The 72,089-nt window shown below is 39.8% G+C and overlaps 6 protein-coding genes across 6 annotated transcripts; 1 reads left to right on the forward strand and 5 right to left on the reverse strand.

The window, feature by feature from the left end:
* Window positions 1–861: 861 nt before the first annotated feature.
* On the forward strand, window positions 862–1,818 carry LOC114690733 (olfactory receptor 6K6). The gene has a single exon (XM_028865618.1). It carries the CDS (start codon window positions 862–864, stop codon window positions 1,816–1,818), a length of 957 nt encoding a protein of 318 aa, XP_028721451.1.
* A 9,217-nt stretch (window positions 1,819–11,035) lies between these two features.
* LOC114690734 (olfactory receptor 6K3-like) lies at window positions 11,036–11,984 on the reverse strand. The gene has a single exon (XM_028865619.1). The coding sequence runs from the start codon at window positions 11,982–11,984 to the stop codon at window positions 11,037–11,039; it is 948 nt and encodes a 315-aa protein (XP_028721452.1). The 3' UTR covers window position 11,036.
* Window positions 11,985–29,923: 17,939 nt separating this feature from the next.
* Window positions 29,924–30,866, reverse strand: LOC114690735 (olfactory receptor 6N1). Its single transcript, XM_028865620.1, has one exon. The coding sequence runs from the start codon at window positions 30,860–30,862 to the stop codon at window positions 29,924–29,926; it is 939 nt and encodes a 312-aa protein (XP_028721453.1). The 5' UTR covers window positions 30,863–30,866.
* A 9,818-nt stretch (window positions 30,867–40,684) lies between these two features.
* Window positions 40,685–41,638, reverse strand: LOC114690736 (olfactory receptor 6N2). The gene has a single exon (XM_028865621.1). The coding sequence runs from the start codon at window positions 41,636–41,638 to the stop codon at window positions 40,685–40,687; it is 954 nt and encodes a 317-aa protein (XP_028721454.1).
* A 7,825-nt stretch (window positions 41,639–49,463) lies between these two features.
* On the reverse strand, window positions 49,464–50,402 carry LOC114690737 (olfactory receptor 6N1-like). Its single transcript, XM_028865622.1, has one exon. It carries the CDS (start codon window positions 50,400–50,402, stop codon window positions 49,464–49,466), a length of 939 nt encoding a protein of 312 aa, XP_028721455.1.
* An 11,276-nt stretch (window positions 50,403–61,678) lies between these two features.
* LOC114690739 (olfactory receptor 6N2-like) lies at window positions 61,679–62,778 on the reverse strand. The gene has a single exon (XM_028865623.2). The coding sequence runs from the start codon at window positions 62,712–62,714 to the stop codon at window positions 61,770–61,772; it is 945 nt and encodes a 314-aa protein (XP_028721456.1). The 5' UTR covers window positions 62,715–62,778; the 3' UTR covers window positions 61,679–61,769.
* Window positions 62,779–72,089: the final 9,311 nt, after the last annotated feature.

Genomic DNA, 72,089 nt, shown 5'->3' on the forward strand with positions numbered 1-72,089 from the left:
CCAACAAGTAGATGCTAGTGTAGTTTTGTTGCGGCTAACTTTTAGGAGCCTCCCTCAAGACAACCATTGCTATGATATAATTGTTAAAATTGAGAATGATTTATATCCTATGTCTCTTACACATAGTCTCTGTAGGGGAGGGATGAGGGAGAATAGGTATTGGGAGTTAGCTGTAAGTTTGTCCAGAACTGGCTGCTAATTAGGTACAAGGTAATTCTAGAGAGCCTCTTAATTTGAGCAATTGTCATATTAACCATGGAGAGGGGAGAAAGGAAAGCTACAGAGAAAGTGGTGACTATTTGGACAAGTCTGCAAAATTACCACCTGATGGACAACAGAAGCTCCAGTCTAAAGCAAAGAAATCAGAAACCCAGAAACTGATACTCCTGCCAGGCTCAGATACAGTATTAGTGGAGGAAAAAGTAAAAATGTAATAAATAATTATTGTCAGATGTTTTCCTGATACTTTCTTTGTGTTTTACTTAATTTTCCCCCTAAAGAATAGGAAAACAGAATATTTGAAAACCAAAGGGCAGGTTTTGAGGCTAGTCACATAGGGGTTGAGGATAAGGGTAGGGGGAAGCTGAAAATGGATGAATCCCCAGAAAATATTTTCTGAGACTAAACTTCTGGGTCATTTAATTTTCTTCACATTAATCTATGACAGTGAGAGAAAAGTCACTTAGAGATTAGATTGTCTTATAAATGTTTCTACTGCTTCTGTGTGGAATTATATAGTTTAGAAATTGTTCTGACTTTTTTAGGGTCTCATTTTCAACATAACTGAATACAGAAAGAAGTCTATATGTAAGCAACATTGCAGTTCCAAGAAGTTTCTTATGTTTTTTCTTACCTTCACAGATGACCCAGTTGGTGGCCAACCAGAATCAAACTATGGTGATTGAGTTCCTCTTTTCCATATTCCCACCTCTGTATGAAGGTGGCCTACTATTTTTCATTCTCTTGCTTCTTGTATATACATTCATTATATCAGGGAACCTAGTTATCTTTGTTGCTGTCCAGCTGGACATGGCCCTGCACACACCCATGTATTTCTTCATCAGTGTGCTGTCCTTCCTGGAGATCTGGTATACCACAACTACCATTCCCAAGATGCTCTCCAGCCTAGTCAGTGAGAAGAAGACCATCTCTCTAGCTGGCTGCCTCATGCAGATGTACTTTTTTCACTCATTGGGTATCACAGAAGGCTGTGTCCTGACAGCAATGTCTATTGATAGGTACATAGCTATCTGTTATCCTCTCCGTTACCCAACCATCATGACTCCCAGACTTTGTATTCAACTAACAGCCGGATCCTGCTTCTGTGGCTTCCTTCTGGTACTTCCTGAGATTGCGTGGATTGCCACTCTGCCTTTCTGTGGCTCCAACAAGATCCATCAGATCTTCTGTGATTTCACCCCTGTGCTCAGTTTGGCCTGTACAGATACATCTCTGGTGGTCATTGTGGATGCCATCCATGCAGTAGAGATCCTGGCCTCCTTCCTTGTAATTGCCCTATCCTACATCCGGATTATTGTGGTGATTTTGGGGATGCCCTCAAAAGAAGGGAGGCACAAGGCCTTTTCTACCTGTGCAGCCCACCTTGCTGTGTTCTTGCTATTTTTTGGCAGTGTGGCTGTCATGTATTTGAGATTCTCGGCCACCTACTCGGTCTTCTGGGACACAGTAATTGCTGTCACTTTCGTTATCCTTGCTCCATTTCTCAACCCCATCATTTATAGTCTAAGAAACAAGGAAATGAAAGATGCTATTGGGAGGCTTTTTCATCAGAAGAGAGATGGTCGGGCTCAGAAGTAAATCTCCATTCCTGATATTAAAACTCTTCTGTAAGTTCAGAATCTCATTGTTGCTTTTTTGGGCCCCTGATAATGCTCCTTTTCTATTGCCACAGCTGCTTGTTCTTCTACTGTTAACATGATGGAACTAGAGGCATGATGAACTGTGCCTCTAGGTCACTGTGTCCACTTGTCTACAGAGCATCAACTAGACTCATGACAGCTGAAGTAGTTATGTATGGATACTCTTGTTTTAAGCACAAGCTGACATGATGCCTCATACTATACCAGTGTGGTTCCTTCACTTCTCTTCTGTGATTCCATGTGTTGATGAGGCCAAAGATTAGGGTACAAGACACACACCACACAAAATAGTTCTGGAAATCGCTGATGTTATTGTTCTCTCTTGCTTTTCCAGCACTAAAATCTTCTGTCACCCATCATTGTTCAAGTACTGTTTTTTGACATAAAAGATAAATTTTCCCCACTTTCAGCTTGTGTAACTCAATTAGCTACCCACACAGTTCAGCAAAAATGGACTAGCTACAGCATGATGTGTTATAGGATTTCAGGCTCAAAGAGGTTTCAAAAGAGTAACTTGCATAGCCCACTATATTTCATGTTACTATTTAAAACATTTTCTTATATACAAATTGCCTTGTAATTTAAACTTGTCAGAATCACCATTATTTAAATATTGATAAATAAAATTTGAAAGTAAAGTTCAAACTTGTTTCCTGACTTTCTGCATGATTGCTCAGTAGCTTGTAACAACTGTTTTAAATTATTTATTTTTATGTATCTTTCTCTCTCTTTGTGTGTGTGTGTGTGTGTGTGTGTGTGTGTGTGTGTGTGTGTGTGTGTGCGCACGCACGGGGAATACACTTAGCATGTTGAATGTGCAGAGGTCAGAAGAGAATTCTGGGGACTCAATTCCCTTTTGTCACCTTCCAGGAATCAAGTTCATATATGTGAAGCCTCTGCATAAGAACCTCTACATGCTGACTTACTTCACCCAATCCCAGATGATCTTGCACACTTTCACACTTCAGTCTGCCTAGTCAGTCACTTGATGAGCAAACTCAACTAGCTCATCAATAGTAAAAGATGACAGGCTGGAGAGCAGTTTAGCCAGCTAGAAACAAACAACTGATTGATCCAAAACACATAAGTACAATGATAAAAAAAAAACTGGAAAAATCACAGATTTTGTTTTATACAAAATTGCTAATGTATGGAATTATGAGAATTTCTCTTTTTAAGCTACTTCTTTTTGGAGAGTGAGTTGTTCCATGATCAAAGATGTCTGATTATGTGTATTAAAATATCCTTTCTATTTCCACTTTTGTTACAATATACTCTAGAATTCACATTACATGTAGGATACTATCTTTAATATTTATGTAGTTTTATTTTAATATTTTTATTCCTTGAGAATTTCATACATGTGTACAGTGACAAATGTTATATCCCTCCCTAAACCGTGACTTTCTCCATATCCCCCATGACTTCATGTCTTCTTCTCCTTTTATTATTATATTTGATAACTAAGTCCAGTGAGTGCTATCTATAAGTTCATGGGTGTGGCCATCCACTGGAGCATGAAAAGCCTACTAGTGGCCTGTTGTGGGATGGTCTGTATATCAAATAAAACACTGATTGGCCAGTGGCCAGGCAGGAAGTAGGTGGGACAAGGAGAGAGGAGAATTCTGGGAAGCGGAAAGCTGAGGCAGAGAGACACTGCCAGCTGCCGCCATGATCAGCAGCATGTGAAGACGCTGGTAAGCCACCAGCCACTTGGCAAGGTATAGATTTATGGAAATGGATTAATTTAAGCTATAAGAACAGTTAGCAAGAAGCCTGCCCCGGCCATATAGTTTGTATGCAATATAAGTCTCTGTGTTTACTTGGTTGGGTCTGAGCGGTTGTGGGACTGGCGGGTGACAAAGATTTGTCCTGACTGTGGGCAAGGCAGGAAAACTCTAGCTACAGTGGCCACACTCTCAACAAGGAGGATTCTCTCTCCCTCAGTAGGTATCAACTGTCAATATTTCCTCAGTGAGGGATGGGCTTAGAAAGCACCTCCCTGTCTATGCTGGAATTTGGGATGATTTGATCTCATTTAGATCTTGTGCAGTAACGTGGCTGCTGTGAGTTCATGAATGCAATAGGTATGTCATGTTCAGAAAACCACATTTCACAGATCACATTTCACTCCTCCTCATCTGTCTTTTGCATTGTTTTCTGCCTTCTGTTCTGGAACACCAAGAGCAATGAGAATTTAATTACACACTTCAATCTATCCAATGCTGTCATGTGCATATTGGATTAAATTCAGTATTTCTTAGCCTAACATTTGAAGCTCCATGCTTTTCACTCCCCCTTTACCTCACAACTCTTCCTTTGCCTCTTCTGCACTCATGGAAACCTGGGTCATATGGTTGACTCAGCTGTTTTCTAAAAGGAAATCTGAAAAAGGATTCCTCTTATGTTTTCCTCACTGGTTCCCAAGTCTTCAATTTTTAACCCACTTCATGAAACAACTTCTCTTTGTTCCCTACTATTAATTGTTTTGAGTCTTATTAAAATGTTCCAGAAAGTATTATGCCATTTGAGCATCATACTGGCATTGCCATCCATGTGTATCTCCTTCATTCCATTTAAATTATCATATAGAATAAAACAGAAATACTTTAAGATGAAAAGGTTACAAACCATAGATTTTTCAAAAGTTAAAAATGGAAACATATTTTCAGCCAAAGATAATCAGAGTTAGAGACAAAATTTAATTTTGTTCACAAATTCAGGGTAAAGATTAATTGCTTAATAGTAAAATCAATTTAAAAATGGTTATTGAGACTCAGGACACTTTTTGGTGACAGAGCATTTTTCTTACACATCTCAGGCCCAGGGTTTGATACCAAGAATTCTAAAAAAAAATTTTTTAAAATGGCTCCAATGAAACAGAATGGGAAGAAAATAAGGGAAAAGATGAAAATTATCACATGAAACATATACAAATAATTTTTATAAAATGTTTATCACTAGATACTGAATATTCAAGCACATACATTTGTCTTTTAAATTATTGTTTGAAATATATCTTAATTGGAATCATAATAAGTAAATTCCCACTTGGTTTTGAAATCTTCATTCTTTATCTTATGAATACATGTATACAATGAAATACAGTCATATTCATTCCTCATTTCCTGCCTCCAGCTTCCTGTGTATTCCTACCTGTTTTATGTTACCACAATTTTCTGCTGGATTGATAGTAAAACTCCATAAAAGTTTTTTTTAAGGGCCACTCCATGCAAACTTGTCTTAATACACTTAAAACATCATGTCCCACCATGATTATTAGAATATCTCTAGCAACTCAAGTTTTCCCCTGTGCCTCCTAGCACTGTCTTCTCAACACAGAAGGAAGTATGATTTTGTTAAGCTTCATAGCAGACAGCATCTCCCTTCTGCTCCAAACTCTGCCCTGGTTCCTCAGCGTTCAGAGTAAACATGGAAATTTAACTCTCAAATTCCTTTCATCTATCCCCCTCTCATTTCCTAACTCTAGTTTTCCATAGACCTATCTCAAACACACTCCATTTTAGACACAGAAGAGTCTGGTTTCTGAAAGATGCCCCCTTGTGGCTTTATGTGGGCTTCTCCTGATGCCTAGATACTCTCTCCAAAAATCTATGTGGCTCTTCCCTTTTCTTCTATGCTTTATATGAGAATATTTATATGAGAATGTTTTGCTCATACTTAGCATTCTAAATGAGGTTTAATTTGACCAATCTTAAATTAAGGAGTCCCCTACTCATTCTGAATAATCTTATACACCTCCTTTTCTGTTTCTTCGAGAACACATAGTCACATAATAAATAATGTTATAAAATTTCTTATTTTTTTCATTCAAAAATATCTTCTCTTTCTCAAACAAAGGGTCTATAAAGACAAGGAGATGTTTGGTCAGTTGAATCTTTAGTATGGTACAAATTACTTGACAAAGCGGCCTCCGTAAATATTTGCATCATTAGTGGAAGATAACTCACATGATAATAACGTGATGTGTTAGCATCTTTTAAACTCCACACAGCCTGAGAGTTAAGTGCAAAAGTGTTTGAAGGGGGTTGGGGATTTAGCTCAGTGGTAGAGTGCTTGCCTAGCAAGCACAAGGCCCTGGGTTCAGTCCTCAGCTCCCCCCAAAAAATGTTTGAAGAAATAAAAAAATTATAATTTATATTGTAGAACAAAACCTCAAGTATATTTAGTATTTCAATGTTATTTTTAAAGATGTTAATCTATTAGAATATCAAATGTACCATGCAATTTTGTTTATCTGTAATTGAGCAACTGCTTTAAACATGGTTATGAGTTAGCTTGAGATGAATTTTACAGTCAGAAATTTTATACCATCCATCAGTTATTAGACTTATGACATTAAGATACATTTTACTACATTAATCACATTAAATAGAGAAAAGGTTGTGGGATTGGCCATATTTATAATTTTCTTTTCATACTATAAAGGCTATTTTATGAACTTATGGAATTTTTGTTGAATCAAAAAGTTGAGGCACTTAAAATCAAAATAGTGTTATACCCCATTTAAATACATTTTAAAAGGAGATTTAAATGTCAAGTTAAAAAAATCATAAAAATATTTTAACACCTTTAAGTAGAATGATAAAATTAATTGATTTGCTAATTGAATACTAAGGTTTTTAGCTTTAACAGTCATGATTTTCAAATAATTTAATTAATAAATTCAAGCATTCGATAACAACTAAGATCCTGAATCTATCAATGTTTCTTTAAAGTTAAATCAAATTTTATCACCAAAGAAAATTATCCATGATTTTCTCCACACAAAGATGCCCCCTATGGCTACCAAAGGGCTCATACGAATGTAGAAAGAAGTTTGATTTTACAGGCACGAGGCTGTATGAGGAGGACTGTGTTCCCTGGGTTTGGGGGGGATCAGTTTCTGCGGCAAACCCTAAAATGACAGGTATTCCTGCCTCAGCGTTTTCCACTGTGTGAGAGTTCTTTGTTTGTTTGTAATACTATGGATATTCCATTCTTTTAGCTCAAATTATTTTCATATTTTGAGGATTTCATACACGAATATGGTATATATAATATTTCTGCCCCTCCCTTCCCTCTTTCCACACCTCCTGTGTCACCCCCACTCACTCAAAAATTCTTGACTTCTTCTTTAATCATTATTCTTACACACACACACACACACACACACACACACACACACACACACACAGGTACAGGTATGTGCACACACACACACACAATCGACTGGGTCATTTGAGTGTTGCTCTTATGTGTATGGTTTTAGGTTTCACCACTTGGGATTGAATAACCTATCAGTGTGCCCATCCTTGAAAAAAAATAACTTATTACCCACACTGCCCCCTCCCACAACAGCCATTGATTGCTTGAAGCTCTTCATCAAGGGGTGGGGACTTAGGAGATTTCCCACACCCCACTGGCCTGTCTTATTTACACAACCTTCCTGAGGAGACCTTATGGATGCAGCTTCAAGGTCAAGTCCAGAAAGCACTATTTCTCGTCAGGAGTGCAATTGCTACAGTTCTTAGAATAATTCTGCCTCCCCTTCTCTATAATAGACTTCATCTGCTGCAGAATGAAGCTTCTTTCATGAAAGATGTAAGCTAAAATTATCTGTGGCTGTAAGGATAAGTATTTAAAATACACTTAGACTTTATAGTGCCAAAAATGCCATTTTGACACCTTGTTTATGAAAAAAATAAAGGGAAAAAAGAAAAGTTAAAAAGAAAATTCTGATATGAACATAGCTGAGCAAGTGCTCTTGTGGTATGATTGAGCATTTCTTGGGTATATGCCCAGGAGTGGTATAGCTGGATCTTGGGGGAGATTGATTCCCAATTTTCTAAGAAAGCGCCATATTGATTTCCAAAGTGGTTGTACAAGCTTGCATTCCCACCAGCAGTGGTGGAGAGTTCCCCTAGTTCCACATCCTCTCCAGCATAAAGTGTCTTCAGTGTTTTTGATCTTAGCCAAGGGTCGAGGGAGGGAGCGGGAGATCCTAGCTGGATCAAGAAAAGAGAGGGAGAACAAGGAATAGGAGACCATGGTAAATGAAGACCACATGAGAAAAGGAAGAAACAAAGAGCTAAAGAGGCCCACAGAAATCCACAAAGATACCCCCACAAACTGCTGGCAATGGTCGAGAGACAGCCGGGACTGACCTACTCTGGTGATGGGATGGCCAAACACCCTGATAGTTGTGCCATAAACCCCATCCAAGGACTGAGGAATCTGGATGCAGACATCCACGGCCAGGCCCTTGGTGGAGCGCTGGGAGTCTAATTAGTGAGAAAGAGGAGGGTGTATATGAGCGAGAATTGTTGAAACCAAGGTTGGATAAAGCACAGGGACAAATAACCAAATGAATGGAAACACATGAACTATGAACCAAAGGCTGAGGGGCCCCCTACTGGATCAGGCCCTCTGAATAGGTGAGACAGTCGATTGGCTTGATCTGTTTGGGAGGCATCTAGGCAGTGGTACCAGGTCCTGGGCTCGTTGCATGAGTTAGCTGTTTGAAACCTGGGACTTATGCAGGAACGCTTGGCTCAATCTGGGAGGAGAGGACTGGACCTGCCTGGACTGAGTCTATTAGGTCGATCCCAGTCCTCAGGGTAGACCTTGATCTGGAGGAGGTGGGAATGGGGGGTGTGCTGGGGGGAAGGGGAGGGGGGCAGGAAGGGAGAGAACAAGGGAATCTGTGGCTATTATGTAGAACTGAATAGTATTGTAAAATAAATTTAAAAAAATATGATAAGCAAAAAAAAAAAAGAAAAGAAAATTCTGATACTATTGATGACAGCATTTCCATACCACTAGATGGCCTCTTACTCTTTTAAGATCATTGGAACTGTTTCCAGCTTTGATTTTCTCCTCATAAAAGCTAGGCAAAATATATTTTTTTCTGGAGATTTTACTTTATTCCTAAAACTCCTGGAGAAGTTTCATAGGAAGAAAGCAGAGAAGTCTGAGCAAGACACCCAAAATGTATAAAATTTATAATGGGCAAGGATAAGATTTAGGGCAGAGAATGGAGGAGCAAACTCAAGCTGCAAAATAGTGCTAAATATGTCAGTGAGTTATTAAGATGGAATGGCACTTTAATGGAGCATGACAAAAGGTTGAACATCTTAATGCTGCCAGCATTAAACTATTTTTAATTTTTAATTTGTATTTGTGTGTGTCACATGTATGTGGGTGCTCTCGGAGGCCAAAGGAGGTCAAATCCCTTGGTGTTACCTTCTAGAGGTTTATTTTCTCTACCAGTCACAGAATAAAGGGAATTAGAAAGCATCCAACACATCATCTGATAGCCAGGAAAGATCAGGCACACAAAGTAGAAACAATGGTTGAAAATAGTTTTATTACAGGTGAAGAAATACATGCACATGCACACACACAAATACACAAAAGGCACACACATTTATACACGCACACACCCACACACTCACATGTAGAAGGTGCACACACATACACTCAGAAGTTATGTATGCACACACTCACACACACTATCCACACAGACACTCATACACACTAGGTGTACACACACACATAAGGTGCATCTACACATTCACACATACCAAATGCACACACATACTAGGTACACACACACACACACACACACACACACACACACACACACAGTGCGCACAGCAAGGTATACAGAAAGAAAGATCCCTCTCAAAGCAGAGTGGGTACTCCAGAAGCAAAGTCCTTTCTCTTCTGCGGGAGCCCATTCTCGGGTTCCTCGTGGCTTTACCCAGCAGGTCCACATGGAGGATGATCAGGTCCATGGGCCTAAGTGCAGGTGTCTGAGATGGTCTGCACTTGGCTGTGCTGGGGGAAGAGGTCTTTTGCTCCACCCCTTGCTGTCTCTATAAAAACCCTGGGGCAGAGACTGTCGGGGGCCGTTGGAAAAGGTTCCAGGCCCTCTAGAGGCTATGCTTTATTTTTTTTATCTGTTTATCTTTGCAAGATTCTCCGCAATATAAATCTTTCTATCTAATATTTCCTGCTGCTCGCCCTCAAGAAAACTCTGGGGAACTGTGGGGGTGGTGGGTAAACGCCCCACACTCTTCTCTACAATTAGAAGTTTTATGTGTCTTTATGATGTGTGGGTGTCTTTTTCCTCCAGCTGATGTTTGGTCATTTTGAACAAAGACTGGGTACGGATAGGTCCACAGTTTTGAATAAACATTTCCCAGTCTGCATTCTCTGGCAGGGAGTGCTCTATCAGCATCACCAGGCCTCCAGTCTCAAGCAACCAGGCCTTATTGTCTGGTCAGGAAGAAGCTGGAAGTTCGCCATCTTTGTTACCTATCTGTGGTCCCTTTCCCTATCTGTCTGCCTATCAGGAATCAGTCTAACTCCTCCTTCACAGAAGCAAGCTGGAGTTACATGTCGTGAGCTGTCTGACATGGATGCTGAAAACAAGTTCAGCTCTTCTGCAAAAGGAACATGAACTCTTAACCACAGAGCCATCTACAGTTCCAAATTTTAAAAATAGCAATTATAACTGCTTAAAGATTTTATGTTTATCATTTTTAGGCTCTAGGCAGTATACTAAATCTATTTTATCTCTAAGAGCTCTAGAATGTTTGCTACAGAAATTTGAAATCAACACTAAGTCCCACAGAGGAGATAACAGCAAACACCAGAAGCCAGTGACTATGTGCCACATAGCCATGGAATTTTATCACTAACTAGGGAAAGTACAGCAACTGTCTTTGGAAAAACATCAGGGAATCATGCTCCTTTCTCAAGCCCAAATCATGTTAGTTATGTGGATCTTGTTACCATTTTATAAATGACTATATAACTAACCAATCAATTCTAAATATTGAGTGAATGAGTACACAAAGGAAGCATTTATGTGCCAATTATAAATGCTATTACTGCTTAGATCATGATCCTTAATTGGCTTGGAAAAGATGGCACTGCACTATTTGTGATTTCAAAATAAGAAGACCCTGTTGCAAGGATGCACATGACTTCATTTTTCAGGACAAACAGTGGTCACTGTGTTAGAAAATGGAAAGACACACCACCAAGACCATGAAAAAAAAACTTACATAGTAATCTGATGATTGTTTGCTTTAAAAACATATGCAGAGGATGAAATGTCTTTGAACAGACATGGGTAAACTCACATTAGCTCCCAGAGACACTGAACATCTTTTGAGAACAGAACATTTTCTTAATGGCATCTTTCATATCTTTGTTCCTCAGGCTATAGATTATAGGATTGAAAAATGGGGCAAGGACAGCAAACATTAGTGCGATGATCTTCTCCAGCAGTGGTTCGAAAGTGGCAGAGAAGCGCAGGTACATGAGAGCCACACTGCCAAAAAACAGCAAGAAAATGGTGATGTGGGCTGTGCACGTGGAAAATGCCTTCTGACGACTCTCACCAGGTGGAATTCTCAGGATCACAGTGACAATTCTTAAATAGGAAAGGGTGATGACAGAGACACAGGTCAGGATGGACATAGCATGGATGACATCTTCAACCAGTATCATAGATGTGTCTGTACACGCCAAGAGAAGTACAGGTTCTAAGTCACAGAAGAGTTGGTGGATATGATTGGGGCCACAGAAGGGCAGAGTAGATATCCACACAATCTCTGGTAGGAGCATGAGGAAGCCAAGGATGAAGGAGCCTGTGGAAAGCTGTGTGCACAGCTTCGGAGTCATAATGATTGCATAGCGGAGTGGGTTACAAATGGCAATGTACCTGTCGATGGCCATTATTGTGAGGACCAAGCTTTCTGTGACTCCAAAGGAATGGAAAAAATACATCTGCAGCAGGCAGCCAATGAAGGAGATCGTTTTCTCTTTGCTGACTAGGTTGTAGAGCATTTTGGGAATGGTCACTGTGGTGTAGCAAATCTCCAGGAAGGAAAATATGCCAATAAAACTGTACATGGGATTGTGCAGACGGACATCCAGCTGCACAGCCAAGAATATCAAGGCGTTTCCAACAACAATGAACATGTAAACACAAAGCAGAAGGATGAAGAACAAAAGGCCACCCTTCTCAAACTGAGGGAAATCAGAAAAATAAAATTCTGTCACCTTTGTCTGATTCTCCTTATCCATAGTTTCAGCAGATTTTTGGCTGGCTGAAAGAATAAGTACAAGCAGAGCACAAGTAAAAGGACAAATAGACAAGTCTAAACAGTCTTAATATTCAGCCAATGAAATAAAATATATGATAAAGTGACATTTTAGATTTATAAAATTTTTAGTAAGCATACCTAGCTGTCAACTATTTTTTTTTAAAGAAACAGCTGCCTATTTAGAAATATAAGTCTGTATACACTATTGACTGACAATTTGGCAATTTTTATTAAAGGGTAATAGTTTAGAAACTGCCTTTCACAACATAATCTAAGGGAAATTATTTTACATAAAGATGACTTACAGAGACAAGCAGTATGATAATTTTATCCCCAGTTATGACAAGCAAAACTGCTGTGTCTGCAGAGAAGCAAACATAAACATGTGCTATCAAGAAGCAGCCATATATGGAAAATAATTTTTGATGTAAAGTCAGTTGATCAAGATGTATAAAACAGCTCCTCACATGTACATCATTGGGCCCATGCTACTTCATCACCTAATTTCAACAGAAAGTTACCTTTACTTCTTGGGAGTTTTGTGACACATTGTCTTTGACAGAAAATTCCATTCATTTCGCTAATCTGAAGCTGGAAAACAGTGAGTGTCTAATAATAGGTTCCATGGTATTTTTACGACTACTTGCTAAAATGCTTTGCATGAAGGAAGTCTAAGATGTGTCTTTTGTCAAATTCAACTGCTTAACTGTGAGAGGTCTGAAGACCGAGCCTGGAAAAAGAGACAGCTATTGATTGCCACCCAAAACAGTCAGTCATCTGGGAGCCGACTTTAGACACAATATATACACTCTTGTGAGACCATGAAACAAACATCCACAAACAAAGGAGAGCTGGCCTGTTAAGCAAGAACCAAGGATTTTTGCTTGCTTTCTAGATATCTTATTGGACATTGAATCTATAGTTAAACATAAGAAACATGAAAAACAAAATTCCCTTTGGTATTTCTTCATGAAAACATTTACTTTAAAAATAGAGGCTCTTGGAAAAATAACTGATGTTCTGATGGTTTCTTGTTTTATACTTTTACCCAGATTCATCGCCTTCAAATATGTCTTGGTCCAATTCAAATCTCTCAGGTAACTGAGGCAAGATTTCTTAAATGCAAAAGCGGTATACTACTACTTTTTAGAAATGCAAAAGATGCTAGTTGTATGATGCTAGTGGTATCTTGTACAAGTGAGGGCTGTTTAAAAGACTCCAAATCTTACTTCTAAGCCTGAAAAATAATGTGAATATATATGGTATTCTCAAAACAATTTCAACATCTGCATCTTTTGCATTTATAATCTGGTATTCTTTACTGATCTGAAATGACATGATACATGTATAATTGTGCAGTGAGTCAAATTATTTTGTTAACAGTACATTTCACAGTCACAAAATTAAACCTGGAAGAAGTAAAAAGGAATTATACCAAAAAGTACTCCTCTATTTCCTGGGGGAAAGAACAACTAGAAACTCAACTCCTAAGCTACAGTCATTGTCAGGGGTTTCTTTATTCCTAGGTGTCTTTCCTCACTCTGCTATATGACATCTGAGCATCTTAGATTATAATCGAACCTAGGATTAAGTAGTGATGAGAAATGCCATAGATCCAGTGTCACAGATGGAATTTAACAAATCATTTCTCCATGCATTTGTTGTGATTTTCTGTAGTCAAAGAACACAAAAAAACTGCCCAAAGCCCCCATACCTGAGCTACAGTTCCCCTACCTCATGTGCTTGCCTGACGTCAGCAATGACTCTGTGGGTCTTTCCATCTTATACCCACCTCTCTTCCAGAATTCCCCTTTCCCAAATATCTTGATTCCTTTGCAGCCCAACAAATAGAAGGTTATAACCACAACACTAGGTTTCTTGGGGGATGAACAGTGGAGAAAGGCTTTATCTTGACACATTTTATCCATTGTCTAGGGAAAAGCTACTCATACCCCCAAGTGTCTAATTAGGGAGCTCTGTTGGCACACTTCCATTTCACAAAGACTCCATACCTCTGGGAAGCTAGGGTTTTTAAGTCATGCAAGATAGCAGATGAAAGGCAATGGTTGCTTTGTTTTTCTGTAGAAGCTATGAAAGAATTGTTTCTGTTATACAATGTCAGGCAGACTGAGTCAGGGGATGAATCAGAAACAAAAGGAATGAAGCTCACAGTCTGTGGTTCAAAGTCCAAATTCTCTTTGGCATTTGCATAAGCCATTACAGCAGCTTGTGAGAACAGCACAATTCTGAAGCCCGTGAAAGAGTTGTAACTTCAGTGGAACTTCTTCAAAAAGATTCAGAAGACCACAAGGCAGAGAAGTAAGGTTCTCACTGAGATTTGTCACACATTTTAGTGACCCCAAAGATTTCTCCATAGGGCTTGATTGAGGAAAAGATTCAAGGACAATGTTTCTACATAAAAGGTGCATTGATAAGAACACAGGAGCAAGCCCATAGAGAGATTGGAAAAGTCCCTCAGATAATGGGTAGAAAATGCAAATAGAGGAATATATTTACTTTTTTATTCTTTTTCTCTTTTTTAAAACTGAATTTGGACCTAATATGTACAGGAGGATAATGCTGGAGGAAAATCAAATGAATAACACAATAATATCTTCTTCTCCTATGAAAATATATATACCACAGGAATAAAAGCTTAAACATCAAATGTAATGGTTGCAGGGGACATAGAAAGGGAACAGCATTTGAAAATATATTTTTAATTAAAAAATAGGATATGAGAATGTATATAACAAAAAGAAGGAACTCTGAGAACAGAGATGGATATTGACAGTGAGTAGTTAGACTTTTAAAAGTTTATTTCTGATCAAGACCCTCTATAAGCATTTGATGGATAAGTGAACTATGTTTAGAGCTTGTGTAGTGGACAAAGGCAACCACACTCTGCCTTTATCACAGCTTTCCCCCAAGATGTCTTGCTGTGGGATGTCTTTCTGTATGCTGTGAATATGTGTTGTTCTGATTGGTTGATAAATAAAGCTGTTTGGCCTATGGCAAGGCAGCCTAGAGGCAGGCAGGAAATACAAGCAGATAGACAGGAAGAAGAAAGGCAGAGAGATAGACACCAGCACTGCCAGGGGAAGCAAGATGTGGAAATACTGGTAAGCCTTGCCCATGTGGCAACTATAGATTAATAGAAATGGGTTAACTTATAGCAGCTAGCTAGCAAGAAGCCTAAGCCATTAGGCCATCCAGTTTGTAAGTAATACAAATCTCTGTGTTTACATGGGATCAAGCAGCTGGAGGACACAGCTCTCTTTCTCACACACACACACACACACACACACACACACACACACACACACACAAATAAATAAATAAATAAATAAATAAAAACACCTAAATAAAATGAATAATCATTCAATGAATCCCCATAGAGGAAGTGTGTATCATAGACGCACTGACTTGTGGCCTCACTAGAACACACTAAGTACTTGATGACAGTATCAGCATAGAGTGAAGACAATTAATGGCTGCCATAAAACAAGGGAGGCCGGAACTAGTGCCAAGCTCTTCAAATCTAAAGCCAAGGAACACAGTATGTAGATCAGAGCTCTGATTCAACTTAGGAACCCGTCCAGGGACTTCACAGGGAAGTCCTATTAAGGAAAAGTCCGACTTTGGGAGCTCTTTAGTAAATGGTAAGCCTTGTTTCATGGAGGAGTGGAAGTGAGCTCACACCAGCAGAAAAAGGCACTTTCCACACTGACATTCAAGTAGTCTCCCCTAATAAATACCACAGCAGCAGCCTTCTCATTTTCATGTTGTCCCAGACAGAGTCAAAGTCAGAGGCTTTTCCTGTACCTTATTGTCCAGCTCACATTAGAGGTAACTTTGGCTTTGAGGCACTGTATAAAACGTGTTTGATTATTTTTTTTTATTTTGTGTGCACATGTATATGCATATGGGCACAAGTGTATGTGTGCGGACACGTATGTGGAGGCCAGAGGACAACTTGACTGACTAGTTTTCTCTTCCCACCACGTGGGTCTCCAGGATCAAACTCAGGTTGTCAGCCTTATGGGCAGGTGCCTTTACCTGCTGAGTTATAGAGACACCCTCCTTATTCTTTATGTCTCCCACAGTCCAGTCATCAGATACCTTCTTCTCGGGCTCTTGGAGGAGGGCTTGCAATGGAGCGTCTTAAACTATGGCTTTGGTTTTACATAGTTTTAATTCCTATTTTATGTGTCTATGCATGTATATTTGCAAATCACATCACAAAATGACCGTTGTAGAATATTATTTTAGCTAGGCAAAGATGTATTTACATTTGTTTACGCTGCAGAATATTACTTTTAACTGTGTAAAAGTGTGTTACCTTTGTTCATGCTGCATTTGCTTAATGATGCCAGGATGTGTGTTTAATTACGTAAAGATGGGCTATATCTGTTTCGCTCTGTCTGCCTAAGCACCTGAAGGGTTAAGAGCTGAAGGGCCAATAGCTAGGCAGAGAAAGGATGGATGTGGCTGGCATGCAGAGAGAATAAATAGGAGAACTCTGGGCTGAAGAGAGAAGAGGAAAAAAAGACTAACAACAAGAGAAGGAGGAGAAATGACTTAGAGGTTAAGAGCACTGACTGCTCTTCCGGAGGTCCTGAGTTCAATTCCAGGAGAGGGGAGGTTGAGATTGCTTTGGCTTTTTTTCTTCTCATATCCCGGTTTTTGTTGTTGTTGTTCTGAGTTTTTAACCTTTACTATGTTTGATGAGATAACCATGCCGGAGGGCTGTGGGCATTGAAATGAACAGTGCATTGCCTGTTTCTGCTGGGCAAAAGCTCTCAGGCTCTTTTATAGCATGGATCTAATCTCAGAGTTGTTAAGTCATTTGGGCTGGGCTCTTACTAAGAGGAGGAATAGAACATGATCACAGGGCAGTCAGTAAAGGTGAGTGGATTTCGTGTCAGTCACTCCTGTCCCTGCCTCCACATTCTCCTCTGAAGGACTCTCATGCTCCTTCGTCAGTTCCCTAACTGCCCCTATACTGAGGCCCAAGGCCTTTTACACACAGGCCACCTATGATCCTTGGGTCCTGTATCTGTGGACTCAACCAATCAAACGGAGGGGGAAATCATAGCTACAGTGTTTACATATTGGCTCTTTTGTCATTGTGGTCTAATGATACAGGGTAACAGCTGTCTACATCACTTTTTACATTGTCTTAGATATTAGAGGTAATCCAGAGGTGATTTAGATTGATACCATTTAATATGAGGGATTTGGAATACTCACTGACTTCGGTGTGTCTGTGGGGACATTTGGATCAATCTCTCATGAATCCCAAGGGGCCACTGTGGTGGTATTGTGTTCCCCAAATATTGTGTACCTTAATAAATTTATCTGGGGTCAGAGAACAGACAGCCACTAGATACAAAGGCTAGAAAATGGTGGCACTCACACCTTTAATCCTAGCATTCCAGAGATAGAAATCCCTCTGGATCTCTGTGAGTTCAAGGCCACATTGGAAATAGCCAAGCATGGTGACACGCCTTTAATCCCAGAAAGCTAGCCTTTAATCCCAGGGAGTGGTGGTAGAAAGGAGAAAGATATATAAGGCGTGAGGACCAGAAACTAGAAGCATTTGGCTGGTTAGGCATTTTGGCTGGTTAAGCATTCAGGCTTTTGAGCAGTAATTCAGCTGAGACCCATTCCGGATGAGGACTCAGAGGCCTCCAGTCTGAGGAGACAAGACCAGCTGAGGATCCGGCGAGGTGAGATAGCTATGGCTTGTTCTGTCTCTCTGATCTACCAGCATGGACCCCAATAACTCGGCTCGGGTCTGATTTTATTAATAAGAACTTTTAAGATTCCTGCAACAGGCCACCGTACTTAGTGTTCATATAACCAGTTTATATGCTAAACATGGGTATCCCATGGCATCTTAAATCTCATCCCTTCCATCTGGACCTGTCTGTGTCTCTAACGTGTTCTCACAGGGCCATTTATATTCATGATCTGATTAAAGATTTGTGATAGAATTAAAAGACTACATGCCTTATTGATCTACCAAGAAGAGTTTAACTTCATAGGCAGGAGAAGGGGCTTCATCTCTGTTCATGTTCAGCTGATGCACAAGCTGAGGCTCTTCAGCATCCATGCTCCACATGGTCACAACCAACCCCAGCAGCTGCCTCTTAGTGTCCTTTATTGCCAAATCTGCCCATGCTGGATAGTTTCATATTTTCTATTGCTAGGAGAAAATACCAGCACAGATATTGCTCACAATCCTCTGGCCCTTTGGGACCTGTTAGTATTGAAGGCATAGATCAACTTGCCTCTGAAGTTCCCCAATGCCCTCGGCTCCATCATTACTCACCACACAGCATTTTCTACACCTGTCCTTGTGGCTAACGGCTTCTAAGGACTCTCCCTACAGGCTGATGGTATCACAGCAGGACATGCAACCCTCCCCCCCCCACTTCCACCTGCTTGGGGGTCTTCACAGATAAGGCTAGGAATGGGGACTCTGGAGACAATAAACACTTTCTCAGATTTAAGAAAAAAAGATTTATTTATTTTTTTAATTTTAATTTTAGGTGTATGAGTGTTTTTCCTACATGCATGTATGTGCACCACATGTGTGCAGTGCCTGAGGAGTCCAGAAAAGGGCATCAGATCCCCTGGAACTGAAGTTATAGATGGTTGTGAGGCACCATGTGGGTTCTGTAAAGTGAAACCTGGTCCTCTGCAAGGGTAGTAAATGCTCTTTACCACAGAGCCATCTCTCCAGCCCCATGTTCTTGAGTAAAACAAAACAAAACCAAACAAAACAAAAAACTCCAAAAACCCTCCTGGCTCCCTAGGATTGTTCTGTTTGTACTCCAAGGGTGGAGGACAGATGCCAAGAGCTAGCCACTTCTTGGGCATTCCACACGTGATTGTACCTGAGCTTCTTTGAGCTGACCACAGCTACAAGTCACACCCCCTTCTTCGAAGGACCCTCTGCTCCTCAGATGTAAGGATTTTTATGAGAACCTGCTCAGTCTAGCCTGCTCCAAGACTGAATAATCTGCGGGTAGGATTTTAAAAATTATCAGACTGTTACTGTTCATCTCTTCCTTTTCCACCACGCAGAATTCTCAGGCTTCCAACTCTCTTTGACGTCTTTCATAATTTTGTTCTGGATTTAAATAAGCCTTTCAACCTACCTGAGCAGTTGGGCCATGATTCAGTTCACAGCAAACATACCCTTTCTTGCCTGAGCAGTGGATTTCTAAATTTGAAAATTATTTCCTGCCAGGTGGTGGTGGTGCACGCCTTTAATCCCAGCACTCGGGAGGCAGAGCTAGGTGGACCTCTGTGAGTTTGAGGCCAGCCTGGTCTACAGAGTGAGATCTAGGACAGGCACCAAAACGACACAGGGAAACTCTGTCTTGAAAAAACAAAAAACAAACAAACAAAAAACCAAAAGGAGAGAAAAAAAAAAAGAAAATTATTTTCTTTTAGTTTCCAGAAAATTCTTCCTCTGATGATTTTTTTTTTTTTTTTTTTTTTTTTTTTTTTTTTTTTTTTTTTTTTTTTTTTTTGTTAAGATGCCATTTGATGCTTCCAAGAACCTGCTTTCAGTAGTTGTTGGAAGTGAGACCCAGGGCTCACCCATTTGCATTTGCTGGTTTCTGAGCTCACACTATGGGAGCCTTAAGGCCCAGGAATACTTTGTCATTCAGCAGTAGAGGAACGTGCTTTCCAGACTTCCACAATCAACCAGAGTGATTGACTCTCATATGGCGGGAGTCTTTACGAATTGTGTGTGTGTGTGTGTGTGTGTGTGTGTGTGTGTGTGTGTGTGTGTGTGCGCGCGTGCGTGAGCGCGCGCGCGCGCGCACACATGCCTTTGTGCCCCACGGAGGCCAGAGGAGGCTGCCTGATACCCGCTCTACCACATTGTACCTCATTCCTTTGAGACAGGGCTTCTAAACCTGGAGCAAGGCTGGTGGCCCGCATCCCCTGTAGTCCTCCTGTCTCTGCCTCCCGCCTGTATGCATAGCAATACTCATCTCTTTACGTGAGTGCTGGGGATTCAAACTTGGGTCCATATACTTGCTCATCAAATTCTCTTATCCACTGAGCCATCTTCCTAGACCCTCATCTTCAATCTTTTACATGTTCTGATTAATAGTGACTGGATTATCTGGGGCATTCTACGTAGTCTTAGCTCAGTATGGCATATTTTTCTCTAAGGGGGGGGTTTATTTAGATTTTAAAAACTATTTTACAGTGTATAGATACAGCTTCTATGTTGGAACCCTTTGGATTCTAAGTGATGGGCTGTCATGTCGGATGCAGCTTCAGGGGAAAGGGTTAGGGTTAGGGGCTTTTCAGTTTTCAGGACCATCTCAGACACCTGCACTCAGGCCCATGGTCCTAATCATCCTCTATTCGGACCTGCTGGGTAAAGCCACGAGGAACCTGAGAACGGGCTCCCACACAGGAGCTGTAATTGGACTCTAATTTGACTAGTTAGACCAGCATGCTCACTATTAAATATGCAAAGTGTGAGGAACATACTAAAGTGTGAGGTCCACTAAATGGAAGGTGAATACAGGTCTTACAGACTAATAACTAGCGAGATAAAGGAGGTATGGGGACAGGGAAGGCTGCGTAAAGAAGACCCAGAGACCAGGTTTTGTAGGATGAGTAGTAGTTTCCGGTGTAAGAGAGAAGGGCAGTCAGGATGGATGAACCGTGTGTACAAAGGCATTTTAGTAAGAAGTGTCACACTGCATTTAGGACAGGTTAATTAGTGTGGTATAAGCTTCAGTTGAGTGAGGTTGGGCTGGAGAGATGGCTCAGTGGTTAAGAGTCCTTACTGCTTTTGCTGAGAGTTTGGTTCCCAGCATCCAGGTACCAGGTCTCACAACTGCCTGTAACTCCAGCTTCAGGGGATCCAGTGTCCTCCTCTGGCCTCCACAGGAACAGGCCTGTGCACGCAGTCTCTGTCACGCACATACGCACAATTAAAAATAACAAAATAAATCTTAAAAATAGACCTAGTGAGGTGGGAGCAGGTGGAAGACTGCGGAGGTGAATTTGCCTGAAACCTTCAGGAGAGCTCAGGGGTCCACATTGCTTCCAAAATCCCTCCACCCCCACCTCTGGCCCTGACACCCCTCCTCTGGGCCCTCTGGAACCTCCCTTCCACTGGTTACCACCGCCACCACCCCACCCCTGACCTTGGCTGGCTACAGGGTTTGGTATACGGCGGGGTGTGGATCGGGGCCAGCATCCCCCACAAGCTGCAGAAGTGTTAGAGCTACACCTTGCCGGTCCTTCACCCTTCCGTGGCTCACCACGACTTTTGGGTACCACTTTCTCCACTTCATGGATGGTCCTGGCTTCCTGATGGTTCTTCTGTTTCCTTTTCTTTCTTTCTTTCTTTCTTTCTTTCTTTCTTTTTTTTTTTTTTTTTTTTTGGTTTTTCAAGACAGGGTTTCTCTGTGTAGCCCTGGCTATCCTGGAACTCACTCTGTAGACCAGGCTGGCCCTGAACTCACAGAGATCCTCCTGCTTCTGTTTTCCAAGTACTGGAATTAAAGGTGTGTGCTACCACCACCACCACCACCACCCGGTCTTCCATTTCTTTTGAGTCCTTCTCTAGATTTGAAAATGGACTCACCTGGGGACACTGTGACCCTAGGGGCTGTGTTGGTATGGCACTGTCCCCTGGGCTTCTCTGATGCTTGTTCCCCTCTGCTGCATGGGTGGCCCATCTGCCTCCTCCAGAAACAGGGTGGCCAACAGGTGGCGCTGTGGGGCCCAAACTTGCACCGGACACAAAAGCTCAGAGGATGGTGTGAGGCAATAGGGAGGCATAGGAACCGGGAACTAGAGGGTGCAGGGTCCGTCTAAACACATTCTGCTTGAGTGTGTACTAGTAAATACAGCTATAGCACCAAACACAGGCACACAAGTATGTTCACACACAGCATATCTACTAGTAAAATGTATGTACACACATATGCACACCTACATTCCTATCAGTGTATCTTTCATACACACATACCTTCATATGTAGGTGCACAAAAATTAGCATATATATGTATATTGTATGCATGTATGTACAAAACTGTGCTAGTTAGTTCTATGTCAACTTGACACAAGCTATAGTCATCAGAGAAGGGAGCCTCAGTTGAGAAAATGCCTCCATAAGATTGGGCTGTGGGGTATTTTCTTAATTAGTGATTGATGGGGAGGGCCCAGCCCACTGTGGGTGGTGGCATCCCTGGGCTGGTGGTCCTGGGTTCTATAAGAAAGCAGGCTGAGCAAGCCATGGGGAGCAAGCCAGTAAGCAGCGCCCCTCCATGGCCTCTGCATCAGCGCCTGCCTCCAGGTTCCTGCCCTGTTTGAGTTCCTGTCCTGACTTCCTTCAGTGATGAACAGTGGTGTGGAAATATAAACCAAATAAACTCTTTCCTCCCCAGCTTGCTTTCTGATCATGGTGTTTCATGGCAGCAATAGAAACCCTAAAATAATAACATATGTACATACAGACATAGATGCTGAGGCGCATACACTGGTGTGTATGTGTGTATGCACGTGTGCACACATGGATTTGCACATACGAATATCTGTATGCATCAGCATGCATGGCTGTGGAAGGCAGTGGCTTCTGTCACTAAAGAGGACTCTGGATCTCCGCTGTCACAAAGATTTGCAATAAAACATGCCCTTAACCATCCACTTACTACATTAAAAAAAAATGGCCCTGCTCCAGCAGTGGTCTGGGACTGCCTCTGTATCCAGTAAGTATGCAGCTGTTGCCAGGGACATCGCCGAGAGCTGAGAAGGTGCACCTGCCCGGTCTGTTTACAGTCTATGCTTTGCATCAGAATGATGGGCATTCAGGAAGAAGGGACCCTAACTTGGCCCAAATCATTGAGCTTGCCCAAACATGGCTTGGCAGAGTGGAAAGGGGAGACATCGTTGAGTCACACACATTTGATCCAAGCTGTAGAACTGTCACTCACTAGCAGTATAACCTTCCAAGTCACCCCTCTGAGTCCTGTCCCCCATACCTGTCAAGATGGTGGCTATGCAGGGTTGATGTGACAATCAGAATGTGCCCGTGGCTAGGTGGCAGCTCTGTGACACTGGAATACCTGATGGTCTGAAAGTCAAGATCTAAAGACCTGCTCTGCTTGCTCAGTTCCAGCCAGCCTGTGGGCGGAACGCAGACAGCAAGGAGGCCAGGCTGCTTTCCCAGGGGGAGCATCCCATCCACTGGTAGTCCTTCCCCACGGAGCCACGAACTGATGGGTTTCTATGGGAAGGAGCTCTATATTCTAACTGGAGTCACAGCAAGTCTCTTTTGTATGTCCGTGTGTTCACGTTTGTGCCTGTGTAGGTGTGCATATGAGTGAGTGTGCATGTGTGTGAGTGTGCATGTGTGTGAGTGTGCATGTGTGTGAGTGTGCATATGTGTGAGTGTGCATGTGTGTGAGTGTGCAGATGTGTGAGTGCTCACAGAGACCAGAGGAATACCTCAGATATCACATGTCAGTCTTGAGGTGTAATCCAGCCTTCCTCCACCCTTCCCTTCCCTTCTTTCCTCCCTTACATTTCTTCCCCTCTCAGCCCTCTCTCCCTCCCTTCCTCCCTGCCTCCCTCGTTCCTTTCCTTCCTTTCTCTCTTCTGTCAGGGTCTCTTGCTAGTCATCAAGTAGGCTAGTCACACTGGCCAGCAGGCTCCAGTGATCTGTCTGTCACTACCTCCTCAGTGTGGGGATTACAAGTGGAAGACACACCGCTGCCTTCCTTCCTCCCCCTTCACCTCCTTCCCCTCAACCTCGTCCTCCCCTTCCTTCTCCCCCTCCTCCTGTATCCTCCTCCTGTACAGTATATGATTAAAGCTTAGCACCCAGACACAGACCTTTTTTTGTAGGGGGCTGGAAAGGTTAGACAAGGCTCACCTCAGAAGAATAACTATTAACAAGCTTCTGTATAGACAATGTGGAAAATGTGAGGAGGGGGGGAAAGAAAGAAAATCACTCATAATTCTCCTCCCCCACATGACCTCTGCTAACATTTTGGTACATGGTTTGCAATTCTCTTGCAATTACGTAAAGATGGGCTGCATCTGTTTGGCTCTGCCTGCCTAAACACCTGAAGGGTTAAGAGCTTAACGGCCAATAGGTAGGCAGAGAAAGGATGGGTGTGTCTGGCAGGCAGAGAGAATCAATAGGAGACATCTGGACTCAAGAGAGAAGAGCAAAAAAGACTAACAAGAAGCGCAGGAGGAGAAATAGCTCAGGGGTTAAAAGCACTGAGTACTCTTGCGGAGGTCCTAGGTTCGGTTCCAAGGAGAGGAGAGAGGGGAGAGGAGCAAAAATGGCCATCCTACCAAAAGCAATCTACATATTCACTGCAATCCCCATTAAATTTTAGCATAATTCTTCACAGATTTTGAAAGGACAATTTTCAGTTTCATATGGAAACACAAAAAAATCTAGGATAGCTAAAACAATTCTGAATTATAGAACGGCTGAAGGTCTCACCATTCACAATTTAAAGTTGTACTACAAAGGAATCGTAATAAAAACATATGTTGGCATAAATAAGACATATTGATCAATGGAATTGAAATGCAGACCTAGACATAAATCCACATACCTGTGAACATCTGATACACACTGGAAAAAAAATGAATAGTTAAAAAGTGCTGGTCAAACTGTATGGTCTCATATAGAAGAATCCAAATAGATCCATACTTATCACCTTGCAGAAAATTCACCTCCAAATGGATCAAAGACCTTTACACAAAAGCAGGTACATGGAATCTGATAGAAGAGAAAATGGGGAATAGCCTTGTCCTCTCTTGGTTCAAGAGAAGATGTTCTGAACAGAACACTGTTATCTTGGGCACTTAAATCAACAATTAACAAATGGGACCTCATGAAACTGAAAAGCTTCTGTAAGGCAAAAACATCATTATTTAGACAAAGCAACAGCCTACAGAATTGGCAAAGATTTTACCAACCCCACATCTGATAGAAGGCTAATGTCCAAAATATATAACAAACTCAAAAAACTAGATAATCAAGAAAAAATAACCCAGTTAAAATGGGGTACAGATCTAAACAGAGATTCTTAAAAGAGGAAACCCAAATGGCTGAGAAACATTAAAAAAATGTTCAACTTCCTCAGCCATCAGGGAAATGCAAATCAAACCTACATTGAGATTCCATCTTATACTTGTCAGAATGGCTAAGATCAATAACACAAGTGACAACTCATGCTGGCAAGAATGTGGAATAAGGGAGACACTCATGCTTTGCTGGTGGGTTTGAAATCTTTTACAGGTACTATCCTGGTCTCCTTCATTGTAGTTGCCCTGACTTATGTCCAGATCATTGTGGTGATTGTGGTGATCTCTCAGCAGAGAGGTGGCATAAGATCCTTTTCATGTGTGTGGCCTATTTTCCTGTTTTTTTTTTTTTTTTTTTTTCCCGTTTTCTTTTATCAGTGTGGCTGTCAAGTGTTTGAGATTCTTGACCACCTACTCAGGCTTCTGAAACAAAGTGATTGCTGTTGCTTTTGTTGTCCTTGCTCCATCTCTCAATCCCATCACAGGTGGGGCTGGGGAGTAGATCTCTATCTTGAAAAATAAAATCCTTCTAGAAGTTCAGAATCTCACTGTTGCTTTTTGGGACCTGATCATGTTCCTTTTCTATTGTCAACAAATACATGTTTTGCTGCTGCTAACAGGCATGAGGAACTGTGCCTCTAGGTCATTGGTGGCCACTTGTCTACAGAGCACCTACCAGACTCACAATGCTGAAGCAGTATGTATGGATTCTCTTGCTTCAAGCACAATAGATTCTTCTCAATTTGCTAGCATTCTCCTGTCCTTCTCTTCTTTGATTCCCTGTGTCAGTGAGGTCAAAGATCAGGTATGAGGCACACACTACACAAAATAGTTCTGGAAACTATTAATGTTTAGCCAAAACTTCCACCTCAAGTCATGGGAAGTCTAGCTTGGGTCCCACATCCAGGGCCTTGGCCTGGTCTGGCCACCCCTACCTGCTATGTGACCAACCTCTAGGCTTCTGTTAGAACCATGCTATCTATACCGAAATCCTCAGGCCTCTCTGATGTCACATCTAACTTTTCCACCCAGACAAATCTATCCCCCACACTTCTTCCATGGGTGAGGAAATACATCCTGTACACAAGTCTACTACCCTGTGTCCACCTGACTTCATCCCATCCAGGCAACTTCTAATACTGAGGCTGGACCCACCTTCACATTCTCTCTTCTGCCTGAATTCTGTTCTGACCATATCAGACTTAAAACTAACAGAAGAAGTCTACATGCCCAGATCCCATCAGGAAAATGCCATTATGAACTATCAAGCCAGTATCTTCTCTCTAAAGCATACCAACCCATAGACATGTTTAACAATGAGAATTACCTAGATGAACCCAGGACACATAATTAAAAGGATCAATCATAAACTTCATCAAATAATTCAAGGAATTTAAAGAAGGCATAAAGAAATGGCTCAATGAAATTAAAAGGCTTCTTGTGACTGGAGTTGGGGGCTTTATGGATGATATTCGGTTATTAGAGGGAGCATTGTCAGCCCAGACAGAAAATTTCATTTAAACTATGTATGTGTTTTTATTCACAGACTTACATGTGTTAAAAAATTTTAGGCAAATGTTACATATATACAAGCAACATTGTATAGACTGAGCAGGTTATATTTAAAAATATATGTGTACATACATATATGCATGTAACAACACTCAATAAAAAATAGGCCATGCATTGAAAAAGGAGCAAGGAGGGGTATACCGGAGGGGTTGGAGAGAGAAAGGGGAAAGCAGAAATGATGTAACTATATTGTAATCTCAAAAATAAAAGAAAATAATCTGTTACTGTTGATGCTTCCCCTTGCATTTCCAGCATGAACTCCTGTCATTCATTCATTATTCCTCAAATATTGTTTCTTGACACAAGAGAAAAATGTTTCTCCTTGTCCAGCTTATTTAGTCTTAAAACCCAGTTCTACAACCATAGACTGGCCATAGCATGATGTGAAAGAGAATTTCAGGCTCAACAGGCTTTCACAAAGATTTCTAACCTTTGTGACCTACTATATCTAATGTCACCATTCAAAGATATTTTCTTTATATGCACTGTTTTGCAAATCAAAAAGCCCTGAAGTAAATTCATCAGAATCATCATTATTTCAACATTGAAACTAAATAAAATCTGGAACTAAAGTTCAAATTCATTTAATGATTTGATTAAAGTCATCTAAGTAGCTATAACATCTGCTTAGAATTTCCTATTTATTTATGTTATTCATTTCCTCTGTGTGTTGATGTTTGTGTGTGGCAGATGCTTACATTACACAAGGCTCACGTGAAAGTCGGTGAATAACTCTGAGGGGTGGGTCAGTTCCCTCCTGTCATTTTGTGGCATATGGGGATTGAACTTATGTCATCAAACATACATGCAAGTGCCTATGACTACCCAACTCTCTCACAGGACATAGTATTAGGCCCTTGGTGTCTCTATTGAATTTTTAGTCTCCAATAAATATGTCATTTTAGTTAATGTGCTTGGTTTTCAATGAATGACAATTTGAAAATTTTTTCCTCCAAGTATTTTAAGGAATCTTAGCAGTTTTCACTGTGTCCTGGAGTAGCTGGGTCTTTCCCCTCTGTGTTTTCAAGTCCTTCAATGACTGTGAATCATGGGAAAATCATTGAACAAAGGGATTCAAAGACAAGCATTTATAAATTTTTCAGCTATGAAGTGTCATAGGCCCTACAGGTGAATCCACTACCCTTACTCTAGTAAATAAGGATAGCATTAAAATGACTCCTAATTATTATCACTATATCCATAAATCAGTGTATCACTCAATCCTCACTAGAGAAGTTTCTTCTTGCAGTAGATGGTAACTAACACAGATACTCATAACTGATCAATGTGTAGAGAATAAATAGTGTGGAGTGTTCTGCCCTAAATGGTGTTCTATAACACACCCATTCTGCTTAAAGCTCAAGGATATATGCAGAAGAGGGGGCATAAATATTGCAAGAGTCAGAGGAGAAGGATGAGTTCAAGAAAACAGTGTTTTTCCAACACAGCAGGGCAGAGACAGAGGAACTCACAATAACCATGACAACATGAACAAGATCTCAGCAAGCTTAAGCCAGACAGAATCCCACCATGGTGCAGGGGAGCTAGGCACAGTCTCACCCCTCGCTGATGATCTGCTGCCATTTGATAGCTGCTGGGAAAAAGTTGATTTTCTGCAATAATATGAGGCCTGTTTTATAAACCACACTCAAGGGCAGGCCCTATGCCCAAGAGCAATTACCCTACAAAAGTTGGTCTCAATGAGTTTAAAAGAGGCAGGGAGGGGGACATAAAGCTGGAGAGGTAGGAAGCTGGGTACAGATTTGGGAGGAGTTGGGAAATATGATCAAAATGCATTACATGAAATTCTCAAAGGATAAATAAAAACATTATTAAAAAATGTGCTGTGCTGAAATTGAGGAAGGATGGAGGGTGATTAGGAATTCTGAAGGGAGTGGAAGTGTAATTATTGGGGGATACTCTAGATTTATAGAACTAGTATTGTTCTTTTTAAAAGTATTCATTTTTAAACAATGTGTATATTTGCGCATCCGTGCATGGAGATGTAAGACATAATTGAGTCCCCTGGAACTGGAGTTATAGGCAGTATGAACCACTTGATGTGGGTACTGGGGCCTGAACTCCAGTCCTCTACAAAAGCAGAATGAACTTTGAAATGGTGAACCACCTCTCCAGTCACCTAGAAGCTTCCTTGTAGTCAAAGTTTGATTCTCCAATGACAAAAAAATATTCAGATGCATAAACATTTCTTGTACTGGATAGTAGGTAAATCCCCACTTTCTAGTAGTCATGTTACAGGAAATAGCCAGTTAAATAAAATAATTAGTGCAATGTAAGTCTATTTCCTGACAATAGCCCAGCTCCGACACTCTCACTCTTTATAAGGGATGTAGATATTTAGGATCACTAACAATGACACAGATGACTCACCAGAACAGAAACAACACACTTCATTCTTCTCACAAGGATGCTTTTTGACTACTTTATTCCTTTCTTTTGAGACATATTTTTGTTACATATATATGTACTGAATGTTATTATATTGCACATGTTTGTAGTAATGTTATTCTAAATCTCAGACTAAAGATGAACCAGGTGGATTAAAGTTATTAAAACTAAAAAAATAATATTTTACTAGAAACCATAAGCTAGAAATTATGTATCATGATTTAGAGATTCTTGTTGTCACTATCAAAAGCTTCTTATAAGAAAATATTATATAATGAAATTAAGATTCACAGAGATTGATTTACCTTGCCAAATCCAAGTAATTGATACATCATTCAATAAGCTATAATTTAGACTCAAATTTGTGGACTTTCAAATATATGCCCAATAGACCAGTGTTTTCTATATGAGAAAATTGTTAAGTAATCTAAGAAACATTCTTTTTTTGCTCCAAATTTTATTTAATAAATATTATTGTTTAAGATAAAATGAAATGATTTATGTTAAATCAAGTAAATTTGAACCTACATGTATTAGGTAAGAAATATTTGGCAGAATTTCTAAGCGTGATTCACAAATACCTGAGGTTAGAAAAATCACAGTGTCCCATGATGCTGAGGGAGCGTGCATACTCTGCAGTCTCTGGGCTCAAACTGTTTGTACCTCCAGCAGATATTGTAATGTCTCTGATAACACTGAAGGCCAGGCAGCCCTTCGTCACTTCAGTACCTGACATAGAGAAGAATGAGATGCTTCATTTCTCCTCTCCAACTCTTGATGATCCCTCAGCCATCATATCATCAAATCTGTCCTTGACCTTCATTCTGCTACCCATCATCCTAGCATCCCTGTTTTCATCAGCTGCCTCTTCAGGGCGTCCTTGATTTCCTTGTTGCGCAAACTGTAGATGAAGGGGTTAAGGAAAGGGGTAACCACAGAATAGACTACTGCTAAGGCTCGGTCATAGTCAAGGGAGTAACTTTTCTTCAGCCGCACATACATGAAGAGGATGCTGCCATAGAAGATGAGAACCACAGTGAGGTGGGAGGCACATGTGGAGAAGGCCTTCTTCTTGCCTGCAGCAGAAGGAATTCTGAGCACTGTGCGAATTATCTGCAGGTAGGAGCTGAGAATCAGCAGGAAGGTGGCCAGAATCTTGCAGGAGTTTACAATAAAATCTACCAGAACATTGACTGATGTGTCAGTACAAGCCAAGCTCAGCACAGGAGGGAAATCACAAAAGATGTGTTGAATATGGTTGGGACCACAGAAAGGAAGACGAGACACCAAGGAAATTTCTACCACTGGCCCAGCCAAGCCTCCCAACCAGCAGCCAATAGCAATCTTGGTGCACAGTGTTTGGGTCATGAGGGTGGGATAGTGGAGGGGTCTGCAGATGGCTAAGTACCTGTCATAGGCCATTGCTGTCAGGAGGTAGCACTCAGTAGCTCCAAGAGAGTGAAAGAAATAGATCTGCAGGAGGCATCCAGAAAAGGAAATTGTCTTCTTCTCACTGAGCAAGTTCGCCAGCATCTTAGGGATGGTGGCAGCTGTGTAGCCAAGCTCCAAGAAGGAAAGAATGCTGACAAACTTGTACATGGGTGTATGGAGCCGAGAGTCCATGTGGACCACCAAGAATATCAGCAGGTTTCCCAATATTGTAGTGAGGTAAATGGCAAGCAACAAGAAAAAGAGATAAGTCTGGACACCTTGGAGGTGAGGGAAGCCCAAAATGATGAATTCTGTTACCTGGCTCCAGTTTCCAGTGTCCATTGCTCAATATTCACGTACCTATAAGGTAAGATCTAGAAGAGATAAGGGGGAAAGCAGCCATTGGCGCCCTATCAAGGAAACTTTCCATGCCTCCCCCTGACCTCTAGAGTAAACTTTCCCTAGCACATGCTTTGAGAGGCAAGCATTTCAATTCCATCCCCACCCATTCCTCTGGGCTTCAATATGTCTACCCAATAATTAGAACTCAACTGTCCTTTTCTGAGCAGTACAACCAAACTTTGGTCTTGCATCCTATTTGTGTTTCCTATTAATGGTGTATATATTGCCATTATGAAATGCTCATTGAATGTGTAAGAACATCACTTCTACTGGGAAGTATTGACAGTGTACCAGACCAAGGCTATGCAATTCCCATTATATTTCCTGCTTTCTAACTTCAACTTCTTTGCTCCATCAAGCTTTTGCCTCCAGAAACATCGATTCTTTTGCCCTACTTCCTTATATTCTCTCTTGGAAGCAGATCGAACACCACCTATCTCCAATAATACCAGTCAGAATTTTAGGTCTCTCTTGGACACTAGTAAAGATTGCAGTGGAGACTAAGACGGTTTAAGTAAATAAAGGAGACTCAGATAGACTGGAAGCAAACCATACATTTCCTTTCTCTCCTCGAAGATGGCCACTTCCTCAATCCTCCCTATTCCCAATCTTAGTCATTGGTGGTGCAGATAATATATATGCATAGCCAATATAACTAAATATTATTGAATATTTTCTAGACATTATAACCAGACACAGACTCAGGGAATAAATAAAATATAGTGGACAGTGCCAAGAAACTACTGTTTCTTTCTTTTGGTGTTTTTCCTTACTTTAGTTGTTACACAAAATTATATGTATTTGTCATGTATGACAGGGTGCTGTAAAGTGAAGAAGGATTGGACGCAGCTAGTTCACATAAATATTGTGTCAAATAGCTGTCATTTTGTGGTGAAAACGCTTGACATCTGTTCTCTTGGTATTTTAAAAAACACGGTGAACTGGGATGTTGAGATGGCTCACTAGGTAAATGAACTTGGTGCTAAGCCCAAAGATCTGAGTTTGATCCAGGGTCTCACATTGTAGAAGGTGAGAAGTGGATCCTAAAAGTTTTCCTCTGACCTCTACACCCTTGCTATGGCGCGCGCGCGCGCGCACACACACACACACACACACACACACACACGAATTTAAAAAGATATAATATTCTGTTATTAACTAAACTCACTCTGTTGTCCAAAGAGTTTAATATTCTAACTGAGGAAATAAAGAAAAAAGTACAATATTTTCTCAGGGTATTCTATCAGTATATAAACATGACATTAATCCCACTTAGTAAACAAACATGTATGCATGCACATGACTCCACACACAATCACAAACACCTCAATCCCCTAGTTCATAATACTTATATAATATTCACATAATTTGAAAACACTTTTCACTCACTTTTTACTTCCCACTCACTCAATATAGTTTTTAAAAAGGATTTAAGGGTTTCTCCTTACACTGTTGATTTAAAAATATTTTATAATTACTATTTATTTGATCATTTCTACCACTAATAAACATTGATGCAATGTTGGAAGAAGTTCAGTGACCATCATAAATTTGAATTTCACTAAAGTGTTTGAATTTTTAATCAAATCTATTCCTATCAATTTATAACAACAGAAGAGCATTCAACACCACCTAAAAGAAGGGAGGATGAAGACAGTAGTATAAACCATCCACCTGTGCAGCATCACCTTGGACTGACTCAGACTGGTGAAGACTCTTACTCTCTTATATAGGAAGAAACCCATGTCCTCAAAAACTCCCACCAATGGGCACCAAACCCCTGCCAGCACTGATGGTGCCAGGTGGTCATACAACAGCCTTCTCTATTGTACAATGCATAGATTGATAAAACTCTCCCTTCTATTGACATGAAATCTGACTTTCAAGCACCACTTTTATTCTGTGGAGTGACCATATCCTTTTGATGTAAGTCATGCTTTTAAACATTATCAACATTATCGTGTTCATTATTATCATCAAAATTTCACTGCCAGTAGCTCCCTGCATTCAATTTTGACTCCCCTGTTTATACTGTTCCTGCATTAAAACTTTGCCTCATCCTAACTACCCTGAAGACACCTAAATCTGCACTTACTCCAAGTTAACTTCTTTCTCTTGCTATCCAGGGTAAAATTACCATTTTCTGCTACTCCCAGTAGTCATGGGTGGTAGAAACGTCTCAGTGGGTAAGAACTCTTTCTTCGCAAGCTTGAGAACTTGAGTTCATGCACCTGCATGAAAAGCCAGGCTTGACTGCTTGCATCTGTTACACCATCATTGGCAGGCAAAGACAGGTGGTTCCCAAGAGTGCACTGGCTAGCCACTCTAGCTTCAGTTTAATGACCTTGATTTAAACCATTAAGGCAGAGTGTGAGAGAAGAAAACACCCAACATCCCAGAATCCTGCTTCATGCTCATCTGTATACACACACACACACACACACACACACAGAGAGAGACAGAGACAGAGACAGAGACAAAGACAGGCAAAGACAGAGAGATGAGAGAATTACAGAGACAGAGAGAGGTCCAGTAATACTTCCTCACTGTCCTTTTATTATATACAAGGTAATAATTTCAGGCAAAATCTTAACATTAGATTTTACCATACAGAAGCAGCTTTCTGTGAGCTTTTAAAAAATGTTTATTTGAAAATAAATAAATAAATAAAATGTTTATTTGTATTACTCTTGGTTATATAGAGGTGTGTGTCTCTGAATATAGGTATAAGCACATGAGTGCAAGTGTCCGTAGAGGTCAGAGGTATCAGATCCTAAGAGGCAGGAGAACAGACAATAGCGAGTCACCTAATGTGGGTGCTGGGAAGCTAACTGAAGTCCCCTGGAAAAGCAGCAAGGTTTCTTAACTACTAAGCTGTCTCTTTAGTCCTCTGTAAGCTTTTTGAAATTAATAGATTCCATACTTTAGTTACCACCTAGAATTCTTGGTTCAGAGTCTGATGTGTCACAGATGTGATGGCTGATGAAAAATATGACATCAATCAAGATGATTGTCTGGGTCTTTTATGAGGGTCGTCTCCTCCTTTGGTGTCAGGGCTAGAGTGAGGGCTATTAGAAAACCTAGCATATTTACAAATTATCACTTATCTTAGGCCATATCTTACCTCTTATATTCCATGAAACTTTTAGAATTAGTGACTTGCATTTTATTCTCTACTCCACCCTGGCCTGTATCTACTGAGACATAAGTCCAAATAGTTTCAACTTACGAGATCAACCCCTTCAGTTTCTCCATTTTACAAAAGAGGAAATGGGAGTCAAGAAAGGAAAGATGCCTTGGCAAAAATCACATGCTTGTTTAAAAGCATATCCAAATTGCTAATTCTGAGACTAGGCTCTTTACAGTAACATTTACAAAAGAGAATATATGCCTAGCATGGTGGCTCACACTTATAATCCTAGTACATTCAGGACTATAGTGTGAGAACCTATCTCAAGAAAGGATGTGTATGTAACAGCATAAATAGCTACTTTTTCAGAAGTACACAATATGAACATTCCATGAAACCTAATTATTCAGGACCCTTAGTATTTCTGAATGTTCATGGTCTTTTCCTAATGACCAGCCTAGAAAGAAACATGATTAATATGTCTTCCTGACACATTCTTACCCACAGTTTGATAGTGAGGCTCCTTTAGGGCTTGGCCCTGGGGCCACTGCTGAGTCTAGAGCTGGAAGAGAACTCCCCAGTCACTTCATATTTCATTTCTTTGCAGAATTATGTGTAGCAGCCACTCGTAGGTGATACATGAGTTGAGCTTTGTCACTTTGAGAAAACCTGTGGAAGTAAATCAAACTATAAAACATTCCCCTTTCATGATCTATATTCTTGATTGGGCAGAGGTCTCTGGGCCTTCAGAGCAGACCTCTTGAGGTTGCTAAGGTGTTCCTTTGGGAAGGGAACTGGCATCCATGAAGTTCATTACCCAGGAGTCCTTCACCTCCTACCAGCTCATCTTATTGCAACAATTACTATCAGTCCAAGTTGCAATAGCTCTTACTGCAGTGTTTTGCATTAGTGAAAACAATTACCATCATAAAACTCCAAAACCAACTGGGTCCTTGCACTGCATGACTTTAGAGAAAGAAATTGCACACTTCCTCATTAAAATAGGACCTTCTTAAAATGTGACTGAGTTTCTTGATCCCTGAGATGATGAAGAGAGGCATAGTCTGAGAACATAGAAACTATCAAAGCAGGCCCTAATCCTAAGTATTGGGAAAACTACAGTATTTTTACACCCTTTCTTCCATAAGTACACTCTATTGTTATCGTGCCCTGAAAATACCTCTACATCAGGATTCTGGATTTAATTCTAGCCATAACTTCAACTATTCATGAGAGACTACTAGCTACTTCATTAATTGTTTAATTTCAAGCTTTCTCAAAGAATAGAGCTTACATATTTATTCCATAAAAATTAAGTATTAGAGGTATTTAGTATCCAATTGTATACACAGGTATCAAAACATCACATTTTCCTGTAAACGTATTCAATCGTTATTTGCCAGTTGAATATATTTGTAAAGGAGAGATGTCATTTTCCTCATGCCAAAGTAATATCCAAGTGTGATAATGATGAAGTATGAACAATTATAAACTCTGAGCTGTATGGGAAGACATATGTAGGTTTCCTACTTTCCAATCACCATCACATTTTTAAAGTTCTTAATATAAATTTTCTCTTTCTATCTCCTACCATCTTACTTGAAGTCTGCATTCTCATATTCACTTACCAAGGTTTCTTGTGTTTAGTTTGTCCTAGGTAGATGTTAAACCGGTGTTGTGATTTTGTTGGTGTACTTTAATTTATATTTTTGAAATTATATAATTACAACATTTCTCCTCCTTTCCTTTTCTTCCTTCAGAACCCTTCTGTACACCCCTCCCCAATATCCTTCTAATTCATTGACTCTTCTTTCATTGTTACTATATGTATATGTATGCATATATATGTATATATCATATGTACATATACATATATGTTCCTAAACTGTAAACTGCTCAGTCCATGTAACTTACTTGTATATATATGCTTTCAGGTCTGACTACTTAGCACTGAACAACCAGTTGGTGTGCTTTTTCCTGGAGAAGATCAAGTCTCTCACTTCTACCTTTCTTCAGTTGCCTACAGTTCTTTGTGTAGGGTTGAAACCTCATGAGATTTTCTGTCTGCTTTGGCATGTACACTGGTGTCATCCTTGTTCAGCTAATGCTTGGGCAATTATGTTGGTCATACTTATGGTTATATCTTCTGACATTTCTAAGAAACACAATCTCACAGCCAAGTACCTGATCTTCTGGCTCTTACCTCCCCCCCGCCACTTTTCTGCAACGTTCCTTGTGCCTTAGGTGTATAAGTGTTTTGTAGATGTATCCATTGGGACTGAGCTCCACAACTCTGCATTTTCTTGATCGTGGTTTTCTGTAGTGAGAGCCTTCTGTTTCTAAGAGGATATTCCTTGATGAGGAGTGAAGACTATACTTATCCATGGACAGAAAGAAAAAGGTTTATAGATTGTTAGCGATTTTGCTGGTTTAGTAAAGTAATGGTTGTAGATTTTTCTCCACTAACCATGCCTTTACTAGTACTGAATAGTTAGCTAGATTTCTAGTACCAAACATTGTTCCCCTTTTATAAAATTGGTCTTGAGTCCAATTAGAGAGCTGTTAGTTACCACCAAGGTATGTGGGCCATTACTATATCTCCAGAGTTATTGTGCAATGCTGGTCCTTTATATGATTCATAGGTACTTTCTTTAGCTGGGTAAGACTTTTGGTTGTTTTCCTCCTTTGGAAGGATTGTGCCTTCAGGTACCATGGAAGCTAGTCCTTAGTGATTAGGCACTTAGATCAGCTCTAGCACAGGAACCTCTGTGCCCTGAATTTAGTGTGCATGATGTCTTCAACAATAGAGACTTAACTTATACCTCTAGGAGGCAGCCAAGGGCAATGGAAATAGGCTGTATGTTTGAGGGTCTCTTGGACAGCCCTGGTCAGCAACTCAAAAGTGTGCTTCTCATACCTGATATAGATTTTTTTTTCTTTATTTGTTAGGTGGCCTTTGGCTCCTGGGGGGTGGGGAGGAGATTTTTAATCAAGGCATTGGTTTATGCTTTAAATATTTTGAATTGATTTTAATTACTAACTTCACTTACTTAGATTTCCTAATTCTCTGTAAGCCAATTATTAGCTAATTAACCTCTACCATTGCTTAAGATTTATTTTATTTATTTATGTTATGTATGTGTGAGTGTGTGAACTGTGTTCAGGTGTCCATGCCTGGAGACCAGAAGAGGATATCAGATTCCTTTGGAGCTGGCATTACAGGTATTTGTGGGACCACTCCCCTACCTTGTTCTGTGGATGCCCGGATCCCATATGGTAAAGAAATAAACTGGAATTCTACAGAGACAGAAATGACATGAATATTTGGAGACTGAGCAAAGAACTTTTGAATGAATAATGGTCCACTGAAGATATCAGTGAGAAAAATATTTTAAGTTTACCTGGAATCAAATTACAATAATAGCACACATTCTAGAACCTCTGGGATATAGCTACAGGAATTTCAAAAGCCAGTTGAATGCTACAAGTTCCTACTATAAAAATTTAAGAGATCTCAAATAAATAATCTTGTGATATATCTCATGTTTCTACTAAAATATAGGCTAAATATAAATCCAGTATATGGTAAAAATAATAAATATCAGGACAGAAATTGATGATATGGGGATATAAAGAACAATACATAAAAAAACAAGAGTGACATATGACTAGAAAAACTGGTAAAAGGAAGATGAAATACAAATTAACAAAAACAAAGGAAAAACAATTGTTTCACAGACCAAAGAATGATTAATATATATGTTATATGTATTTATATATATTCTAAAGCTGTAAAACCTAGAAGAAACTGATAAATTCCTACACATATATGGCTCATCAAGACTAAATCAAGACATCATTAACAACCCATACAGACCTGTATTGAGCAGCATGATTGAAGCAGTAGAAAAAAATCCCCTCCACGAAGAAAAGACCAGGACTGAACACACTGTTGAATTCCACCAAGCTCTTAAGATGTAACACCACTACTTCACAAATGACCCCACACTTGTGAAAGGAAATGGACTCTGCCAAACTCATTCTCTGAAGTCCATATTACTTTAATATCAAAATTAGATCAGGGAAAATAAAATAAAACAAAAGAAAATGATTACTTGGTGCACATAGATGCAAAAATTAAAATACACTTCTAAAACAAATTCAAGACACATTAAGAAAACCATGCATCACCACCTTGTAGGTTTCATTCCAAAGATGTAAAGTTGGTTCAATGTATGGAAATCCATGAAAGTAATACACTACAGAAATAGACTTAAGGCCATAAATCTTAGTCTTAGGAAAAAGTGGTTAGCTCTCTAGTTGCATACAAGCAAATACACTTACACATAGAAATAATTTCACACATTTTGAAGGAAAGAAAAATATAATTTAATGTAGATCAGCTACACACATGAACTCACAGCAAGCAGCTGTGATAGCATGTACAAAAACCATGTAAGCTCAAGTCAGACAAAAATCCCAGCATGGAGAGGGGAGGTGGTCATTAAGCCCAACAGTAGTAAAGAGCTATTAGCAATTGGTACCTACTGGGAGAGAGAGAGAGTCAGTTTTCTTTAATAGTGTAGCTCCTGGTAAATCAACCATATTCCAGTGGAAGACTACTCATTCAAGAATATGCGGTCAGCAGAATTTGTACTCCCTGAATATTAAATAAATAAATAAATACATACATACATACACACATACATAAATACATAAATACATAAATAAACAAATACATAAACAAATAAATAAATAGGACACAAAGTTGGGTGGGTAGGGAAAGATGCTGGATCTGACAGAAGTTGGAGGAAGGAGTGAATATTATTAAAATATATTATAAAAAATTTCAAAGAACTAATAAAAAAGATAAAAGTGAAGAACATGATGAGTGTTCATAAAGGCTCTCCAAGATACTGTCATTTGAAGTGATATGAATGTATTGATTGATTTTTTTTATGTGGGTAGGTGTGTATGCACACCATAGAGTACCTGTGGAGGTCAGAGGACAACTTTAGGGAACCAGTGCTCTCCTGCCCCCATGGTTCTACTTGAACTCAGGTCATCAGTTTGCCCCACAAGTGCTTATTATAATCTTGCTGGCCTTGAAAGTGATATTGGATCAACACGATTGAGAGGAATGGGTTACATGAAGTGTTGGGGGAAGCATGAAGGTTCTGAAAACCAAAAAGATCTTACTATATAAGAAGAAAGTGATAATCTCTAAGGAAATAGCCCTGAGTTCACTAAGGGAAAGATGAAGGATGGGGATAGTTAATATTAGAGGAGATGGCAGAAAGGAATTATGTTTAGCTTTAGCTTTAAAAGGTGTGGAAAGGCTTTAGATTTCATCCTATCAGTAACTGATTTTCCTAGGTTTTGGAATTGCTTCTCTAGTTTAGATTTAAAATTTTAGATCTTTTTAAGGAATACACACACACACACACACACACACACACACACACACACACACACACACACCAGAGGCTAGAGGAGGGGATTGGGTCTCCTGGGACTGGAGTTATAAAAGGTTATGAGTCTGGATACTAGGAGTAAAACCCCAAACCTCTGTAAAAATAGCTAATGCTTTTAATTGCTGAGCCATCTCTCAAGCCCTTAAAATATTACTTTTTATATGGAAACATAAAATACAGCTCATTTGTGAGAGGTAGTGATTCACACTAGGATAGCAAAACTAAAGATAATAAGAAATAGATTTAAAAATGTATTTTGAGGAAATATTGGCATGAATTAATTATGAACTAAAAATATGGTGGAGGAAAATGAAGCAAATATAAAAATTTAAATTTACAGAGATATAAAGGCATCAGGTTCACGAGGTCAAGACTGTGGACACATCATTTTTTGAATGTCAAAATGTAAATTCCTACAAGACATCCAAATAGGGTAGGGAGTTGTCTCTTACAGAGTTTAGAATTCAAAAGAGATTCCAGTCTTAGGCACAGAAAATTTATACTATCATAACATTGGTAAGAATCATATTTGAAGCTGTAAGAATAATTAAGAATCTAGAGACACAGTCCTATAAAATAAAGGATACCAAGGAAGACTTATTGCAGAAATGAGTAATCTAGAATCCATTGATATCATGAAAGTTGAGGCGAACATTTTTAAGGAGTAAAAACTGGTGATGGATGTTAAGATGTAAAGAAGGGAGGATAAGATATGTCCAATGGATTCAGCTTTATTAATATCTTTGGCAAACTATTCCTTGGAAGATCTGGAACAAAACCACAGGGGTATAGTTTGAAACTGAATGAAAGGGAAGAGGAGATAGGTGTTGGGCCATTTAGTTGGAAAAGCGGAGAAGAAAAATTGATCTCTACATGGTCAGAAATATGTGGCAAGGGAATGTACATGTTTAAAACTATGAATTGAGATATTGAATGTTCTTATTGCTGAGAACACTGGTCAAATAAAAATAGGAAGGGTACAGATACAGAAAACAAACAAACAAACAAAAAACAAATAAACAAGGCTTTAAGAAAATGAAAGGAGATGGAATCCAGAGCCTGTGTAACAAGGAAGGAAGATTGATTAAGACCAGTTCAAGTGTACATAAAACTTTTTAGAGGTGAACATTGGGGTAATGGAAGGACCTTGGTAGAAAGTCAATGATGAGTTGGACTGACTTTCTCCCCCTTCTTGAAAATGGTCCTCTTGATGGCCTGAATTAGTTCCTTGTTTCGAAGACTATAGATAATAGGATTGGCCAAAGGTGTTAACACAGAATAGACTACAGCTAGAGTCCGGTCAAGAGTCAGTGAATAGCTCTTCTTTAGCCGAACATACATAAAGATGATGCTCCCAAAGAATATGAGGACCACAATGAGATGTGAGGCACATGTGGAGAAGGCCTTCCTTCTTCCTGCTGCTGTTTTTATCTTCAGTACAGCACCAATGATTCTCCCATAAGAAGTCATAATAAAAAGGAAAGTGATAAGGATGATGAAGGCATTGACAGCAAAGTCCACTAGAACATTTGTGGAGGTGTCCTTGCAGGCCAAGCTCAGAAGAGGTGGAAAATCACAAAAGATGTGAGGGATTTCATTGTAGTTACAGAAGGGTAGCTGAGAGACCAGGATGACCTCAGAAATAGGACACAGGAAACCACAAGTCCAGCAGCCAGCAGCCATCTTGGCACAGAGTGCTGTGGTCATAATTGAAGGGTAGTGGAGCGGCCGGCAGATGGCCAGGTATCGGTCATAGGCCATCGCTGTAAGGAGGTAGCATTCAGAGGCCCCTAGGGAGTGGAAGAAATAGGTCTGAAGGAGGCATCCTGCAAAAGAAATGGTCTTTTTATCACTGAGAAGGTTAGCTAGCATCTTGGGGATGGTGGTGGCTGTATACCACAACTCCAAGAAAGAGAGAACACTGACAAAGTGGTACATGGGTTTGTGAAGGGCTGCATCCAGTCGGATGACTAGGAAGATGAGCATATTACCACCAATGGTGAACAAATATGCCAACAGCAGCAAGACAAAAAGCCAGCCCCTGACATGTCCCACATTGGGGAAGCCAAGGAGCACAAACTCAGACAGGCTTGACAAGTTGTGTTGATCCATGAGAGGCTGAAGAAGACAAGGAAAGGTTAAAAGGCTGAATTAGAGGGATTGACAATCTATATTGAAGCCTTATTTTTATTTATCTTTCTCCCTCATAAATAGAAAGGCAATATGTAGTGGGTATTTGCTCTGCCCATGACCTTGGGCTAGCTGGCCTGATAGAGGCGGTGCTTCTTGCCTGCATGCATAAGCAATATTTTTATTACTGTAATTAATGGTAATGCTATTGATACTAAGTAAAAATTACAGCTAGCTCTGGTTCTGAATACACTGAGTGGGAAAGGTACCATTGTCATATCTATTTTACACAAGGGAAATTAGAGAATGAGTAGGTTGTGACACCTGGCTATTTCATTTGATACTATTTCATAGGAAGAAAATTTTAATTTCTATACTCTATATTGCTCATCTCTAAGCTATGTAGTCATCCAAAAGCATTCTATACCTTCTCCCAGGTCATACATAGACTTCCCCTTAGCCCAGCCTAAAATGATGGGTTAGTATATGATTTTGGTATAGCAGGTTTTTTTCTTATTGTCCAACAGAAATCTATCAATATTCGTTGAGCAAGGACATTTCAAGACTAGGGAAAACAAAACGCAGCAAAGTATAATCTCTGACAGCAGAACTCATAGTCATGGTCACCACAGGTAGGTATGCACATCAGTCTTCTCAATATAACTTGTGACATAAAACACCATGGAGGAGCAGGAAGAAGGCTCATTTGTCAGACAAGGGTTACTGTAGGGTAATTCTCAGAAAAGGAAGGCATTGAGCCACCTTCTCCACACAGAGTAAGAATCAATGGCAGAGAGAAAGAAACACTACAGACAAATAATATCTCTTCTGGGCTGCAAGAAACCTGGAAAAGGCACTGTGAAATCTCACCCAGCAACCTACGACCCTATCTCAAAAGATGCAAGGTGTCAGTAAAGAATGATTATAAAGAGTGATGCAATCAGGTGTAGGCAGACTGCCAACATAGCTAAAATGTAGCTATTATAATAAGAACCTCCGAGATGGATGAGCAGAGATATCTCCTAATTACCCCTGACATGAAAATAAGATGGATGAGCAGGACATTTAGTGATGGGATGCAGATTTAAAATTAGAAATGATAAAGTAGCAATAAATAAAAACCTTGTGTTTTCAGAAAACTAATAAAGGTAAGGAATAGACAGATAACTTGGTGAAATTCCATCTAAAAATACACTGGACATTCTCATTGTTCTCAAGCATAATGTGAACAGTAGATAAAAAGAAAGGAAAGGAAAAGAGGGCAAAGAAAGGAAGGGAAATAGAAAGGGGAAAGAAAGGAAAGAGGGATAAGAGAGGAATGATCATAATGTTACTTTATTTGTATAAAAATGGTAGCCAGCAAACAGTCACTGTGCCCACCATAGATCATACTCACTTGGTAATGGCCATCTAATTCCAATCATCATAGTAAAAAATTGCAATTTCTTTTTATCTTTTTCAGCTTAACCTTTAGAATAATGGTTGTTACATTAGGGGTATTAAATAAAAATTATTTAACCAAGCTAATTAAATAATTAGCATACCAGACACCTTTGCTTTGATTTATACCACTCACTCTAACCTAAGTGCCCCCCAGCCCAAATTCCCTCCTGTAGAGATAAACTTACAGATTTGTTGTTTTAAAATGTTAAATTCATGCAAAGCAATTGCTGCTTAAGGGATTTTTCTTCAATCTCTCATAAAGAAACCATACATTTGCCTCCCCAGTTACGAGAGATAGATGTCAAAATAGTAATTCATGTTTCATAGCATTATGGGTACCTTTGCCCCTCTTGGCCAGTGGTTTCTGTTTTAACTCTCATTCTTTTTCCACCTTCTGTGACCTACCTCTTGTATCCTTCACAATCAGGTCAAATGTTAGCTCATTAATGAAGCCTTTTTTACTTTCCTCGAAAAAGTTATTTATTCCTTCTGTATCATCATAACATTTAGAGTGCCTAATTAACATAGAGTTGCTACCTTATAATAAGTCTCTCTTCCCTACAAACTGGGGAGATCTTTGAGATCAAGTACACACTCCACTAATTAAGACATATCCCCAATGAATGATGGCAATGTTAAGAATAGAGTTCAGATTACTTGGATGCTATTTTCCCCCTACATCCAATTTAAGTTACACCTTTCCACCTGCACACAAAATCCCTACCCTTTCTTCATCTCAAGATCAATATATCCAAATTAATTTCCCCGATCTATCAAAAGCCCAGTCTTTTTCAACCTCCAATCCATATAATTAAAAGGAACATGTCTGATTATCTTTTGTGTCTAAGGAACTGTTTGTTAGATAATGTTCCTTCCTTCTACAAATGACCTTGTCTAAAGCTAACTCTAAGTTCATGTCAAAGAAGATCTGGTAAGCATGAGATGCTTTCAGAACCATTTTGAAGACTTGTGGACCCTAAATTCTTATACCAAGGATGCTTAATACCTTCACTAAAAATCCCAGGTAAGGCTCTCTTTAGGTACATTCCAAAAACACCTGCCCCTGAGGAATATAAGACTTCTTTAGATATTAGCTGCAGATCCTACAGAAACCTGTACCTTATACCATCTGCAGTAACCTGTAGCTTGTCAGCATCATCACCCGCTCCACAGAGTAAACAGTAGCAAATCTCTCAATTTAAGTGTGGACTGGTAAGGATGGGGGTCAAGCTGACCTTTAATGTCTCTTGTAGATCTGATTCGGTAAGGTTTGCAAAGCTGGATTTTGTAAAACAGCTATATAAGTCATCTCTCCATTGGATCCTACTCTCTGATCTTAAAACAGTATCTGTTTTCAAATCCATTACCCCACCTCTTCGATCCCTGGTCCTTACAGGTAGTTAAGCCCCAGTTAACTGACCAACCACTGTACATTGTCTGTTTCAGCCTTGCCTGGCTCCGTATGTGCAGTAGATGAAGGCTGGATTGAGCAACACTTTCTCCTCCTTCATGAGTCTTATCCCCACAGCCATAGTCCCTGGAGGCAAAGTTTTAGGTCACTTGGGGCACAGGAAGCAAGAAACCCCTAGTTCCAGAGACAAGTGAGAAGAAGGCTCTATTGGACTCCTGGGGGGAAACTCATGGAAATAATATTCACTCCTGAGAGGTAGTTACAGAGAATCCATCTATCTCATTTCCTCCCTTGCTACCCTGTTTCTAGTGACTTCTTAATGAAGAAGAAGTCTAGTATTGCCTCATATTTCTCTTTCTTTGAGAAGCCTCACTGATAACAACTACCATGTTTGAAATAAAGAATGGATATCAGAAATCAGATGTTTTACTGGAAATAGTTCTCTAAGCTTAGGGCATGCATCAACTAATACAATCTTCACAATCACTCTGCAATATCGATTGGTGAATATTGCAACCTTTAATTCCTAAGTAAACTAAAACAGAGCATCTAACACTGTCCCTGGCTCACACACATGCCTACATCAGCAATATAAACAAAGCACTATAACAAAGGGCCTGCAATAACCATGTCTGTATTATTGCCTCCTGAAGTGTGGGCAGTGGTCAATAGAATATAACCAAAGTAACAAAATCACAGAATGATACCTGTCTCAAGCCCTGTATTCTTGACCAGTATCCACTACCTATCTGCTTTTAGGTGGTTATTATTTATTTTCATTCTATATTTTATTTAGTATAAGTGTGTGTGTGTGTGTTTTGTAAGAATTATATAAGATAAAATATCAAGAGCAACTGTACTTCTCTGAAGATATTAGCCTGCTTTTTTGTTTTGTTTTTTTTCTCATTTTGTATTAGTTCTTTGAAAAATTTCCATAATATTTTGATCATATACATACCCTCCACTCCTCCCAGATTCATACTCCCTATCTAAGCAACTTTGTGTCCTTTTAAAAAATCCATTGCAGTAAGTACTGCATGTACTCTTGGATTTGTGGGCTTCCACTGGAGTATGGTCGACCTACCAAGGGACTGCACACTTTAAGAAATCTGACTATCCCATTTCCAGGAGATGTCAACTGCCTATAGTTCCTGAGCCAGGGTTGAGAATTCATGGTCCCTCCCCACTCTGTGGTAGACTTTTGTCTGGCTTGAGCTTGTGAAGGACTTGTGCATGCTGTCACAGCTGCTCTTGTTTGGAATATACAATTGCCTTGCTGTATCTGTAAAACACTACATATAACCATTGTGTACACATGTGTGTACAGAGGGGTGAGAGGAGCCAAACAGGCCTTTTCTTAATCCTTAGATTCTGAAATATCCAGTGCTTTGTCTCACTGACACAAGGCAGATATTCAATATTCTTTAGTCAAATGTAAATCCAAGTTAGGCCAGATTCTCCAGTAGTAAATTCTAGAGTACTGTGCATTTCCTGATTCTTTCCATCTCTAATAACTCATTTAATAACTACATTTCAAACTTTATTGTGAAGGCATGTCTGCTGCTTATGGATCTATTTAATTCTCTAACCACATTGCCTAGTACTCTATCTGGCATACAGCCACAAAATATATTTAATAAATGTCGTAAAGGGCCTTTTTGTCCTATACACACTTGTTTGGAGAGTTCATTTATTAGTGGTCTTTGTATGAATGGTATTTTCATTTGATAACAAGATATGTCCTACCTCCACTAAAGTTCACCTTGTGAGTTTTGATCACTTTTGAAAGGTCTTTAACTTACTTTGAGGTTTATATTCTGTCATCTCCCCTCTTGTGAGTTTCACTAACATTATATTAACTACAAATTTAATAAGTACATTATTTGGCTTTTCTCCCATCTTGCTACAAAACTGTAGATGTGCCTGTTGATACTGACCACTGTAACAGAGCCCTAGTTCCTTCTTTCAAGGATTACACATTCATTATGGAAAAGTATCCATCCTTTACTATACTTTAATTCCATGTATAGCTTTCTAATTTTTTCAAGTGTTTACAGTACATGTCCCTAGGACTGGGATCAAAAGGGCAGGAGAAAATAAAAGGTCAGAAATCCTGGAAATAATGAAGCAGAGCTGGAAAAGGCCTGGTATAAAGTATTGAGGGATTCCATGTCAGGACTAAAAATCACCCGTGGGCAGGTGTCACACTGGATGTCAATGCATCAGTATACAAAAACATATTGATTTGATCCTAAAATAAAATTTGTTCTCAGATTATAACTTAATTCATACAATGTTTCCCAGTATGTGCTTGTACAATAGCACATACTTTTGCTAAGGGACAGGTGATTATTTTTCTTTGAGAGCCATATAGTAAATACTTTTGACTTGTCAGTTCTCCAGGCTCTATAACAAATACTCAACTTTGTCTTTGTAATACAAATGTAGCCATTTCTATTATGAAAAAGGATGCCTGTGGCTCTCCTCTGGTAGAAACATGTCTGGAGAAACAAACTGCACATTTTTTTTTGTTTGTTTGGTTTTTCGAGACAGGTAGCTTTGGGCCTTTCCTGGAACTCACTTGGTAACCCAGGCTGGCCTTGAACTCATAAAGATCCACCTGCCTCTGCCTCCCGAGTGCTGGGATTAAAGGTGTGTGCCACCACCGCCTGGCCAAACTGCACATTTTATTTGGTCCAAAGACTGTATGTGAACCAAAAATTTGGCAGTCTCTACATGTGTTCAGAATTTATGCTCATGCACATGCACACATGTACTACCACCACCTCACACACATAAGTATATATACAAACACACACTCACATAGGCATACATATAATTTTATTTTAAGTAACATTTCCCTCATCCTAGTGTTTTGAGAATGTCATCCCTTGGAATTATCCCTGAGAAAACATCTCTGCCTTTCCCAGAAAGCAAGCATTCAACCACAGCATCCCATTGTACAGAAATAAAGGTTTAGTCTCACACAAGTTTTCTATTATTTGGGCTTTGGAATACTTTGAAAAATAAAAATGTTTATTTTTAATTACAAATTTGCCCCATCCTGATACATAAAAGATATACAGAGTATACTTTCTACTAGTAGATTTGGCAGAGATAACTTCATAAAACCTGAATAGAGCAGAAATTAAGGAACAAATGTCATGTAAGCCTCCTTCTGAAGAAGAAATGAAAAATGAAAACATGTCATCTCTTTTGAATGGAATAAAAACTATCTGAAAAAATGTAAAATGCATCATTACTTTTCAGAAATGTTTATTCACTTCATTAGCAATAAAAATACAGAAAATAGGATTTTTTCTGAGATCCTATCACTAGATAGTAGTCAAAGTAGACAGCTAGTCAAATTGAAACAAAGCTGTTAAATATATTATAAAAGATCAATATTCCCTCTGTTTGTTAGTCTTTCTTAAATATAGCACATCACTCAGGTACATTTGTTATGTAATGGACAAAAGTCAGGACACTACTGCTGGTAATTCTATTATCCCTATAAAATGTAAAGATTCACACAAGTGAATCTTTAAGAGTTGTTAATAAGCCAGGCAAGCTGGAAAATCTATGGTAGGCCACATTCACTACTGACTGGGGCATCACTTTCTGGGAAAGACAGGCCCCTAGAAGTCTATGGCTCACAGAAGCCTGCATTTCTTTGTGATTTTCAGGACCACATATGTTCTGTAGAGGAGAAAGAGGAAGAAGGAGGAGGAAAGGGGGGAGGAGAAGGAAGAGCAAGAAGAAGGAGAAGAAGGAGAAGAAGGAGAAGAAGAAGAACAAGAAGAAGAACAAGAACAAGAACAAGAACAAGAACAAGAAGAACAAGAAGAACAAGAACAAGAACAAGAACAAGAACAAGAAGAACAAGAACAAGAAAAGGAGGAGGATGAAGAGAAAGGAGAAAGAAAGAAGAGGAGGAGGAAGAAGAAGAAAAAGAGGGGGAAGAAGAAGGAGAAGAAGAGAGAACATGAAGTTGAGTCAGTAGGGAGGTGGGGAGGATAGGAAAGGAGTTGAGGAATAGGGGAACAAAATCAACGTATACTGTATGAAAAGTTCAAATAAAAAGATTTAAAGTACATTTAAAACCCATAAAGATGGAAAGAAAAAGTGGTGGTGGGAGATGGGGAGGTATCAGATAGGTCAGAACGGGGGATGGGTATCTTTAAAACACATTACACCTATGTATGAAATTATCAAACAATAAAATAAAACAGACCTATAAGCGCCTTGAAAACAGGGAGCTGAAAGTGCTCTTCTCTCTTTACACCTTTGCCTGGTTCACAGAGCTAGTTTTCATGAAGGGGATGCATCCACAATGTTTCCTGGTTGACTGTTTCCAATTTGGAGTGGAGACTTGCTTAGACCTCCAATCACCTAGGCTCCTTTGTTTGCCACCTCATTCTCTTTCACATTAGAGGAAGCCTCTACTCCATCTTCCAACATGTTTTATCACAATGTTGCTTAAGAACATTGAGCTCTATATACCTTTGTTTTCTGTTTTCATAGCTCACTGGCCTCCATCTCAACATTTGTCCAATGTGTCCTTCCAATCTTCCTGTAACTAATGTCAATATCGTCTAGATTTTTGTCCAAAAACTCAGTCTGTACTGCAACCCCATAGCCAGCCTAGGTTCTAGAAATTAACACATTTCAATTTCTTTCTAAGTTCTGTCTGGCTAAAAAAAAAATGAACTTTATTTATTTTGTTGTTTTTTTTTTTTTTCTTCAAATATGTGTCCTCATCCACTTCCATATTAATAGGTTCAGGGACTATATTTCTCCTCCAACATTTTTTCCCCAATTTGTTCTTATCCAAGACTACTTTGGCTAAATATCCCACATATTATTGAAACAATTAGTTAATGGTTGACATAATCAACAGCTAAATCTTGCCATTTTCAAATGGGTGGATTACAAACCTATTGGACATCAGATTCAATTCAGCAAAGCCTTAACCCTCTGTGAGACCCTCTTAACGGCTTCTTTCACTTCCTTATTGCGAAGGGTATAAATAATGGGGTTGAGAAAAGGGGTGAGAAAAGTGTATACCAAGGCAATAAGCTTGCCTCTGCCCTCAGCTCGAATGTCCGGTGGCCCAACATACACAATGAAGGCAGAGCCGAAGAACAGTGTCACTACAGTTACGTGGGATGAACAGGTGGAGAAAGCTTTGGCCCGGCTAGCAGCTGAAGGCAGCTTCAGCACGGCTTTCACAATACCTCCGTAGAGGGCCAAGATGAGGACAAGATTGCACGTATTGATCATACCAATCACAACAATATAAACCTGAGCATGCCAGCTTGTGTCCACACATGACAACTGCATTAGTGGTGCCAGGTCACAAAAGTAATGGGCTACCTCTTTCAAGCAATAGGGTAAAGTGGCAGTGAGACTGGCCGGCACCAGGGCAGCTGAGAAGCCCGCCACCCATGTCCCTCCAACTAGCCGTAGCTGTACCTGTTTGCTCATGAGAGCATGGTAGTGGAGTGGGCGACAGATGGCCAGGTAGCGGTCCAGAGCCATGACACCTAACAGGTAGCACTCAGTCATGCCCAAGGAGTGGAAGACATACAGCTGGACAAAGCATGCAGCTGATGGGATGGGTGAATGTCCATGGAGCAGGGTATGTAGCAAGGTGGGCACTGTGGTGCTGACATACCAGAGTTCCAGGAAGGAGAGGACGCTGATAAAGAAGTACATGGGAGTAGAAAGTCCTGAATCTGCTTGAACAAGGACAATGATGAACAAGTTCCCTGCAAGTGTGAGGAGATAGATGCACAGGGTCCCAAAGATTGCAAGATGTTGCAAGGTACCAGTGGGAGTGAAACCAGCAAGGATGAAAGTCTGGGTCCAGGTGTAATTAACATGATCCATGATTCCTGGGAATGAGAGATAAAGGCACCAAATGAGCATCTTTAGGCTTTTTCCTCTTGAGATTTTTTTTCCAGAGCCCAAAAACTAGAATACATAAGCTAAGAAATAACTTAGATTCTATCCATTCTGTTTCCTCTAGTCTACAAAAGAGGAATCAAGTACCCGAAGTCAGAAGTGATTTGCCCAATATCTGTTGCTGACAAGGATGACATAGAGTTCTGGTTCCTCAATTCACAGACCAGCATTTGTAGACTATGGAAGCAGAGCCTTGGGCCTGGGATTTTCTCCTTTTTGCTTCAAAAAAATAAAGATAGGAAAAACTATCTTTCTCATCCTCCTATCATTCCTAGTGAAATGTTCCCTTGATACTTTGAAATAATGGCTCTTACTATATACTGGATCCAACAATCAGGGTGCAGTAGGAAAAGGAGACTTATTTTTTTAAACAGTTAAGTCTCACTGGGAGGATCTCCTGGAATGCAAGATTCTCATCAAAGGTTGAAAGAGGAAAAGATGGATAAAAAACAAATCTGTCTTCAAAGCATTTCTCAAAGTTCATTCAGAATTTGGGGCAAGCTGAATAAGCAATGAGCCTGCAGGATGTTTATTTCTGGAAGGATGCTAATTGGAGACAAACTTCAGGGGAATCGGAGAAGTGAAACTATGAAGCCAGGCTCTTTGAAGTGTATAAAGGGTTACTGAGGTAGTATACATAGCACCTTCTTTCATGAATTGTACTTCTAAATTTGTTTTACCACCAACTCAAAGCAAACGTTGGTTCAGATCACTGCTTCCTCTTTGTTTGAACTTTTTTAAATGAAGAAGTTTAAGCTAGAGGTTCATGAAGCTCATTGTAAGTTACCACTATGTGATTCTCCAGTCATTAATTGATGTGCATTGGGTTAGTATGGAAATAGAAAGTCTACATTAATATCCCTAGATTGCCACTCCCATACTCCAAGGGAAGTTATTCAGGAAAGGTCAAAGCTGTTCCCTATTTCTCTTCTTCAGCCACTCTTACCTCTTGTGTGCCACCTCCAACCATTACCTCACTGCTTTGGTTACATCAGAACTAGTCTCATCCTTCTTGATATCACTGCTATCCCAAGACACTTCCTTACTTATAGTCCATGCTCCTGGAACTGCAGGTCTCCAACAAACTCCTTAGTAAATGTTCCCTGGGGCTGCTATGACTATCTCTCAGGATAGATCCCCCTGGGCCAAGAAGTTAGGCTCAGAGTAGTGAATCAGTTGAGACATGTTTCCCAAACACCTTAGTCCTGTATCCTTCGCTTTGGAGTTCTGAAGTCTAATCCCAGGGATATTGCCTTTTTGTAATGACAATATAACATGTCAGTAAAGAAACAATCCAACTCCCATATCTTCATTCATGCATGGAGAACAACATCTTGGGGAACCCAGAAATGGATTGCCTCTTAAAAACCCCATTTGCCAGGAGATTTGTCATTGTTCACCACTATGTGCCTTACCCACTAACAACCTAATCCTCATAGGAACCATTCCTTTTATGCTGGACATCTCCACCTTCATTTCTCCTACCATCACCTGACACTACAGTGGCCACAATAAGTTCATTGTTCCAAACACTGCTTGCTGACTATTCAAAACAATATTCCAGGTCTTATTTTACTTTTAAAATGATTGATTTATGTGTATTGTGAATGTGTGTGCCTATGTTTATGTGTGCAGTCATGCAGCTGTCTACCAAGGCCAGAGGAGGGCATCAGATCATCTGGAGCTGGAGTTACAGACAGTTGTGAGCTGCAGAGATGGATGCTGGGCCTTAAACTCAGGTCCTCCGTAAGAGCAGCAAGCATTCTTAACTGCTGAGCAATCTCTCCAGCTCTCCTAAAATACTGTTATAAATGTTGTATTTTAAATCCCCATCAGCAGGATTGCTACCAGTACTCAATCCAGTCCACCATTTTACCCTGGACATCTTAATAAAAAATTAGTTTTTCACAAAATATTTCCACTCTCATTTTTTCCCAAAACTTCTTATATCTGTATCTGAGCTTTGATCTAGGCTGAGTATTATCTCCAAGTGTGTACTTGGATAGATTCAGAGTCCAGATAAATAACAGAATAATTGCACTTATCCACTGAGTGTGAAGTGTTTGACTTATTCGTTGATCTAAAAGTACTTTAAAAAAATTTCAGAGCAAGAGACTGTTCAGAGTAGTTGTTAAATTAACCTTAAGAGAAAGAAATAATGTATTATATTGAGAAACAGATAGTGCATGAAGGGAGGAGTCCTGTGGAACCATAGTTGCAGGATCTTTATGATTTGGGGCAACAGCAGGATATCCAAGAAGAGTTTTGGTGAGGGTCCACCCCTCCTTGCAAATAAAAAGTCTAGACATGAAGCCATTGAAGAGAACTCTTAAAATTGTGATAGGGATGCTGAAGTTTATCTCTTCATAGTTGATGGCTTCTGGTAGAGGTAAGGATGGGGAAGGACTCACTTTTCTTTAAGGAACTGGCCACTGGGAGCTTGACCATATCCAATGAGTATATGAGCAACACAAAATAGAGTTGGTATTTCTTTTTCTTTCTTCTTCTTTTTTTTTTTTTGCTGGGAGGAGGGCACAAGGGTGGGAGTGTGGACCAGGGAGAACTGTGAAATGACTGCGATCAGGGTGTATTATGTGACTCTCCCAAACAATTAATAAAAATATTTCACGGGAAAAAGAAAAGAAACAGATCACGTTAAGTGGATAGAAAATAACAAGTCCCTGAGATTGGAAAAGCTTCCTATGGAAAGCATAGCATTGGAGGCCAAAACATAAAGCATACATTGTTTCTTAGTGCTAATAGAACTCCATGATGGTCAGATTCTCTATCTTACTTCCTTAGTAACACCCAACTATTCACTGGGATAGATAGTCCTTCATTACAATGCTGTATCTTCTACAGTCTCAAACAAGGGACCACGGTTTATCCAAACCCTTAAATTAATAACAGGACTGTCCTCAGAGAAGCAAGGTTAATACTCTGAGTTTCTCTTTCCCTTCATGTCATATTTGTCTTCATTACTCTTCTGTCAGCCACCTCTGAGAAGAATTGCCATGTAATTTCTACATTTAAAGGGATAGCTTCATTTGCATGTCTGAAAGCATGGTATTAACTGAGTGGATTGTACACTCCATACCCTGTGTCTCTCAGGTCATTATTAATGAGATACAAATACCTAGCATAGAAGTGGTAGAACTATCTAGCATCAAGTAGAAGAGTAGCATATACCATTAAGTTGTAATCTGGAGCAAAGGATGGCTTTTAAAATTATCTATATAAAATTAATTTAAGTGAGACAGGATAGAATATGTACAAAAATTCACCAGATCTTTAGTACATTTTCAAAAAATAGCACATGACTATGAGAAATTAGAAGTGAATAAGCAAATGCTTTATAAGGTTAGGGACATTGAAGAAGAGTGAGAAGAATCATAAGGGCCAAAGGTGATGGATGAGTACAACAAACTGTTTTCTGGACATAGTAGGGCAGATACACATGAACTCACATCAGTTATGACAACATGTGTAAGACTTGTGTAAGAACAAGTCAGACCAAATCGTAGCACAGAGAGGAAAGGTGAGCATGGAGAGGTGAGCATGAAGTCTTCCTCTTAGCTGAGGCTATTAATAACTGATAGCTTTGCGGAGGAGGAGAGTCAGTTTTCTTTAAGAGTATGACATCTCATAAGTCCACCAAGCTGTGGCATCTGACTAGTTAGCAATGTCTTCCACCATCCCCCAAGTTCCTCTTTCTCTCCAGAAGTCCCACCTATCCTCTCCTGCCTGGCTGTTGGTCAACCAATCTGAAGGTGTCTTAGCAGAGATACATCTTCACAGTATACAAAAAGATTATGCCACAACATCTCAAAGTAGTTTTAAATTGTATTTCCAGGATAGCTATTGATATTGAACATTTTGAAAATGTTTATTAGACATTTGTATTCATTCTTTTAGGAACTCTCTGTTCAGAAGTGTGCTGAAATTTTTGTTGGGACAGCATTGAATCTGAAGATTGCTTTTGATTTCCAATCACATTATATGGCTGAGTAAATAGGGATGAATCTGAGAATAGATGAAAAAGACATGTTTACTGCAAAGTTCACAACACTGCAGAGGCAAAATAGTCTTCCTTTTTATCCTATCATTTCTATATCCTATTTTCCTTTTTTCCTGTAGAAAGAGATCTTTGAATTTAACTCTTTTTTTTTTTACTATGACCAATAAAAACTTGTAACCAACTCCTTTTAAATGACAACATTCATAATCCATTTTTGGGAATGTGGAAATAGTTCTCTAGTCTACTTTCTGTTGTTTGGGGACACTGGTAATCTTTGGAGGAAAGTTGAGAAAATCAGAATAATTGTTAGGTCTTGGCTGGAATAGTTTGTGAGGCTGGACTATCTCATCTAGCAGCCTTGAAGTGGTTCTGGATGATGGATCACTGGGCCATCCATTTTCATTGGTGTTTGGTTGCCTTGCTCTGAAAATACACACATAATATACATATCTGCAATAATACAAATATACCTGTGTATTGTACACAAGTCAACCAAAGATGTTTTTTTGTTATGTGTTTGAGCAGGTAGAATATACATCATGTGTTTTGTAGTTCTTTTAGGTTTATTTCTTTATGTCTGTAGTCAGGATTTCAGGGGTCTTCCTGGATCAAACCTAATTTTCTTTAACCCAAAATGAATCCACAGCTTCTCATTTCCTGTGGAAACAAAAGCAAAACATCTCCCCCAATTGACTTAAATTTTGAAGTCAAGACATTTTTTAAATATATAGGTTGGTTTAATCTATCAGCTTTCATAATCCAGTGTCTTTTAGTAGCCAAAAATTTAAAAACAACACAATAACATATAGGATCCAGACTCTTTGTGTATTTTTCATCTTTATGTGGCTGATTTCTTTTATATTACTTTTTAAGGACTTTATATATATATATATATCTGTCTATATGTTTTTTTCTCCCAAGCCTATGTATATTTTAAACACACTGTGACCCACTTAGACATTTTTTTTCCTGTGAATCTCTCTTTATTGCATATCTGTAATCCTTTTCTGGCCAGTCAGTTCTTTATTAATCTGTTAAGTGGCAGGGTTAGGACCAAAGCCTCTGCTTTGTAGGCTGGCCCTGGCCCATTGGTTCCCTAAGAGCCCAGCTTCATAGCTTAGGTACTGGAGTGAGAGCCATGTTTACTGCCCCAACTCTGGGGAGTTTTTGGGTCCATGATGCCACCAAGTAGTGTGCATCCTGCTGCTCATAAACCCCATTAAAGGTCTCTTAAAAGAACGGTGCCCATTTTTTGCCATTAGCACTGAGCAAGGAAGCCATCTCTTCAAGGAGCTGTGCAAACAGAGTCTAACAGAGTCTACCCGGGAAAGGCAGTTACCAAGAAGTCACACTTGACTCTGTTTTCATGTGTTTAGAGTCCTTTTTTAAAGCCTTCCCAGGCTTCATGTGGATGTATGTGGCCCTGAACATTGGGTGCCATTTTTAGGTGAGGTTTTCTTTCATGGCTGCCAGTCCCAAGTAACCACACAGAGGCTTATATTAATTACAAATGCTCAGCCAATAGACCAGGCTTATTACTATCTAGCTCTTACAAACTAAATTAACTAATTTCTATCAGTCTATGTACTGGCATGTGGCTGGTGGCTTTATCTGTCTTCTAGCACGTCTTGCTACCTCTGTGTCTCCTGGCAACTCCTCCAACTTTACCCTCCTCCTTCCCAGCATTAATCCTAGTCTGATTCTCCTACCCAATCTCTTCCTGCCCAGCTGTAGGCCAGTCAGTTCTTTATTAACCAATGAGAGTAATACATATTCACAGTGTAAAGAAGAATTATTTCACAGCATAAAGGTTACAAAAATAGCATTAGGTACAGTTAAAATGTACCTGATAAATAGGAAAATGATACCTTATGGTCATAGGTCATTCTGCAAAATAACTGAGCAAGTTTGTATTCAGTGTCCAGCTTTCTTACTGATTGCATGTTTCTTTGCTACCTACTATACTAGAGTTAGAACAAAGTACAAATATCCTGCATGATGGAATGAATGCTAGGCTTACTCCAAGTGTAGTGCAAGTGAAGTGTTCACTTTTAGTCCCGACCTCTTCATTCTGTCTGTTCTACTAGAGTCATTAACCAGAACTCATCATGGGAGAAGTGGCCAAGAGTAAGCATGGATACTTAGCTCCATACTTCACATCAGGCACTTATAAAATGTCATGCTGTTTGTAGTACAAAATAAAATATACAGCCACTTCCTGCCAGAGACAACCCGAGAGACTCCAATTCCCTGAGGTAGTATCTGGCCATTCATAAGACCTGCAGAAGGGATGAAGATCCAGTAGCATTATACACAAGTATGTAAATGTTTGTATACTTTGAAAAGTACTGTGTAAGAATAGCTTCAACTCTATGTTATAAAGGGAAAGACTCAAGGAGGTTTGGGGATAAAACAGCTACCTAATGAAAGGCAAAGGTAGTTTGGAGTTCTGAATGGATTTATGAAAGGCATTTTTTCCTGATAGAGTTAAAGGATAATAATATAATGTCTACCACACTTATTTGATTCTTAAAAGTCTGTTTATTTATTCACTTACTCATTTGTTCTTCAAATGTAAATGAATAAAAATCCATGGTGTAATATTCATTGCTTTCCTCAGTTGTGATAGGACTACTTCTAGCTCCACAGCAGATATGTAAGCATCCATATCCTACCATAGAGCACGAACCCCATAGGAATGGAGGCAAACAAGTTAATAAATAAAGTGATGCAAGCCACCAGCAGGAAGAACAACTCCCAGCAGTTCTTTAGTGCTGACCATACAGAAAACAATTCCTTTGAAATCACAATCCTATATGAAGTTAGATGCATATGAAGATCAAGGATGGGGGTCTCAAACAATAGCCAGCAGAATGGAGTACTGCAGTCCAGCACTGAAAGAGCATAGGGTTAATGATCATGTAAGATTTCTCCAGTTATATAAGGAGGACTTTGGGCACAGCTCAGAAGGAGATACGTCACTGGAATGCATCAAACACGCTGCACAACACACCACAGATGTGAGATATGTGTACAGCTAAGCATTATCGAGTAAGTAAATCTTTGCTGCAAAAAATGGATGTGGGAAATGTTGGATAATGATCAACATTTACGTAGTTCCTAAGATCCTAGGAATTACTGCACTCATTTTACAGATTAAGAGAATTGAGGCAGAGACATTTTAAGACAAAGAGAAGTCAGTAAGCAGATACTTCCCCCCCCCAAGTAAATAGGAAAAAAAACCCAAACAAACGGGGAATTTGACCAATAATTTTCCTTCCTTCAGGATATGCTCTGCTCGGCCTGGATCAGACAATGCTTTTGAAAGTGTTGCTATCCTAGAATCGAAACTCCCTCAGCTGGAAAGAACATGAGCAGCCGTTCTTTGCCAGCCACTCAGATTTCTTACACAGAGATGAGGGTGAGGTGACCCTGCCAAGGTCAGCGAGACATCTGGACAACATCTGGTTGAATCCGGTTCATGATGGCAATTCCAGTAATCCTTCTCATTGTGTTGTGACAATAGTGAAACAATAATCCTCAGCCAGTGGGTTGTGGTGAAGGTTTTAACGCGAGTTTTAGGCTAGGCATGACTGAACAGCTGTTACTAAGCTCCTAATAGGCTGAAGCACTATATTGTGAGTTTAAGGCCCGTCTAGTGTATGCAGTGAATCTCAAGCCAAGCTGGGATACAGGTTCAACTCAACTCACACATACACAACACAACACAATACAACACAACACACACACACACACACACACACTCACACACTCACACACTCACACACTCACACACATCTGTGTGTACAGGGAAACAATAATTCCCGATCCTGATGTGAGGAGTATTAAAAAATTTCATTGCTTTTATTATTGCAGTGGGACATATATAAGAGAAAAATGAGACACATTCATACAGTACCTAGTCCCTGCCAAGGCTTTAGTTCTATCATTCTGATTACCACACCATCCCTAAGTGGTTAACTGGTGGGTTCAGAGTTCACAAATCTCTAAAGTGTAGAGGCTAAAGGGAACAGTATTGTCAAATTCTGACCAGAAGCTGGGTCCTGACACCACAGATTTGTGTACACACCTGTGATGTTCTTTTTCTGTTCTTCCTGTAAAGTATGGCTTCAAACTCATTCTAAGAAAAAAAATATGATCGATACTGAAAGAGAGCTCAGACAACACACTCAACTCCACTACCTTGTCCCGTAAGTGATGAGATGAGCAATTCTAGTCCCCTGCTACCCGCCCTGAAAGTTATGTCATCCTGAGCTGGCTCTGGTACTGTGACTCAAGATTACTGGACTCTGACCAGCTGGGAGCTGTCTGCTCCACATGGAACTCTACACATGCTGTCAATGTCGTGTTTCTGTCCCTCTGGTTTTCTACCTTTTAAATACTGTTGGGATCATGTGTTGAATACAGAGGCTGCTGCTGGGTTCAGTTGCCCTTATTTCACTGTCCTCATGTGTAGCAGGAATCTTAAAAGTTCTTATTAATAAAATCAAACCCGAGGCAAGTTATTGGGGTCCATGCTGGTAGATCAGAGAGACAGAGCAAGCCACAGCTATCTCACCTCGCCGGATCCTCAGCTGGTTTTGTCTCCTCAGACTGGAGGCTTCTGAGTCCTCATCTCAATGGCTCTCAGCTGAAGTACTGTTCAAAAGCTTAACCAGCCAAAAATGCCTCTAGTTTCTGGTCCTCACGCCTTATATAGCTTTCTATTTTCTACCACCACTCCCTGGGATTAAAGTCTGGCTTTCTGGGATTAAAGGCGTGTCACCATGCTTGGCTGTTTCCAATGTGGCCTTGAACTCACAGAGATCCAGAGGGATTTCTATCTCTGGAATGCTAGGATTAAAGGTGTGAGTGCCACCATTTTCTAGCCTTTGTATCTAGTGGCTGTCTGTTCTCTGACCCCAGATAAATTTATTAAAGTACACAATATTTTGGGGAACACAATACCCCCACATCTCCTCTCTTTTTGTCTAAAATTAAAAAAGCTTATAACTAATACAAGAAAAACTATCCAATAAGCATATACAATATATACAGCCAAAACTTACATTAATGATGTCTAGTCCATTAACATGACAGATTCATATGAAAACTCCATTATATATATTAACAATGTCCAGTCCAGTAACATCTGATAAACTCAGACCGAAAAATTTTCATTACTTATCTTATTTAAAACAAGTAGTTCCTTTTTAAAAGTAGATTCCATAATCTCCCTTTTTATCTTATCATATCCATATTCTTTTTTTTCTTTTCATAATAGATTCAGTAGTCTACCTTTTGTCATTTTTATATCTTCCCCTTTTTCTTCAGTGTAGATTCAATGATCTACCTATTTATCCTATTATTTCTTTATCTTTTTCCTCAGAGTAGATTCGATGATCTATCTCATATCTATATTCTCTTTTTCTTTTTGCTTTCCTGGGGTGAAGATATATTTAGGGAATCTTGAAAAGAAAATTTTTGGGTTAATCGTCAAGTCCTGTATCATTTGTCCATTCTCTGCATAAAAGGAAAGTTCAGGGCTTGTTTCAAGTCCTTGTTCGAGTAGTCTGTTAGGCTGTATCATCTCAGCTAGTCCTCTCGAAATTGTCCTGACCAGTTTGTAGTCCAAAGTTGATTTTTCCACAGTGTTAATCGGCTTAATGGCTTTATCATAGTCCATGTGGAATCATCATCATTGTAGGATCTTGTCATCTTTTTGAAGATTTCAAAGTCACTGTTAGACACAGTCATGGTTTCCTGCGGCTTTTTTTTTTTTTTTTTTTTTTTTTTTTTTTTTTTTTTTTTTTTTTTTTTTTTTTTTTGCCTCCTCTGTGGTTTGGAGCAATCACAGTCTGATAAATGTCTGTCTCTAGGAACCATGAACATTCTACCCTAGAACAGAAAATCTTCACAACAATTTCTCCCCACCATTTGTCTTGCCAAACTTTTCCAAACTGACCTTTGCCGATGCTTTCTTGTAACACGATGGTCCTGGCAATTCTTCTCTGAACCAGCAGCAGTAAATCCTTAGTCCCAGGTAGCAGCATCACCGCAGTCACCAACATGATGAGAAGGAGCTGGCAATGTGGAGCAGTAGCCACTGCTTCCATGGTCCCACCACTGTTTGTGGTTCAGTCCGGGCCAAAGCTTCTCCCAAGCCTCCTAGGCTGGCTCAAACTCGGGATCTTCCTGCCTCTGTCTCCTTCAGCAAATCCTACCGGTGTGCGCCACCAGAACCCGCTGAGTGTAGCTTGGGCCTGAGCTGGGGCTCACAAGGCCACAGGCAAACAGCTTTTTCATGAATTCGTAACACGAACGTTGGGCGCCAGATGTAGCATGAATCTTAAAAGTTCTTATTAATAAAATCAAACCGGAGGCAAGTTATTGGGGTCCATGCTGGTAGATCAGAGAGACAGGACAAGCCACAGCTATCTCACCTCGCCGGATCCTCAGCTGGTTTTGTCTCCTCAGACTGGAGGCTTCTGAGTCCTCATCTCAATGGCTCTCAGCTGAAGTACTGTTCAAAAGCTTAACCAGCCAAAAATGCCTCTAGTTTCTGGTCCTCACGCCTTATATAGCTTTCTATTTTCTACCACCACTCCCTGGGATTAAAGTCTGGCTTTCTGGGATTAAAGGCGTGTCACCATGCTTGGCTGTTTCCAATGTGGCCTTGAACTCACAGAGATCCAGAGGGATTTCTATCTCTGGAATGCTAGGATTAAAGGTGTGAGTGCCACCATTTTCTAGCCTTTGTATCTAGTGGCTGTCTGTTCTCTGACCCCAGATAAATTTATTAAAGTACACAATATTTTGGGGAACACAATACCCCCACACTCATGTCTGTTAACTTCATCCACTGTACTTAAGAGATCTGTGACTCCTGAGCCATCAGATACCCACTTGGGGGTGGTATTTTAATTAGAATGACAGTACAAAAGCCTTGGCAGGGACCAGGTACTGGGTGAATGTGTTTCACTTTTCTCATTCTTATATACGTCCCAATACAAAAACCAAAGTCATAAATTCAATTAAAATATTTTCTCCATGCAAGTTTTTAATCTGCTGTGGCATTTCTTCATCATCAGATTGGGAAGGATTTCCCTCTACCTCTCCTCCTCTGATGGGTCTGAGAGAGTGGGTCTGTGGAGCACAGTGAGTGCTAAACTGAGTGGCAATCTTATTGGCATTTATTTTGATTCTGCAAACCGATTAACAAGCTGGTTGATTCTTGCCTTTGCCCAGAATGTGGGTAGCGCCAAAAGAGATAATCAGGCTTCCCTCAGGAAAGTCCTGATCTTGTCCCAGACCCTCTTCACAGCCTCCTTCACTTCTTTGTTGCGAAGGGAATAGATGATGGGGTTGAGGAACGGAGTCAGAAGGGCATACACTAAAGCAATAAGCTTGTCCGTGCCCTCAGGTCTGTTCTGAGGTGAGCCCACATACACAGTAAAAGCAGAAGCATAGAACAGGGCCACTACAGTCATGTGGGAAGAACAAGTGGAGAAGGCTTTGGCACGACTGGCAGCTGAAGGCAGCTTCAGGACAGCTCTCAGAATACCCCCATAGAGTCCCAAGATGAGGACGAAATTGCACCCAGTGGCCACGCCAATCACTGCCCCATGAACCTGAGCATGCCAGCTTGTGTCCATACATGCCAACCTCATTAGTGGTGCCAGGTCACAAAAGTAATGGGCTACCTCTTTCAAGCAATAGGGTAAAGTGGCAGTGAGACTGGCCGGCACCAGGGCAGCTGAGAAGCCAGCCACCCAAGTGGCACCCGCTAGCCACAGCTGTACCTGTCTGCTCATGAGAGCATGGTAATGGAGTGGGCGACAGATGGCCAGGTAGCGGTCCAGAGCCATGACACCTAACAGGTAGCACTCAGTCATGCCCAAGGAGTGGAAAACATACAGCTGGATAAAGCATGCAGCTGATGGGATGGGCGAATGTCCATGGAGCAGGGTACGTAGCAAGGTGGGCACTGTGGTGCTGACATACCAGAGTTCCAGGAAGGAGAGGACGCTGATAAAGAAGTACATGGGAGTAGAAAGTCCTGAATCTGCTTGAACAAGGACAATGATGAACAAGTTCCCTGCAAGTGTGAGGAGATAGATGCACAGGGTCCCAAGGAAGGCAAGAGGTCGCAGAGTGCCCGTAGGAGTGAAACCAGCAAGGATGAAAGTCTGGGTCCAGGTGTGGTTAACATGATCCATGATTCCCAGGAGGAGGGGGAATTAAGGTGCAAGATGAACTACTTTGGGGTCCTCCATCTATTCATGAAACATTCCTAGAGCCAAAAATAACAACTGTGAGCACATGGCCGAGCTTGGACATTATCTAATTAAATCCCTTATGTTTTCATAGCAGAACTGCAGTATCTCCTTTCCCCCATCCAAGGTGAAATGATTGGCTGGGCTGGAACTAGAAATGAAAACTCCTGACCTTGTTTAGTCTTTGTGTATGTTCTAGTACTGGCCTCTTGAGAGTCCAGCAAGTCAATTCTCCCCTGTCCCACTATAAATAAAAGGAGAGAGAGAGATCTTTTCTACTATAACATCGCTTATGACCTCTATCTTTTCTGAGGACTCTGTGCATCTGGTTTACAATACTAAAATAACCAGAAGTACTGTGCTGTTGTAAAAGAAGGATTGCCACATAAAGGTGGTTATTGTGATCTTTCCCAGGAAGTCTTCATTGACTATTCTGGTAGGTAAGGATTAAGTGATCTAGGCAAGATAACAGTGCAGACACTCCAAGAATATCCCCTAAAATATTAGGCCCACAGTATCCAATGATTATTCACTCACCGCTCATACTATACCTTCTAAAACTGGGTCATCATGAGAGACAGATAACAGGAATTATCAAAGAAGAAAAGCATGAGTCAGAATCCCCAGGCAGGAAAGAGACTGCAGCAGCCAGAGACTGGTCTGACTGCATGCCCTTGCTCTGACACACCCCAGTTGTACACTCAGAACTGGGGGATTTTTCACTTAACCAACTTCCTCTTCCCTAAAAAGAAGAATAGAAGGACTTGGTAGTTGGTTCCTAAAACTCTTAGATGTTCTGATCTCCCTTGGTTATTGGGAAATGATTGTGAGTTTTGTGGGCATCAAGTCTAATTTTACTTGAGTTTTCTTCCCACACCTGAGAGGACTCCCTAGGAAAGGTCAAAGCTCTTGCCTAATTCTCTTCTGATAATTTCACATCCTCTTTACCACCTTCACCCATTACCTGGCCCCTTGACGGCATTAGAACCTGTAGCATTCTCCTCAGAGCAGTTTCTTTCTCTGTCTACTTATATCTAATGCTCCTAGAAATGCCACCTTCCCAGAGGTTCCTTGTTGGGTGCTCCCTGGAGCTGTAAGTGTGATGAGCTCTCAGTAAAAGTCTCTATGGAGAAAGGAGTTGGGCAGAGAGAAGTAAAACACACCAGTTCTATTCAATTCTATTTCTCAGAGAATTTTTCTTCATTTTGTACCCAGGAGTGATGCCTTCATCAATTGTCTCCAGTAAGAGACAATCAGTACTAATGCTGTATGAAATCATTTCAAAGGAAGAGATGAATAATTGTATAAAATAATGTTATAGTGAATTTATTTTTTTTTAATCTAAATATCATTTTTATCAACATATTTGTTCATAATATTATTTCCTAAGAAAATGTGAACCAAAGTTCAAAATGTTATAATACGCAGATAAAGCATTGTTACAAGAAGTACTCATTCATCAAATATATATGGACCACTTTCTGTTATCCATACTTTGTACTAAGGTAAAGCTGGTACAGAGAACAGTATTTGTTTCCTCAAGAAGTTTAATTTGCAGTGTAAGACATAAACTTTATTTTTTTTCTTCTAGAAATTTTTATTGGAATAAATATAATACTATATATATGCATGTGCATGCACGTTTGTAATTTCAAAACAAACAAGCAAACACATAATATGTTGAGGTGATAAAATATAAAAAGTAACTGGAAAATTTTTAGATTATCAGATAAAATGATCTGACTTAAAATAGAGACTTAAAACAACAACAACAAAGAATATGTAAATGTGAAAAGATAGCAACCCAACTCAAAATAAGGTGTGTTCAATCTAGAGCTATATTGTGATATTTCTCTCATTTTTTTTTTACTTTGACAAAGACCTAGAAATTTACAAAAATACTTGATTTGGAAGATGGAAATAAAATAGGTATTTTTTCATGCATTGTGTATAGGAATATAAAATAATGTACTTTGAATGAAACGTTAGCAATACTTATGTAAACTACATACTCATTTTCATTAAACCAGGTTATCCTATTTCTAGGAATTCATCTTCAATGTGTGTGTGAATAGTATACACACATATAAATGTATTTCCTTTTAGTCTTATTTATAATTGGAAAAGATCAGAAGCAGTTCAAGAGCTCTACAATATTTACTGGTTAAATAGAACAAACCAGGAGACACTAAGGAGCTTTTTTTTTTATCAAAATGAGAATGCCCTTCTTGAAATGATATGTACAAATCTTTCAGGATGTATAGAAATACTCACATTAGTTTGCTTTCACAAAAGAAAACATTGGAGAGTTGTAAGAAACACTATTAATTTTTTTCTATGAGTATAGTGTGTGTCAAAGCACAGAGAAGGAGAAACTAGGTCTGAGAGTGGGAAAAATGCTCATTCATATTGCCTTCTGTGTATTACTTTGATTAATAAAAACAATATAGGCATATTATCTACTGCTATGACTGTGCTCACTTTAAAAATTCACATTAGTGTGATGACATTGTGTCCTGCTCTAGTAATCAATGATGAGTATATATTTCCTTGAGTTGCGGGGTGACTGAAAGTTCCATATGCTCTTCACTGAGCATAGACCCTAGTGATAAATTATTTTGATGTAAGAGATGGTCAATACCTCTTTTGAGTATCACCAAGGAGTGTGATGCTTGGGTGCTATTTTGTTTTCTTCAAAACTACTTCTCAATAAAGACAGGTTGAGATAACTACAATTAGAAAGGCAAAAAGTAAGGAGAAAAAAAAGTTATGGTCCCTATTTCACAAAGATAAAAAGAATGACAAGGATGCCCAGGGTTTCACTAAATGCATTGGTCCCAAGGAAATGATCAACTTGAATTATTACTACCTTGATTGCCCTTTATATTATAAATGTGAGATATATGTAAACTAGGTAAGAATCCATTTTATGGAATTTATATGTAAAAAATTTCAAGTAGTGTCTTTCCCATATGGATATATACTTTTCCATGTGCTTTACATTGTGCAGAATACTTTAACACAAGAATTCTCTCAACTTACCTATTGTCCACATTTCACAAGTGAGAAAGACAAGTGAAAATTTCAGACATTAGGGGGGAACACTATTAAAGATAATGATTGAACCATGGAAAATGATGTTAAAATTCCATCTCTAAACACCATATGCTCTGCATCTGGAGGAAAGGGGATCTATTACACCTAGAAACCCTCTTAAGTGCTCAGACCATGGTTAGCCACTTTGCATATTTCATTTCTTTTCATCTTTATGGGAGTTTGAGTTCCTTATCATGTTTTAAGGGTAAGGAAACATAATTCAGAAGAGTTTCATGTTTTTGTCCAGAATTTTGTAACTAAAAGGAGGAAAACCTGGATATGTACGGATATATTTCCCTCCCTTTGGCATGTTCAAAAATTGCCCATTTGGCTAGGTCTACAACAAGTCCTTCCATTTTAAAGGAAAGTTGGGCTGGGAAGAGATCTCAGAGGTAGCACATTTAAGGCCATACTTTCAAAACAGTGTTGCAATCACAGAACCAAATTTTCTTAAAGTGAAAAGAATCTGAAATGTCATCTACACCCATCATGGATTTTGCAGAGAGAGATAGAAGGAGGCCAAGAATGTTGCAATAGAACAGCAGAGGTTGCCAAATTCATGCAAGGATGAATGTGTGTGCCTTTGTGTGAAGTTCAGAACTACTTCTTTATTTACTTTAAATAATTGGCACTGTCTTTTAGAAAGAATGTGTAAAGGAATGTAACAATGGAGAGTGGGCTAAGAGGTGAGTCAGTGGGTAATAGCATCTGCTGCTGAGCATGAAAACTTCAATCCCATCTCCAATACCCACATGGTAGAAGGAGGGAACCAACTCCTGCAAGTTGTTCTTTGATTTTCATATGTGCTCAGAAGCACATGCACAAGCAGCATATACTTCCATGTGTACACACACACACACACACACACACACACACACACACACACACACGCCACAAATAATTAAGTAAGCAAATGAATAAATAAACTTGTAAAAAATGGACATATGCTGGTATAATACAGAAATTAAAACTATTATAGACAAAATATAAAATTAATTTTATAGAGAGTATTCAAGACTCACAGGGTGGTCTGTCTCTGCCAAGTTCTGTCTGTCTAAGGGGCTGTGCGTCTTTTAGAAGTTCATATTTCCTCCTTGGTCTTCACTTCTGTCATCAGAAAAGTGAGAGAGCTGAAGCGAGTCATGTCTGAGAAAACAAAGTAGTGAGGAAACCAGGTGGGCAGAATTGTTAAGCTCCAGCCTCTACTTCCTATTTCTGTATGTTTTCACCTATGTTTTCTATATGTGTTCTTACATATGTGATCTACTCATCTGTCTATTTGAAAACAGAGGAGTTAATGTTTTCTGGGGGTGTTTTATTTCGTCTTTATGTAAGACAGATGTGTTCACATCTTGCTAAGTCTGTGCAGCTGTGGGCTGAACCAATCTGATGGAAAGTGGGACACATGCCTACTTGGGATACATAATAGGCCTGGATACATTTTGAAAAAATTCAATCTATTGTTAGTTAGCAAGACTAAGACCTCAGGAATACGGACTCAGGCCTAGACAATGGTGTTGACTGAAACCTCAGGTAGTAGTGATGGCCAGAGGATGAAGAAATTGATGGCTTCTGACATCTTCCAAATCCAGTATCTTTAAATTACCATGCTTAACCCTCATATATGCTATTCACTATGGCATATTTCTAATTACTGAGCTCATCTCCTGTCTTCCCTCTATTTTTTTTTTTTGTTCAGGATATCCTTTTTCCAATCTAGAACCAGGCCATTAACACAAGAGACATCATTTTCTCTCTAATCTAATTCTGGAGTCTTCCTAAGGTTCTGTGTCCTTGTGAATACAGCCACTTTAGTGAGCACTGTATAGATGATATTGCTCCTATTACTGGAGAGTTGATGGTTATAAATATTCTGGTTAAATTTCTGATGGCTGGTCTAAATAGGCTTAAAGAATAGACAGTTATAAATAGCCTTTCATCTAATCTTAGTTGAAAGTCCTTCTAGCATACTCAGTGTCTAGTATAAGTAAGTAACCGGAGCTCCAGGTGTCTATCTGATAAATGACTAAAGCTGTACATGTATCATGACCTCTCTTTCCTCAGTGAACTGCCACTAAAATAAGTGTTTGGTGGACAACAAAAAGCTGCACCAATGTTCAAGGACTATAGAAATTCTAGACATGGAGAGGAGAGACCCGAATACAGCAGCCTTTCTGTTCAAAGCCTCAATAACAGGTAATGGTCCTGGAAATGTTTAAGCTAAGTGTTTAAAGCAACTGTTCAATATTCCCTCTTTTTCAGCGGATCTCAGGCAGCTAGCTGCCTTGACCATCCCTATCTTTAGCCACGCCAACCATTTGTTTCCATGTCCTGTTTTCAAGACAAGGAACTTTGACCCCATGGCTGGCAATTGATGTAACACATCCTGTTGGAGCATATGTCTCACAGGGAAGCAAGAGACGCAGACCTTAAACAGCTTCAGAAATCCTCCCACAAAACTTTTCTACAGAGCAACTCAAGGGAACAGAGTGAAACACTAACAAGTTTCCTAATGAGAAAACAAACGAGTTGCCTAATTGAGCTGGGGAAGGGAGAAGACAGAGTAGGAGAAATGGTTCCCAGGAGGAAGCCTATGTCTAATTAATGACCCAGAGCCTCAACTTCAGTAATTATCAGTTTTTTTTTCTCTTCAGAGACCACCAGTGCAGGAGTGTCACAGTAGGAAGCTTTGGGGAGGCTCTTGGTGTCTCTTTTTGATTCCTTCAATTAGTCTTAATTAGGATCATGGGAACACAGGCCAAGATGTCAAAGACACTACTTTAGGTTAAGACTTTGTCAGAGTCCCTTCCGCAGAGACTTTTCCTAAATCCTAATTTGTTTCTTGTATCTATAGTAGGTAATATGTTGGCTTAGACTGACATCCAGGCCTAGGTTTGAATACAGACTTTACAGACTTTACCGCTAGCTAACTCCAGTATAAAGTGCCACAGACCTTCCCTCACCTCAGTCTTTCAGTACGTGAAAGTGATTTAACTCCATGACTTTTATGGTGTTTTCAACTGTAATTCTAAACTATGATAAATGATATGGAATACAAAGTAAGTATGGTGAAAATAATCTCATCCTAATATCAAGGCACTAGCAACAGAAGAGGCAAATCAAATTCAATAGGTTGACTCGATTACACACAAGGGGCAGAGGAGGAGGAGGTGTGCCATGTGAATCAAGCACATTAAACTATTTTTGTGCTTTTTTATTTTATAATTTAATTTAATTTTACATATCAGCCACCCTGTCCTCCCTCCTTCCGCCACTCCCCACCCTCTCCCCAACCCAGCCCCCATTCCCATCTCCTCCAGGGCAAGAACTCCCCTAGGGATTCAGCTCAACCTGGTAGATTCAGTCCAGGCAGGTCCAGTCCCCTCCTCCCAGGCTGAGCCAAGTGTCCCTGCATAAGGCCCAGGTTCCAAACAGCCAGCTCATGCACTAAGGACAGGTCCTGGTCCCACTCACTGACTGGGTGCCTCCCAAACAGTTCAAGCTAATCAACTGTCTCACTTATCCAGAGGGCTGGAGAGATGGCTCAGCCGTTAAAGGCTAGGCTCACAACCAAAAATATTTCTGTGTTCTTTTCGCTCCTTTAGAACATTCTATAAGCTGCCTCTTTTATGAAAACAAAGTTCACTTTTTTTTTTTAATAACAAAAAAGGTTCCAATCATTGCCTATCTTTACACTCCTGCTTGTCTGTACACGTACCTGTTTATTGTGACTCTCGGGTGCTCCTGAAAAGTAAAATTCACAAGTGAATAATACTATAGAATATTCAGTCAAAACCCCTACACTTTAATTCCAATCCCATACTTCATCAATTTAAAAACATTCACACAATTCACTTAATTCCTTCTGGCCTCATTTGCAAGCTGAAAGCAACAGTCACGTGGAAGACCAATGGGAAGATTTTGTAAAATAATTTAAGTGAACATACAATAAACTGCTATGGGAATGAAACCTAATTTTGCTGACATCTATTATTTTTAGTAGTGTAAGTGAGTCTAATTCCAAACACAAGAGATGGTTTCTAAATCTTAAAAGTATCATATTAAAGATGAGTTCAATGAATGACTAAAAGCCTAGAGGTCTTCAGTTCTGTATACTCAGAGTAGTCTTTAGAAGTCATTAAACTATGAAAGAGGCAAGACCTCTGACACATCAAAAATACTCATGGTTTGTGACATGATTTAGACTCATGTCTATTCAGAGATCCATATCTCTCCAGCTATATGAACTGCAGTTTGGTCAGGGCCAACAAACTAAGATGTGCTAATGTTGTGCCCCTCCTGGTAGGAAAACCTTGCTAGAGGCTGTGATGTTTCAGCTAATCCAATCCTGTCTTGATGAGTTGTAAGGAAGGATTATGGCATGGGAAATTACTTCCTAAAGTTTGGGATGGAAAATAAGCTCAATTACTATTCGGGTCCTGTCTTCTTCACTCTGGCATTCCTCACACTACTAAAATATTTAACACATAGGCAATCATACAGGTCTCATGTCACACAAAAAATAAAAGTCTTTTATATGTTTTACCGCAAAAAAAATGAGTTACCTTTAAATTTGATAATGTTATTTTTTGTTTATTTATCTTTATTGTTTGTAGGACTTTTAGGTTCATAGAAAATGGTGCCAGGGCTAGACAGGTGACTCAGTGAATAAGAACATTTACTCACAGACCTGATTACCTGAGCTAAATATGCTGATTCAATAAAGTAGCAGAAAAGTTGTTCTCTAACCTCCACATGAATGCCAGAGCATGCATGTACCTGCACACACACACACACACACACACACACACACACACACACACACACGAGAGAGAGAGAGAGAGAGAGAGAGAGAGAGAGAGAGAGAGAGAGAGAGAATAGATATAGATAGATAGATAGATAGATAGATAGATAGATAGATAGATAGACAGGTGATAGAACAATGGATAGATAGGTAGATGGATAGATAGGTAAGTAGCACACACAAGAGAGATGGTAGATGATAGATAGATAGATAGATAGATAGATAGATAGATAGATGATAGATAGATAATTTAAAATAAATGAATGGTGTCCAAATTAAAGTTCCAATATATCCTTTGCCCCAACACATGTGCCATCTCCCTCTCTGTCACCATTTCTCACCACAGTGAGAAATTTACTATCCCCAATGAACTTGGGTTTAATACTGATAAGTCTTTATCAGTCAAACACATAATTCCTGTTAAAGTTTTCTCTTCATGTTATATATACTGTCGTTTTGGAGAAATGTGTAATACACATGTCTACCATTACAGTATCTTATGGAACACTTCTATTGCCCTGAAAATGACCTGTTCTTTACATGTTCCTCTCCTTCTTCCAAGTCCATGTAACCCTTGATGTTTTGTCCTGCATCTACACATTTATCTTTCTACAATGACACTAAACTTAGTGAGAGCATCTCTCCTCATGGCCCAGCAAAAGCCTCAAGTCTACCACCAAACACAACCCTTTATTTGCACGGATAAACAGCTGTGATTGGAGGAAGTACAGTTTCTCATTTGCATTAAAGTACTGTGCCTTGATTGGTGCAAAGGCAGTCTTTCAGTTGCTTGATGACGTGTCTTGATCGCTGCAATTTATCATCTGTCTATATAAGCCAGAAATCAGTTCCATTCGGAAGTATGTGGAAAAGCCTCCCCACACCCTGTTTACTCCACGCTATTGCAACATTCAGCTCAATCAAAGGCTTCTCTCAGATGGCCTTTTCTCACCTTTTGTTTTTCACTGGTGGAGTGAGCTGAGCTGGCAACACCAAGAAACGTAGGAAGGCAGTGATGAAGACAGAGTGGTGGAGGTGACAGTGGTGGCTGTAATAAAAGAGCAGCTGGAGAAATCCAGAGAGCATCTGGGGCTGAAATAGGAAAGTCAGAGATAAAGACAATGAGGGCTAGGTAGAGCTGAAGATGAGACACTGCGGGCTCGGATAACTGGGTGCATTCCAGACAGCGGTCAATCCTTAAGTGCTAAGAATTCCAGCACCCTAGCCAAAGAGCTGTGACACTAGCCACTCTCAAGGTCCCAGTATCACAAATGCACCGCGTGCTTGCTGCTATCTTTCACCTGCTGCTTCCAGAAGCTGTCGACTACAAAAACATCCAAGTACATGGCTGGCAGTTGGTGATTAAAACCTAGAATGGCACACCTCCAATCTGAAACCTCAGGACCACAAGTCTTTGG

This window comes from Peromyscus leucopus, chromosome 15, assembly GCF_004664715.2.
Source record: "Peromyscus leucopus breed LL Stock chromosome 15, UCI_PerLeu_2.1, whole genome shotgun sequence".
NCBI classification, from domain to species: Eukaryota; Metazoa; Chordata; class Mammalia; order Rodentia; family Cricetidae; genus Peromyscus; species Peromyscus leucopus.

Bases quoted from the DNA above. Each gene is read 5' to 3' on its own strand.
- LOC114690733 (XM_028865618.1), top strand. From the start codon at position 862: ATGACCCAGTTGGTGGCCAACCAGAATCAAACTATGGTGATTGAGTTC.
- LOC114690734 (XM_028865619.1), bottom strand. From the start codon at position 11,984: ATGGATAAGGAGAATCAGACAAAGGTGACAGAATTTTATTTTTCTGAT.
- LOC114690735 (XM_028865620.1), bottom strand. From the start codon at position 30,862: ATGGACACTGGAAACTGGAGCCAGGTAACAGAATTCATCATTTTGGGC.
- LOC114690736 (XM_028865621.1), bottom strand. From the start codon at position 41,638: ATGGATCAACACAACTTGTCAAGCCTGTCTGAGTTTGTGCTCCTTGGC.
- LOC114690737 (XM_028865622.1), bottom strand. From the start codon at position 50,402: ATGGATCATGTTAATTACACCTGGACCCAGACTTTCATCCTTGCTGGT.
- LOC114690739 (XM_028865623.2), bottom strand. From the start codon at position 62,714: ATGGATCATGTTAACCACACCTGGACCCAGACTTTCATCCTTGCTGGT.